The sequence below is a fragment of the Malus domestica genome, chromosome 09 (genome assembly GCF_042453785.1).
Source record: "Malus domestica chromosome 09, GDT2T_hap1".
NCBI lineage: Eukaryota > Viridiplantae > Streptophyta > Magnoliopsida > Rosales > Rosaceae > Malus > Malus domestica.
The window spans coordinates 8088952-8152570 of record NC_091669.1 but is presented as its reverse complement, the minus strand read 5'-3'; the positions used below and the strand labels follow the sequence as shown (position 1 = coordinate 8152570).

Sequence of the window (63619 nt, the reverse complement as noted above, 5' to 3'; positions counted from 1 at the left end):
TTTTTTGTTTGGGGGCATTTTTGTTAAAATTTTTTTGTTGAAGCATGGTGGTGACACTAAATCACTATTCACTTTTTCTATTCTCTTTATATATAATAGATGACCACTTATTTGTCATTTTGATGAGATTTTCGTGTAATCACTTTCTTAATTTTGTTATCATTTGTTAAGCTTTTTACTAACGCCATGATTATGATATGATGTGGGATTTCTGTGCAAGGCCACCACCACCATCATTCTTGATTGATTGTTGTAATCAAGAACAAAATCAATGGTTTGTGGCCTTTGTTTTCTTATTGTTTGAATGTAGTTTCTCTATAGTTCGTGTCCCTTAATTAATTCAATTTGTTTTTAATGTGTTATTAGACTGTTAATCTAAATTGTTAAGTATACAAGTCATTGTTCGATTGACTATAACTACCTCTTGTAATTGAGAGAAACTTTCTTGTTAGGATGACATTGTTCGGTCATTTGTTTTTATCTCTCTCTTTCCATGACCTTTGTTGTTTTTCGAATTTAGATAGAACGATGCTGAAATAGTAATTTACAAGACATGGTGACAACTTGGCACTTCTATCTCCAAGAGACAAAGAGGTCCAAATTATTGGTGTATTACCCATCTTCCAAAACCACGCAAACCCTACCCATAATCTATGACTATATGATCGTTCTTTTTCTCGTTGCCATACAAAATTAACTACCCTATTATGTAGCGTAGATTCACAGTCTAAAAATATGAGTATCTTTCATGTAGGATCTTCAGAGAACTTTGTGTTGCATACAAGTGTCGTAAGAATATTACATTTTATCTTATGTTGCTAGCTAGGGTTGGAAAAATATTGTTGTTTCTCTATAAGAAATCTTAAGTAAGATGTTTGAACATGTCATCCATATATGATGCCTCTCACAATAGCTTAGGATTTCCTATATTTTAGTCTCATTTGAATTTTAAACTTATAGTGATTACACCTAGCATGAAAACCGTCCTAATAAAGACGTATCGAAAAATTTCTCCATATGGGACAAAACGATCTGGGTTCCTGCTTTCTCAGTTCTCATACATTCTCATCTTCTCCTATTTGTGCAATCACGGTTAAGTCACATCAATATTTTATATCACTATTGTTTTTTATCTTATTATCTCTATAAAAAAATTAATATAAAATATTGATATAACTTAACCGTAACAGTATAAAATAGAAGAGGATAGAAGTGTACGAGAACTCAGATAGCAGAGAAACCGGGTCCGAGACAAAAAAGAGAGTAAAGCCTTTGCAAAAATCACTCTCATGTGAAAATCACATGCACAAAGACACCTATGACCTATCAAAGCCTAAACACCAATTTAGTACTAGAGAGAGAGTACTGACAAACTATGTTTTCAAACTGAGAAAGCGAGCTGGCTTACTTTTCCCATTCTTCCCTTCGCTTCTTGGAGAAAGAGAAAAAAAAACTTCCGTAGGAGGGAAGAAAGACTGAACAATGGAGGAGAAGAAGAAGAAGACACAATGGCATAATCTTCTTCTTCTTCTACTCACCCTCAACATTTTCACCACCGCCGGAGCTTTCAATTACAGTGATGCCCTCACAAAGAGTCTCCTATACTTCGAATCACAACGCTCCGGCCGCCTGCCGTACAACCAGAGAGTCACCTGGCGCGGCCATTCCGGCCTCACCGATGGCCTAGAGCAAGGGGTTCGTTAATGTCCCAAAAATTTAATTTCATAATTAAGTCTACTAATAGAAAATTTTAAGTGTATACATCTTTTGATGTAGGTGGACTTGGTAGGAGGATATTATGATGCCGGCGATCACGTCAAGTTCGGATTGCCGATGGCATTTACAGTGACGATGCTGTCCTGGAGTGTTATAGAATACCGGCAGCAGATTGCGGCCGCCGGAGAATTGGAACATGCAATGGAGGCGATCAAATGGGGGACTGATTATTTCATCAAAGCTCACACTAGTCCCAATGTGTTATGGGCAGAGGTACATAGTGATTAAATCAAGGAGTAATTAGGTTTTCATCCTTATTTTTACTACTCTATTGATTAAAACCTTATTACTTTTCAATTTTTGATCAAGGTCCTTTGTATTAATAATATCATTAATTATTTCAATAATAAAATATTTTTTATTTCTAAATATATTCATTTAATATTAAAAATGTTACAATTAGTATATTTATATTTATGGCTAAATTTTTTATCATATATTTTTATTTTTAGTTTGTACCCATTTTTAATTTGCAACCCTTTTTTAATTTGTACCAATTTTCCTTTCAATTTTAATTTGTACCCATATATTAATTTCTTTTTGTGCCCATATTTTTTACAGTTTTATTTGTATTGTACCCATATTTTTTTATTTATTTGTACCCATTTTTATTTTTGCTAAATGTACCCATTTTGAAGAATGTACCCATGTTTTGATACAATCATTTTTTGGTTATTTTTTATGAACGTACCCATGTTTACACACACACAATAGTATATTTATATTTTAATATTTTTAATCCCACAAATTATGTTTTTTATTTAAAATCTCATTACTATAAACAACTATAAATTTTAATTTTTAATTTAAAAAATATAGTAACGTACATAGAAATAAATTATCAATTAATTTTAGGGACTTGGATCAAAAATTGAAAACCAACAAAGTTTCAGTCAAAGATTGTTCATAACTAGGGACCGCATCCAAAGTCTCCCTTAAATCAATTAGCAGTTAGTGATTAAATCAATTAGTTAATTAGCACAAAACTGTTTGAGCACATTTAATATACAGTTCAATGTGGTGCTCCTAGGTTGGTGATGGGGACACTGATCATTACTGCTGGCAACGGTCGGAGGACATGACGACATCAAGGCGAGCTTACAAAATAGACGAGAAAAATCCCGGGTCGGACCTTGCCGGAGAGAGCGCCGCTGCAATGGCGGCCGCGGCCTTGGTGTTCAAGGAAAGTAATCCACATTATTCCCACCTCCTCCTACACCACGCCCAACAGGTACAATTTAACTTAATCTTGACAAAATCTATAGTTGGTTGTTACCATGACAATACTCTAAGTTAATAGCATAATGTTATGTGAGAAAGTTACGCACATGACAGTATGTGGTTGACTTTATTAAGCAACATTGCAAGTGCATGTAAGATTTTGTAATTAAGTTAAAATTAAAATTGTTTTTTGTTGGGTGGATATATGTGTAGTTGTTTGAGTTTGGGGACAATTATAGGGAGAAGTATGATGGGAGCTTGGAAGTGGTGAAGAGCTACTATGCGTCGGTGAGTGGGTTTAAGGACGAGTTGCTGTGGGCAGCTTTGTGGCTGTACAAAGCCACCGACAATGAGGAATATTTGAAGTATGTAATTAACAAGGCTAATAGCTTTGGTGGCATTGGTTGGGCAATGACAGAGTTCAGTTGGGATGTTAAGTTCGCTGGCCTTCAACTCCTTGCTTCCAAGGTAACTTTCTCAACTTTTCACTTCTTATCTCAAACTCAAAAAGCAACATATTATACTTACTGATTGAGTTACATAAATTACAACGTAGTCGTATTTAAAGAAATAAAAAACGTCTAAAGACATCTGACACATTAATTTGGCTCCTTACGAGTGTTGATATGGAGTCTGCTACTAAAGATGGGCCTTGTATCTTTTTCTTGAGAACTCATATGTTGAATTTACGTTTTTTTTTTCATGAAAGAAATGGTGAATAATGTGATTAATTTAGGTTATACATAATTACTCAAGTTAAACTTTATATAACTTGATTTTTTTTTCCTTGATTTTTCTTTTTGATTGTGGTCTAGCTAGTTCATTGGTGCCAGAAATTATACTCTCAATTCTTTTTGGCATTCGAACATGAAATGATAAAAGAAACTTTTACATCATGCTTTTACCTTATAAAGTTCGTTATTACATGGAGTGAGCCCGAATTAAGGCACACCACTAGGGTTTTCAATTAAGCACCAAAATAAAAGGGAAAAAATTACCTTCTGCACAAAGGACAATGACCGTCTGCCCTTTAACTTCTGGTGTCCTCCTGTTTTGTATAGTCATGATTAAACTACGTCAACATTTTATATTATTTTTTTATAGAGATAATAAGATAAAAATGAATAGTAATATAAAATATTGATATAACTTAACCGTGACCATACAAATAAAAGTGCAACGAAAATAAAAGGACACGAAAGAGCAACGAAAATAAAAGGACAGACAATTCTTGTCCCTGCACAAACCATGTGCAAAATGATGCTTTGCATGGTGGTGGTGAGGAAAGTTGCGCCACTTTTCGCACCCTGAGTTGTTGAAAGAAAGTACAAAGATCATCTCCACGAGAAATTGTACATTGTAATCAGAACACGAGTAATATATTACGTGTTTTTATATAAATTATGAAATTTTTTATTTTTTAAGTTATTAACTTTTTAAAACACATATCTTACTATTTATATAATAACACGTAATGTATCATTTTATGTTCCAATCTCATTGAAAAATGTATCCCATCAGCCCGATGCCCGAGTAGAGTTTGTGCCCTCGTAAAGTAAAAGATGGGAGATGATAAGATGCTGCATTTAGATCAGTAGATGTCATCATGGAGTGCAGTAAACTAAAGATCGCTGATCTAATCAGTTTTGTATTGAATCTTAAAGTGGGGCCTGATGTTTGCATGGGGATGGCCCACTTCTAAAATTGAGTGGATGCAGTTCTTTTATTTAGTGTAAGTTTACTAATCCATAATCAAATTGAGATGTATTAAATTGAGGATAAATTGAATTGATGAGGAATTAAAATAAGGTGGAATCAGAATCAAATTTATGTTAAAGATGTATATTAAAATTGGCTGGAATCGGAGTATGAATGATATTGATTTATATAAACTGTTTATTAATTCAAATGATTCGGAATGAAAATTAATGTGATTATTAAAATACCCCTATTGTAACTAATTTATTTTATATCTAATTATTTTTGGTAAAACTAATATTCTTTTATTTTTCAGTAGAGAGAATAACTATTTTTTTTATTTTCTAGTAACTTTTATTCTTTTATTGGTCTTTACTAGTTAACAACATAAAATAAACCTCAAGAAAAAAAAAATATCACTTCATGTCCTCTCTCTCCCCCATCTGTTGTGCAGACCCATCCATTTCTAAATTTCTCAGGCACCTCTCTCTCTCTTCTCCTATCTTCCCCATCTTTCTCTACTGACCCACCCCTTTGTAAAATTCTCCAGGCATCTCCCTCGTCCCCATCTTTCTCTGCTGTCGACCCACACTTGATCACGAGACCACCATCTTCCCTTTTCTTTGGTCTTCATCGGGAACGCAAGCCTTGTCAAGCAAGGGCTTGAAGGCATCACCTATGGCCAGCTATCACGATCGTAAGGGCTACAAACACTGACAAAGTTCTCACTTTTGAAGTTTTAGGGTTTTACTGGTATAAAATTTGGATTCTTAATAGACACCATTTCCAGGAATTCAAATACCTCATTCCACTCAAGAATCGAACTCCGACCATTTCAAGAGTTGAATTCCTGATTTTATGTTGGTCCCACAATTATTTTGATTCCTGATGATTTGGTAAATGCTGGAATGGTTAGAGATATGTGCAATTCCGATTCCACCATTCCATTCCCCTTTGGTAAACATGCCCTTAGTCTCTTCCTTTGTTTGATGAAGCACAAGCACAACCTTCCTAAGCTTGGTTTATCACGAGACCCACCCACACGTGTTGAAGAGAGACTAGGTGCCATAGGTGTCCTCCTCATATGATGCATACGATTCAAATTAATTGGAAAAGGATCCTCGCCGGATCCTTTTCCTAGGATCCTAGGGATTCGACGATCGTGACCGTTCATTGTATATCGTGCAATCAGTTTTCGTTAGATACTATTTATATTTAATTTTAAATTTTAAATTTTGAAATGATTTCTAACCGCACGATATCTGATGAATGGTCACAATCATGTGATCCCTAGGATCCCTAGGAAAATGATCCGGCAATGATCATTTTCCAAATTAATTGATCGTTTTATTATTTATATATACAGATAAATAATCATATAATAAAATAGATAAATATATAATTGTACACATTTAGTGATACATTATAAGTAAATTTCGCTAAGGAAAGGTTTCCATGATTAAGTGGTTAAAAGCATTCACATCTTCAATTGCGGTGTTCTGTTCAAGTTAAATTTTCATACTTACATATTAATAGAAAATGATGAATTAAATGTTAAATAACATTCATTTTTACATCTAAGATTATGTGTATTTGACTCGACTTTTGATATTGTCATTTTTACTACCCTTAATCTCAGAATTTAAGAAAGTTAAACTCTCCATAAAAGAGTAAAAGAGAATTTGTTCCGTCAATGAGTACAAACGGGTTAAGGGGTTAAAAGCACTCACTTTTGCATTTGCAGTTTTGTTTTCGAATATAAGATTTTTCTCACTTCTAGAATGCTTAAAAATAGAAACAGATTATGTGGTTAAAACTTAGCCTATGCATCCGCGATTTTGTGTTCGAGTTGTGTTATCATCACATTTACAACCCTTTAAACCCTTCATAGAAGAGTATATTCTATCTTATATACTCCTTTTTCTTGTTCTTCTGCAGTTGCTTTTAGAAGAAAAACACAAGAAACACTCTCACATACTAGAGCTATATAAATCAAAAGCAGACTACTATATGTGCTCATGCCTAAACAAAAATACTGCGGCCAAAAATGTGGAACTCACACCGGCAGGCCTTCTGTACATAAGGCAATGGAATAACATGCAGTACGTTTCAGCAGCGTCATTCCTCCTAACAGTCTACTCAGACTTCCTCAAAACCTCGAACGGAAATCTCAATTGCCATGGTGGAACGGCGGGCCATGAAGAAGTCCTCAGCTTTGCTAAATCACAGATAGATTATATTTTGGGCTCCAACCCTTTGAACATGAGCTACTTGGTGGGATATGGACCAAAATACCCTCAGAGGGTGCACCATAGAGGAGCATCCGTGGAGTCGTATAGGGAGAACAAAGGGTTCATTGGGTGCACCCAGGGGTATGACAGTTGGTACGCCAGGGAGGAGCCAAACCCTAATGTTTTGGTCGGGGCTTTGGTTGGAGGGCCTGATTGCAAAGATAATTTTGTGGACAGGAGGGATAATTATATGCAGACTGAGGCTTGCACTTATAATACAGCACCATTGGTGGGGGTTTTTGCAAAGTTTTCAGACCAAGAGAATATGGATCAGGGGCAAAATTTGGATTTCGTTGCTTCATATTAGGTATATGATATTGTACTGGGAAAAAGAGTGCTGGGGTTATAACTCGTAAGCCCTTTTTTGGCATTGTAATGGTGGCGTTCTGGCCCATTTTGTGCCCTTCGTCGTTGTACTATCCGTGTTTATAAGTATACAGGGAAAATTTTGGTAACACTCACCAAACTCGTGACCTCCTCCTGATTGCGCTCCTCGAGTCTTGTATGGTTTTGAGCCCCTCTAATCTCTCAAAACATGCCAACTTCCTTTTGACAGTCAAATTCAACTTATTTTCTAATAGTGTTGCCACCACTTGAATGGACAAAGACAACATCAATTTGACTGTAAAAGTCACATGGTAATTAAAATCATCGGCAAAGTAGGATAAAGTTACTGCGCATGCATGCATTCAAGTAAGACTGTCAAAAGGATGAAGTTACTGCTCAACATGTAGCAATAGGGATGGGCAAATACCATTAGTTATGGGTACCCGCGGTTACCCGTTCATTTAAATTAAACAGTTACGGTTATGGATAACCATTTTGATAAATAAATGGTTATGGGTATAACCGTTTACCCGTGAAATTTAAATGGACGGTTATGAGTATTAACCGCGGTTATAAACGGTTAACCATTTACCAATTTATTTTATATATGTAAAACTAACACAAACCATGTTCTCGATCCAATAATACTTAGCACCCAATAAATTAGCAAGGAATTAATCGGTTCTTCTGTCAATAACACTACTACAGGAATGATGATTCTCTTCATCAAGGAATTTGCCAAATTAATTTAAATTCCTTGCGGGTAACCGTAAATTGACAGAAATGTTGTGACAGAAATGTCTTCTAAACAACTTTTGTAACCCAATAATACTTAGCAAATATTATATTTACCTTCATTGGTAACAGTTAAAAATATTGTCCGTAAACTATTATTTCAATTATTGGAATAATATAAGGACTTAAAAAATTAAAATATGGAAATGTATGATGAATGTACCTATAATGGTGTTTAATTGTCAAAAACAAAAAAAAATTATGACAATTTTTTTTTTTTTAAATTTTCAAGTTGTTAAAAAACATGTAGACGGGTGAAAAATGGGTAATGATAAAAAAAGAAAGATAAACGGGTTAAAAAGGGTAAATGAGTAAACGGGTATTAAACGGTTACGGTTAAATGGGTATGTGGTTATGTGTATGGTTAACCGTTTATAAACGGTTATGAGTATGGGTATAACCATTTAGTCAATTACCCAACAGGTAAACGGTTATACGGGTATGAACATAAACGGTTATGGGTAAATAACCGCAGTTACCCATCCGTCATAACCGTTGCCCATCCCTATGTAGCAATACTGGGTAAATTAGTGAATGTGTATAAACATAGAACGAAAATCTGGGATGAAGAGTAATCAATCAAATTACATTCCTTTATTTTGTAGGTAAATTTTTTTAAGGCATTATTACATACACCAGGCACATTTTACTACTAATATATATGTATGTGCAATTATATATTAGTTTTAGTTGGAATTATTTATTGTAGGTACATTATGTTTGTACAAAAAAAAAACAATAGGTAAATTAAAATTCAAAAACTAAAAGTAGTAGATATATTATTTTTTTAATCAGCTTATATACCATTATTACATATATTGGGCACATTCAGTAATATATAGTGCAATTATATTTTATTATATCAAATGCAGATAAATTAATTTTTTTTTGAATAAAAGACGATATCATTAACAAAGGAAAATTACAAAATATCATGGATAAGGAGATCCTAAATAACACTATGAGGCTCCTCAACCCAAACTATGCTTGTTTAAACAGACAATGCAACATTTGCCAAACAATGAGCAATACTATTATTATTCCTAGAAACGGAAATAAACTTAGAAGCAGTAAAAGCCTCTGCAATATGTAGGACATCCCCCGCTAACAAATCCATAGCCGACGCACGATCAACACAAGTGTGAATGATGGAAATTGCTTTGGAGGAGTCACTTCGAACTAGAACCTTCTGAAAGCCAAGCTGATGGGCGAGCTTCACGCCACGCTTAATGGCTAACATTTCTGCTTAGAGAGTAGACGTCATCGTAGGGAGGAAAGATGTCGTTGCAGCCAGAAAATGTCCCTGCCTATCTCGGAGAATCACCCCCGCCCCACCCACCTGATTATGCAAATTAGTCGCACCATCCACATTCAACCGTACCCAATCCTCCGCCACCCCTCACCATCACCCGTAAGCCTATCCCGAGGACGGCATTGCTGAGCAGTAGTTACAAGCTCTGCCGCGACCCGAAATTCCTGCAACCAAGACACCACACGTTGAGCCACCATAGCTGAAGACTTCCCCTTCCAAATCCTATCATTCCTCTCCTGCCACAAATGCCACATCACCCATGCACAGAAAATCAAAGTCCAAATGGTGATTTTGAAGTAACAACATGAACCATTCTTTAACCGATCCACAGGGAACATAATCAACTAGAAAACTACATGGGGTTGCAAACCATGTAGCTCTGGCAAATGAACAATCCTTAAAAACATGCACCACCTTTTCTGGCTCTCCACTACATAAAACACACAACGAATCCAAACCAACCCCTCTATTTGACAAATTCTCTTTTGTCGGAAGAATGTCTTGACAAGTCCACCATATCATATTTCACACCTTCGGCGGGACTCCGGCCTGCCATATTGCCTTTCATAACGGAGTAAATGGATTACCACCAAGAGCTGAAGAAGAAGCACTCAAAGAAGGTGGTTTAACATAATCCCAAACAACCCCATAAACACTTTTAACCGTGAATTGACCCCTATCAGTGTAGTGCCATACCAACTTGTCCGGAGGTAGACGATGGCTAATTGGTAGAGCACGAATATGCTCCCTATCCTCCTCTTCAAAATATGCACTCAATGCAGTTTCACACCACATTCTCCTTTCCTCATCAATCAATTCCTACACCAACATATTCTCCATTGAGGGAGGCGACTGGGTTATAGGATGAAAAGTCGATGGTCTAGGTACCCACCAATCTTTCCATACATGCACGGACGCCCCATCACCAATCAACCATCTGGACCCATTCTCCAAGACAATTCTAGCTTTGAGTATGCTAGAGCAACAATACGACGAATAAGAGGGGACTGAAGCATCCCAAAATGACGAATGAGGGTGATATTTTGCTTTAAACAACCTTGCCGTTAAAAACTCGAGATCCTGGAGAATACGCCATCCCTATTTTGCCAGCACTGCCAGATTAAAGGCATAACGGTTTCAGAACCCCATACCCACTTTCGGTTTAGCCAAACACAACTTATCGCATGGCTTCCAATGAATTTTCCTTGAGTCAGGATCACTACCCCACCAAAACCAAGCCATGAGCTGATGTAGATCATCACAAAAAGTCTTCGAAAGCATAAAACAATTCATAGTATATGAAAGCAATGCCTGAGCCACCACCTTCACAAGCAACTCCCGTCCTACTGCGCTTAAACACTTTCCCTTCCACCCACATAGCCTCTTATGAACTCTCTCCTTAATATAAGCAAAAGTTTGCCATTTGTTCTTACCCACAAATTTAGGCAGGCCCAAATATCTCTCATGCCGCTTCATCAATTGAACACCCAAAAAATATGCCAACCCTTTCTGCTCACGACCTTTCACGTTAGCACTATAGCAATGCTACTTTTACCCAAATTTATTTCTTGACCTGAATATGTTGAACCTGTGCACACTCTTCCAACTTCGCCTTACCAAACAAGAAACTATCATCGGCAAACAACAAATGATGAACACTAGGAGCACCATCACAAATCCTTATCCCACTAATCACTCCCCTATCTTCTTTATGCGCAATAAGTGCTGACAAACCTTCAATACAAAGAAGAAACAAATAGGGAGATAAAGGGTCACCCTGACGAAGACCGCGAGATGACAAAACAAACCCACATTCCTCGCCATTAACCAAAAAGGAGTATGAAACCAATTTCACACACATCATCACGACAGGCACCCATTTACTATCAAACCCCAACCTCAACATCATAGCTTCCAAAAAATTCCACTCCACCCTATCGTATGCCTTGCTCAGATCCAATTTGAGTGCAAAGGATCCCTCCCGTCCCCACCTCTTATTGTGAAGGAAATGACCTATTTCCGTTGCCACCAAAGTGTTATAAAAAATCAACCTCTCTGGAACAAAGGCACTCTGATGTGGAGAAATTATGACATTAAAAAATTTCTTCAATCGGTTCGCAATCACCTTTGCACCAATCTTGTAGATTACATTACATAGACTAATCGGGCGCAATTGTGACATTTCCTGTGGCTGATTTACCTTAGGAATTAATACAACATGAGTGAAACAAGCCTCCAGTAGTACTCGTCCAGAGGTGAGAAAAGAGCGAATAGCATTCACCACGTCATGCTTAACAACATGCCAAAACGTTTGAAAAAACAAAGGTGGCATACCATCCGAACCTGGGGCTTTGGATGGATGCATTTGGAAAAGTGCAACACTAACCTCTTCCTCCGAGTAAGGCTTCAACAACTCCGCATTCATTTCGGGGGTAACCCGTTGGGAGTAAGCCGCTATCACCTCTTGTACCGCATTGTCAAGAACACCACGGGAGTGAAAAATATTTTGAAAATACCCTACAACCATGCTTTGAATTCCAGCCCTGGAATCCTGCCACACTCCTTGCGCATCCCTTAGCCCCTTAATAGTATTTTTCCGTTTACGATTGGACGCTCGCAAATGGAAAAACTTTGTATTCCTATCCCCTTCATGTAACCACTGTACACGCAAACGTTGCCTCCAATACGTCTCCTCCCGCCCAAGAAGTGAATCAAGTTGACCCAATACCTCCCCCCCTTGCCGCATATAACTCAGTCGAAGGTGGATGCTCAAACAACACACCCAACTTATCCCGCACTTTAGCAATCTCTGCCTTCATAAAGCCGAGCACCTCTCGTTACCATGCTAACAAGGCACATCGTTGCCAGATTAAATTAATATTGAATCAAATAACATTTTTTTATTTTGTAGGTAAATTATTTTGCATGTATTATTACAAATACTGGGAATATTTTATTACTAACACATATGTCCAAATAATTTACCTATATTTTTATATAAATTACTCCATAGTTCCCTTTCAATTTCCATTTGGTAAGAAAATGACAAGATTAAATTAAAATTGTCTAATTTATGCAAATTTGAAAAATAATTATGAAATTTGATGGAAAGTATAACATTAATGTTTTTTTTTTTGCCAGAAGCATTAACATACAATTTGTTCTGATATATTAATATGCAATGAATTTAAACAGTAATACATTTTTTTCATTAATCCCTCCCTTCATGTCTGCATAGAATTAAATGTATACATTAAAATTGTAATTAGGGGTATTTTAGGCATTTTGAAAATGAAAAATGTGTAAAGTTAAACATAATTAATGAATTAGCTTATGTGGAGCCTAGTTATTGGATTTTATTCAAGTAAAAAGACTATGTCGAGCTTTATGTAGAAACTCAAATTTCAAGAGCTAAAATTATTTCTTTCTTCATAATTTAGAACTATAACCACTCGAGACCCCATCAAGCATTTCAAGTAGTTAAAATGCTAAAAATATTAAAATTTTGCCTAAAAGCCTTCCGCATAACTCAATTTGGCTACTTTCCAAAATTTGCTAAAGAAAAAGAGAGCTAAATAAAGCTTAAGTTGCTTGCTATGATTCCTTTGAAATAATTCTTCCATCTGTTTCTTTGACTTCCTCATTGATTATGAAATTGTAATTGACAAAAGTTTCTATATATCAAGCTGATTATACGAACATTAATACTATTGCTTCTTTACACTTTGATCAAATTATGCTCAATTTTCTTATAACATGGTCAGTTATTATGTTGCGCGAATTGATGTTATCTTTTAACTAAATAAGAGCCGCGATATAATCAATCATGAAAACGTGTGTAGGTTAAGTTTATAACAGTGTAGATCAACTCATGCACACATAGACGATTGATTGTATCATTAATGTATAAACTTGATAGTACCTCGAAAGAGATCTCTACACCATAGAAAGAGAACCCCGATAATGGACACCTTGGGTCTCTTCAATGACAATTAAACAGTATCACACTGTACTGAGAGCAACATTGCCCTGATCAAGACTCAAAAGGATATTCCACCTGTACACGATTGTGGTCGGTCCAGCAAAAGTAGTTCATTATTTTTTGGCTAATTATGATTATTGAAAAGTTAAACTTATCATATAGGTGCTTTTGTTTTATTGAATCCAACATTATGACTCGTGAACCTTGAGGATTATAACAGTTGCAAAGGATTCAAATCAAGCACGCAATAATGGGCACCAAATAGTGAAAAGAACTATTTAATTAGGGTTTGTTAATACTAACAATACTCATTTATAAATAAGTAATGGTCATCCCCCTTTCGGGGAGGGTATGTGTCTTGTACGCGACCATTGCTGAAGAGCTAATCTTGCCTAATCTTTCTTCATTTGAGAAAAAAAAAACTGGAAAAATACAATCTAATAGTAAAAGAAATACGAACTGTAAACTTATACATATGTTCCAACTTTAAATTTTTTGTTGACGTAAAGTCGTCTAAATGTACTTGATACGTGTAATTTATAAGAGATTTACATGTATTCGAAAGATAGAAATTTGTGAAGGGGCGGTGGATCATTTGATTTGATTCTGCATAAGATATTATCTATGGCATCGAAGTGATATGGAGCGGTAGCCTTTTTCCTTTCTCAAGTCTATCAAAAAAATGTGAATTGTCACTTTCCATTGTTGGTTGCAAGCACAAAAACCACAAAAACATATTTACGTATTCAAGGCCGGCCCTAAGGGTAGCCCAAGTAGGCGCCCGCCTAGGGCCCCCACTTTGAAAGGGCCTCAAAAAAAAATTTATATCCTGAAATTAACATATAAATACAAAAAAAGTAAGAAATATCGTAATTCATTTGAAACACGAAACTGTCTTTCAGTCACTAAATTTTTCTTAATTTTTCTTGTTTTTCAAATTTACTGCCGATCTATCTGTCCAACTCCCAATCCATCTGTCCAAATGCATATAAAGTTATAAAACTCAAGTCTCTTTGCAAAATTTTTTCTTTCAACTTCTCATTCTCTCAATTTCTATCGAATGTTTAAACCAACTTCCTATTCTCTCTATTTCTATTGAATGTTTAAACCAACTATCATATGGTCTTAAGATTGTACTTTAAGGTAATCAAAACTTTGAATTATATATATTTTTTTTCAATAACTTTTTATTCAATGGATTATTTTAATATTCAATTAGTTAGTGTGATGTTGATTTTAGAAGGAAAAAAAAAACACAAGAAAAACAATTGGCGTTGAATTTATTATACTCGTCAATCAAGTTTTATTGTTATTTACTCTCGTGATCATCAAGTTTTATTGTTCTTCACTTTCAATCTTAAACTCTTGACTGCAAACATTTAGTACATTTGTGTCTAAAAACGTGACGTGTAATGTTTAAATAATGTTTGTATATTTTTCTTCTTTTGATATTAATTTTTAATGATATTTGATGTGAAATATAACTTTTTATGTATTTAGCGAATTCTTTTTTTATGCAAATTAATATACAAAGGACCGGAGATCAAAGAATTTTAGGACCTCACTTCGAAGGCTTGCCTAGGGCCCCAAATTCTAAGGTCTGGCCTGTACGTATTCGAAAATGGTCACATGCCTTTAACTATGTGGAGTGCCTTACCTGCTCTTCACCATGCACCAGAAATTGTGAGACCGTGACAAAGCTACTATTCCCCATCCCTCCCACTTCTCTTTATAACCTCCAATCATTCATGGAATCTCATGCTACTACTGCAAATTCTAAACAAGAAAAAGCACTCTCTCTCTCTCTCTCTCTAAAAAATGGTAGCTACTTACTCGTACAACTTCAATATCATACTAAAAACTCGAAATTTTTCAATGAGTTTTTTTTCTTTCTTTTTACATTTTTTTCCTTTACTTCAACAGGTTTTGATCTCAAGGAGAGGTGAGGAAGATGGAGATTTGGTGGATTTTAGAGGAAATCCGGCGGACAAATCTAAAACTGGCGGATGGCTTGCTGCAGGGCTTATTTTGGGTGCTTTATTCTAAATTTTCGACTTAAATTCTCTTTTTCTGATATCCACGTTTGAGTTATGGACGGATCACGTCTAGCCATTATATGCATTATCTTAAGGTGATTTTTTTTTCTTCATGATGAGTGTTGCAGGAATTGAACTAGCTGAGAGGATATGTGTGATGGGAATTTCTATGAATTTGGTAACATACTTGGTTGGAAATTTGCATTTATCTTCTGCAAAATCTGCAAACATAGTGACCAATTTCATGGGCACTTTGAACCTCCTTGGCCTCCTTGGTGGGTTCCTAGCAGATGCTAAGCTTGGAAGGTACCTCACAGTTGCACTTTCTGCAACCATAACGGCTGTGGTAAGTTTTGAGCCAAGGACAATTTGCAATATTAACCTTTTTACGAACACATTAAAGACTTCTAGCCCACTTTTCGTTTGGCACTCCTCAAAAGTCATTCTACAAAGAAATATTCACTTTTTAGGAAGCGCGTAATGATTTTTAAGATCTATATGAATAAGAATCAATCGAAACCCCCTCAAGCAGTTCTTGAGCTCTCCCAAGACCCCTCCAGCAGTGCTCGAACCCCCTTCGATATGCTCAAGCCCTCAAATGCTTAGATTCGAGAAGTTTAAACTGCTAGGCTAAAAGCCTTTTACATATCCAAAATTTGCTACTTTTGAAAAATTTTCAAGTCCAAATCTGCAGTTTAAAAGCTGAATTGTTCTTGTTCTTGCATCTTAGGGGATAATATTGTTGACATTGGCGACATCGATTCATAGCATGAGACCACCTCCATGTGATGACTACAGACAGCAACACCATCAATGCATTGAGGCCAACGGAACCCAGTTAGCCCTACTCTATGCTGCTTTGTACACTACAGCACTGGGTGGTGGTGGCATAAAATCCAACGTCTCAGGCTTTGGGTCCGACCAATTCGATGGTGCGGACCCCAAGGAAGAGAAGGCCATGATCTTTTTCTTCAACAGGTTCTACTTCGGCATCAGCATTGGGTCTCTGTTTGCCGTCATTGTGCTGGTGTATGTGCAAGTCAATGTTAGCAGAGGGTTGGGTTATGGAATAGCGGCTGGGGCGATGATCATAGCGATCATCGTATTGCTCGCGGGAACGAGGTTTTATCGGTTCAGCAAGCCTCGAGGCAGCCCTTTAACTGTCATATGGAGAGTGATATTTTTGGCTTGGAAGAAGAGGGCTTATCCTCATCCATCTCATCCAAGCCTTTTGAATGGATGCCAAGAGGCCAAGATCCCCCAAACAGAGAGGCTCAAGTAAGTTTACTTACAAGCCATTATTCCATATATATATATATATCATGAAGTGATTTTCGTACGTCATTTTCTTCCCTGCACACACTGCTTATTTTTGGCCTTTGGATTGAATAAATAGAAAATCATATTTTTAAATATGCGTGTGCAAAATGAGAAAATGGGCATGAGGAACCTAAAATATCCGAATCTGAATATCTACATACGTGCAAAATCAGAACTTGGCCATCTAACTTTAAAGCATCAAGTTTTCTTCACTGGCATTGACTAGCTTTTGTTTATCTACGCATGTGAATGGTTAGGTGTCTAGACAAAGCTGCAATCCTAGATGAATATGCTGCTCATGAAGGAAACAGAAGCAACTCATGGATAGTATCCACAGTGACCCAAGTTGAAGAGGTGAAACTGGTCTTCAAGCTCATGCCGATCTGGTCGACATGTATCCTCTTCTGGACGGTCTACTCTCAGATGACTACGTTCACCATTGAACAAGCCACTTTCATGAACCGAAAAGTAGGCTCCTTTGAAATCCCAGCGGGTTCTTTCTCGGTGTTCCTCTTCATCACCATCCTCGTCTTTACTTCCTTAAACGAGAAACTATTTGTCCCCCTTGCTCGGAAACTCACCAACAATGCCCAAGGAATAACAAGCCTTCAAAGGGTTGGAGTTGGACTCATTTTATCAATGGCGGCCATGGTAGCTTCCGCAATAGTAGAGAAAGAAAGAAGGAACATCGCAGTTCACCAAAATACCAAACTAAGTGCTTTCTGGCTTATCCCACAATACTTCCTCGTGGGTGCAGGGGAAGCTTTTGTCTATGTCGGACAACTTGAGTTTTTCATCAGAGAGGCTCCGGACAGGATGAAGTCCATGAGCACGGGGCTTTTCTTAAGCACCATCTCAATGGGATTCTACGTTAGCAGCCTTTTGGTGATGGTAGTGGACAAAGTGACTAGGAAGAGCTGGCTGAGGAGTAACTTGAATAAGGGAAGGCTAGATAACTTCTACTGGGTCCTTGCGGTGCTAGGAGCTACAAATTTTTTAGTTTTTCTTGCCTTTGCAATGAGACACCAATACAAAGGCCATCAACACAATAGCCCTGATGATAGTGGCGAAAAGGAGTTCAAGAGCTCAAACATCAAAACAGTTGAAGAGATGGCAGAGCTAATCAGAATTGAGGCAAAGGAAGGACCTTAGGACCCTAATATGTATGCTTCCAAAAGGATCTTGTGTAATATTGTATGCTAATCAATCATTTCTTAGGTATTTAAATCCTTTTTTTTGTCTGCGGTCTCTCTCAGACTAAATGTAAGTGCAATGTGAACTAGAATGTAATGCAATGATAGATTTTTATTCATCCAAAAAAACAAAATTTACAGCATAACAACATATCCATGACACGTCAAGAAATCAGGCATTCGTCAAATCAAACCATCCAACATACTGCATATAGAAGCCATCTAGTTGCAAGATTACTTGTTTCAGCATTAATGAACTAGTTCAGAACCACTGCAGATTCTGATCCAGAATTGGCTTCTTATAAAAAAAATACAGGAATACTAGTCTCCTCGATCAAGAGGCACATATCTAAGAAGCTGAGAGCTGACCTCTAAACAATTACATAGGCCATTAAGAAGAACCACTTGCAGAAGCAGGTTGGTGATTTATGACCAAAGGGGGGCGCAGAGCTCGGTGGCTTTCCAAGTTTTGTTTGCGGGCTTTATACATCTCTTCTGTCTCAATCACGACCAATCTCTTAACCTGCGTGGAAAATAACATGCTAATGTTATCAATTATGGAGAGGAAAGATGCCTTAATCTACGAATGCATCAACTGAGAATTTATCAAACCTGTTGGAGCATTCCCCTGACTGTAGGAGTATTCCATCGCATGACAGTTCGGTTGCACTTTCCGAGACGTAATGCCTCTAAAGTACGCCTGTGAAGTCTCCTGGTTCCCGGGATTCCCCTCACCAAAGTTATATACAGATTAGGGCTCCATGCAATTGGGACACTGGCTTTATAAGCCTTGAAAGCATTCATTTCTTCTCCAACCTACACATCCCAAAGTGGTGCCAAAGCCATAACTTCAATATATATGAAAACTAGTAATACATCGCTGCATCAGAATGAAGAAAAACTCCAGAACGAAGATAAGCATAACAACTCGGGCTGGCCAGTGCCAATCATTCAAAGATGAACACCGAAACATTAAAAACGGGCTGGCTAGTGCCAATCATTCGCCTTGTTTACATTACAATCGTTTTCACTCTAAACCAATAAATCATGGTAAAAAAATCAGAACAATTACGTACCCGTAAAGCAAGCTCAGTGGCCTTGAACACTAATATCTCTTCATTTCACCACTACCAACTACACGGTTCAACCAAAACCACCACGGGCACAACACGTAACGATCAATCACAAAGAAAAAAGAAAAATTGTTCACTAAGCCGAAATTCCATGAACTTGGATTGTTACCCAGTTTCGGAAACATAATGCATTTCCCCAAAAGTTATCAAATTTATCCCAAATCTCCATTCACTTACTCCTCAAATTAAACAAATTCAACAAAAATAAGATGTTGTATTATCTCTAAAGCTGGAAGGAAACTAAGCCCGTTTGGTAATTAAGCTCAATCTTCTCAAGAACAAAACTTTTTATCTTCATTTCGCCCAAAAATCAGGTTTTTTTTTTACTGGTAGATTCAACATTTACCGGGCAATTCATGAACTACAGAAAGTAAAACAACGAGAACGCAGAAAGAGAAAAAGTAGCAGATTAACAAACTGAAAAATGAGGAAGAAAGACAGAGATTATATAGGAGAGAGAGAGGGGGGGGATGGTGAGAGAGATGATGTACGTTTGTCGACGGAGATGCAACTAGTGACGACGGCGGCGGCGAAAAGGGACTGCCTTGTTAGTGAAGGAGTCTGAGTGGGTGAAGTAGATTTTAGCTCCTTCGGCTATGTAGGCCTGGCTGGAACTTTGGGCCTTTTGGTTTGGGTCTATCTTCTACGTACCAAGCCCAACATACTGACCTTTAACTCTCATTTTGTTTTCTTATAGCCCAACATACTTCGTAACTCGTTTGAAATTACTTTTATAAAAACAACTCATAAACGCTTTTGCTAGAGGTGTTTATTATAAATACATTGTAGTTTTGAATAAAGATCTAAGTGCATCATAAAAAATCACTTTCCATTTTGGCAATGCTTATTGGAAGCAGTATCTGGCAGGCGCTTGTCTGTAAAACCGTTTCTATGGAGTAAATTTTTTTTTAACCAAACCAATCAAAAGCGCTTTTGTGGTCTGGAAAACATTGTTGCATCCCTTCCAAAAGCATCCCAAAAAAGGGTGGCACAATAAGTCACTGCAATTTGGCTAGCTTAAGTGTCAAGCTCATCACAAATATATTATTGTTGCCGTTCATATGAATTGAACGCAAAACTTTTAGTGCGAAGATAAATACCATTAGATAAAAACAAACAGGCTATAGTAATTGAGACGTGCAAGATCTTAGGACTCACGTATATGTCAAAGTAATTTGCAACTCCATGTAGATTTGGGTTATACGCTAACTATTTATCGTACTAATAGTATTTTAGTTCGAGAGTGTTAGGAGAGATCTCGAGTTCGAATATTCTCAGATAAAGTACAAAAAGTTACCAATATCACGGTCTCTAATATTGACTGCCTACTACCAACGCAAGGTACGTGATGATACCATTATCCATAACAAACTCACCGCTTCTCTCTCTCTCTCTCTCCACTGTCACATTCGCTGTGTAGTTTGAAGGCAACGATGTACTCCATGAATGGCAAGGCAGTGCCTGGTCGCTTCGTCTCTTCATACAGCGAGGTCCAGGCCAGTCGTCTCGACGTTCCGCTTCCTCTCCCTTCTGTTCTGAAGAGCTCCTTCAGCGTCGTCGATGGCCCCAAAAGCTCCGCCGCCGGAAACCCAGGTCTCTCTTTCTTCATTAATCAATTACACACAATTTACTGTAGTTATGAAAGTGTACTCGTTGATTACTGCAGTCTTTCTACCAAAACCAAACGAATGTAAAGTTTTCAACTTTTTCAATAAATGGATATTTATATTAGGATAATACTTTTAAATAACGTATCTTTATCGAATAAAATCAAATATCGGAATCGTTTAATTTTTTAATCTTGATTTGAAGATCACCTTTCAAAAAATCATTTCAATAAAAAATCATTTAGTAATTAAAAATCATAGGACAAATTAATGGTGTACTGTCAAGTAATATATTCATGATCATTTGGTCATTCAAATTTATAGAAAAATCGTTCAAATTTATAGAAAAAAATTGATGATGTACTACCAAGTAATATATTCATAATAATCGTCCATATATTTGATACATTTGAAGAAAAAACAATTTCTAATTCGAATGATTTTTGGTAGGAGTGATCTTCAAATGAAGATTAATACATCAAAGAGAATAAATAAAGAGAGGTGGGTTTCGATTTAGTTTGTGATGTAATTTTGTTCAATGTATTTGTGCAGAGGAAATAGCCAAGTTGTTTCCTAACCTATTTGGGCAGCCTTCAGCAATGCTACGGCCAGGCGGTTCTTCGGTGCTTCCGAAGGATAAGAGTTTGAAGATTGGAGTGGTTCTCTCAGGAGGACAGGCCCCCGGTGGACACAATGTTATTTGTGGGATATTTGGTGAGGCTATTGCCTTGTTCAGATGAAACTTTAGCACTCGAGAGTTTCGTTAACTTTTCGTTATTTCTATTTTGTGGTTAGATTACTTGCAGAAGCACACTAGTGGAAGCATAATGTATGGATTTAAGGGTGGTCCGGCAGGGATCATGAAGTGTAAATACGTTCAACTGTCCGCGGAATTCATCTACCCTTACAGAAATCAGGTTATCTTTCGCTTCGAAATATTATCATCTATCAACCAATGTTCAGCACTTTCTTCTTTCTTGTGTTGCAAGAAATTTTTTTTTTTCCAAGTAGATTGCTCTTATATAATTTGTTCATTACAAGAGACTTTGATCTAGTTTGCTTTTTAATCAAATTTGTAGCGTGCTTTCTCACATTCTCTTTTGACAGGGTGGCTTTGACATGATTGCAAGCGGCAGAGACAAGATTGAAACTCCCGAACAGGTTACTTATTGGTCCTGTAAAATTGTTGACATGTTTATCAAATTCATCTCTGTGCAGATTTTCTTCTCACAGATCAAATTTTAGATATATGGTAACTGAAGTGTGTATGCTTTTCAGTTTAAGCTAGCAGAAGAAACAGCAAAGAAGTTTGATTTAGACGGGCTTGTGGTCATTGGCGGGGATGACTCAAATACCAATGCTTGCCTTCTAGCTGAACACTTCAGGTACAAAATATCTCTCTCCAAGTTAATGTTCTGCTATATCTGCGACTTTGTACAGCAAGCTTTAGTATTTATGCTTCTGTAATCTTCGAGATCTCTCAAGACTCTTATGCTTTTTAGGGGTAAAAATATGAAGACACAGGTAATTGGATGTCCCAAAACCATTGATGGTGATCTGAAAAGCAAAGAGGTGCCCATAAGTTTTGGATTCGACACTGCATGCAAGGTAATTCTTACGCCATTGTTATACATTGTGATGCAAGCAATCAAATTTTTGCCTTATCATACGAAAAGAACTGTGCGTTCTTTAGTCTAAGTTTGGTGTACTTGTTATGATCTTCACTGTGATAAACGTGCAGCTATATTCAGAAATGATTGGTAACGTGATGATGGATGCCCGTTCAACTGGGAAGTACTACCACTGTAAGTGCTCTGGTTGTGTAAGAATGAATCAGTTATCAGATTGTGTCGTGCTTTATATGTTGTTCGATGGCATCAAGCAAGTTTTAAAAACTTGCCATGATTTTGCAAGATACACGTATAGTTTAGGATGACTTTCAGGAACATGCATAAGAACTGTGACCGTAAATGTTTATTCTTGATTGTCCTCCCTAATTTTCTATTTATGCAGTTGTAAGGCTTATGGGGCGTGCAGCTTCTCATATAACCTTGGAGTGTGCACTGCAGACTCGTCCAAACGTCACGATTATTGGGGAAGAGGTATTTTCTGGTATCCTTCTATCTCCAAGTTTGAGCTCCAATGTTAATTGGAAATGATAGTAGCCAACTTCCAGTTTTTTTTATTGGCCGGAATCTCTTTTTGTTATCACTATTCAAATTACGCTTGAAATTTATCAACTATCTTTTAACTTCTCGCTTAATTGAAAGAAAAGTGAGAGCTGGTGACCCAATAACAGACTGAATTAGAATTTAGAAGAATGGATGGGTGAACCTTCAGTTTCTATGTAAACTTTTTTGACTTGACAATGTTTCGTCATGCGATAGGTTGCTGCCAAGAAGCAGACACTCAAGAGTGTAACAGACTATATAACAGATATAATCTGCAAACGTTCGGAACTTGGGTTTAATTATGGTGTCATACTTATACCAGAAGGCCTGATTGATTTCATTCCAGAGGTATCATTTTGAAAGACTTGAGAGGATATAATTCGCTCGATTCCATGTTTTGACAGCCGGAAAATTCTCAAAGTTTCGTTTTGGCTTTACCATAAAACTTGCAGGTGCAGCAACTAATTTCGGAGCTTAACGAAATCTTAGCTCATGATATTGTTGATGAAGCAGGGGTGTGGAAACAGAAACTCCAGAGCCAATCCCTTGAGCTTTTTGAGTTTTTGCCGCAAACAATTCAGGAGCAACTACTGCTCGAAAGAGATCCACACGGGAATGTGCAGGTAAATTCTTTTGATTGTCGTATCTTTGTACTTTATCCACTGGACTTTGTCCGAATATTGCATTTGTTGAATCTTAACACGATGTTAAGCATTTAGGTAGCAAAAATAGAGACAGAAAAGATGCTCCTTCAAATGGTAGAAACTGAACTGCACAAACGGATGCAGGAGGGGACATATAAGCGTGACTTTGCTGGAAAGACACACTTCTTCGGGTACCAAAATATTTGTTCATCTGGTTCATTCGATCATATGATTCATATTCCTGTATGTTCGTTCCTCGTATCACATACTTGATTTTTACCTTGCAGTTATGAGGGCAGATGTGGTCTTCCTACAAACTTTGATGCAAACTACTGCTATGCATTAGGTTATGGTGCCGGTGCGCTCCTTCATTCAGGAAAGACAGGATTGATATCCTCTGTAAGTCATAGTTCATTCATTCTTCTTAGTTCATCAAGTTTGTTTATTTCGTTACGCAAAAGGCTTAAAGTCGTAAGGGTTTTGCTAATTTAAACTATGTATGCAGGTGGGAAATCTGGCTGCGCCGGTTGAGCAATGGACAGTTGGTGGCACGGCATTGACTTCTTTAATGGATGTGGAGCGGAGACATGGTACAGAAAACACTCGGCTTAAGATCCTAAAACTTCATTCAAGCTAAATCGCTCGTAATCCCATATTACGTGATTGCTCTTATAACGAATCCAATCATGCATATATTAATTCTGAGAGTTTAAATTTTGCAGGAAAGTTCAAGCCTGTGATTAAGAAAGCAATGGTGGAACTTGAAGGTAAAACACTTGTCTGAGCCCTTAATTATCCGCCTGCAAACAACGGTGCACTTCTTGACACTCTCTGTGTTTCTTTGCTGGTGGAATATCAGGTGCACCATTCAAAAAATTTGCATCATTCCGGGACGAGTGGGCTCTTAAGAATCGCTACGTTAATCCGGGTTAGTTATAACACTTAAACCGTCGTAAATTTTTTGTTACGGAATATGAAAGTCAGGTTTTTGAGTTGCTGAAGTTTTCGCTTTCGATCAGGTCCGATTCAATTTGTTGGGTCCGCAGCAAATACGATCAACAACACTCTTCTGCTGGAACTTGGAGCACAAGCATAGGGAAGAACTGATTCACATCTAAATAAAAACTTAGGACATGATGTACATTTGGAAATGCTGAATAGGTTTGCATTTTTTTGGGTCTAAGAGCTTGTAGCTCAAGTGGCCAAACGACATTTATCTTCTAATTGATATGTTTGAAACTGGTCGTTAATCTATTCATAACAAGTCACAGTGAGCCATAGCTAGTAAAAGGTCGTACCCAGTGCACAAGGCTCCCGCTTTACGCAGGGTCTGGGAGAGGTGAATGTTGAAATTAAATATATTTGTCTTTTGTTTTGTGGGAGTTGACTCGAGACCTCCTCTAGCCAAGCAGAGATCGCGATGGTGTAATGGGTGTGATATCCACACACCCCATTTTACTTCTCACACACCTTTTTAATTTTCAGCCGTCGGATCGGATGAATTGAAGAAGATCAATGGATAGAAATTATCAAGAGGTGTGTGAGAAGTAAAATGGGGTATGTGGATAACACACCCCTAATTTTATTTGAGTTTCTGATGACAAAATGAAATTTGATATTAGCTTTAGAGGGCATTTCAATAAATAAGCCCTAAACCTATAGAAATTTGAGTTCGGATTCTCACCGGATCCTTTTTGTGATGATCCTGGTCCGTGAATCGTGTCTGCTTATCGTACATCGTGCGGTCAAAAATCATTTTAAATATTTTTATTTAAAAATAAACATAAACAGTATTTGACAAAAATTGACTGCACGATGTACGATGAACGGATCCTTAGAATCCTCTCCAAAATGATCTGAAGAGGATCATGTTGGTAAAAATTTTATGCCACGTGGCATGGACCTCAAAATTCAGCCAGCCCACAAACCCAAACCCAAACCCAAATGCGTGAGTTCAAATCCTGCCAAACCACCAGAAGCTCAAAACTCAAAGGCGCGCAAAAAGAAGGGGAACAAATCATCGGCTAATCACGTAATCAATGAGGAACAACACTTTGTGGACGCTCCTTGCTCGGAGAGCATCGACAACCACCACACTCCGAAACCCAACTTCAAGTCGGCGGTTCTTTTGCTCGCCACCGTCTTCCTCCTCCTCTCCACCCCAAAACAACAAGCTTTTCGTTGGAGGTTTCTCTCTCTACTCCTTCCCATACATACAATACACCTTCAAAGTTATGTACTTTTCGAGTTTTGATCGTTTTTACGGTGATTTGGCTTCTGGGCTTTGCAGGATTGTCATGGTCGGTGGATGAGAAGTCCTTAAAAGACGCTTTCTCATCCTTCGGGGAGGTCACTGACGGTAAAATCTTGATTGCCCAGTTCGAAATTTTGCATACTATTCATTAGTCGTCTACATGTTCGATGAAATGCCCCAATGATCGCTAGCAGTTTATTTCACAATGATTTGGATGTTACGTATGGTTTTCCTGAAAAAAGAATTAATCTTTGTTCATATTCTGCAATGTAGTGAAGATAGTGTATGACAGAGATTCCGGCAGGTCGAGAGGGTTCGGATTTGTTAATTTCTCCAAGGAAGATGAAGCCCAGGTTGCAAAAGATGCCATGGATGGAAAGGTGATGCAAAAACTATAGTTTGCATGGATCAAAGTTTATTTTCTGGAAAAGATTTTCTGATTGATGTAGTTCTGCTTGCAGGCATTGTTGGGTCGGCCATTGAGGGTTACTTCTGCTGTTGAAAAAATTCGGGGCGGACCTGTTGTGGTTCCTCGCCTTCCTACATGAACTCCTGTGGTACAGTGGTAAGTTATGTTCCATGTTAATGGTGAATCGATGATGACTAAATACGTTTAGTTGTGAAAGCTGTAAATAGTGCTTTGCAATAGGATGACCGTTATTCCTTGTCATTTGAAGAGAATGATTGCTTTTGATTGGTCAATCACGTACATCTAATTAGTGACAAAACTTGTTTACTAATTCATTTCACTAATTACTTCACATATGGTTAAGAAGCTTTATGTTTTATATTTGTGATGATAGTATCTTGTTAGGAGGAAGGAACTTGGGAATCTTAAAAATTTAACAGCACTTCCAGTCACGCACTTGCCGTTGCAAGTTTTGTTCAAGCATGTAGCTCAGATCACTGTTTCTTCAGATTCTTGTATATAACTGTTTTAGAAATTATAACAATCAGAGACTGGCGGCCGCGGAGAAGTCAATTAAAAATGCAATTAAGTTTTTTGGTTTGATCATCCATCTCTTACTGCTTGCAGTTTGCAGCTTTGCTCAACTGCACATTCATTTTTTAACCTTAACTCTACAGACTGCTAGTTTCTTCTTCGTTGTAGTAACACCTATGTACGTCTAACCCAGTGCCCACGATGCTTAAAAACCGTAACTTAAATGCTCATCAACATTATTTTCTTTCTTCGTCATGACTCATGATTGAGTATTCTTCGTTATAAAATTGCGTCTAAAAGTTCCTTAATTTCGGAGTTTTATGTTTGCAGGTGAATGGCCGAGTGACATGCAAAATGCAAGTTGAATGAAATTTTTACGAAGTTCTCGAAGCTTGTCAAAGCTCAGTTCTTACGTAGTTGTGTTAATCCATGCGAAAAATATATTCCAATAAGAATATAGATATATCTCCGTTCATGTGTTCTTTCTGGCAAGTGTATGAAGCCAGACCCCATTTAATTATATAATATTTTTCTCTTTTTTTTTTCTAATGAAATATAAGATTATTTTTGGGTATATTATTTGATAACTTTGTTAAAAAGGTACGTAAATGTTTGAAATATGTAATTTTTTTTGTAAATTATTACAAAAAATGTGTATTAAATGAAAATTATGTAAGTAAGTGTATAATACGTGTATCACATGTTAGAGTTTAAAATGTGCAATTTAACGAATCATAAAAAATTGTACGAAAACAGAATATTTAAAGACATGAAATATTTAAAGTTGTTTTTTATTTTCTCGAGTGAATTATGAAATTTGATTAAGTTGAGTAGAATAATGCCCAGAAACGACATGCCGTCTAATCACAATTGAGATCACAAACCGACTTGGTTTGTGTGCGTCATACGGCACCGTATTGTTAAATATAAGAGTAAATTACAGCGATAGATCTTAACTTTAACTCAATTGAAATAATGGTTTCTCAATTAAAAATTTATTACTATTTGTCTCTCAACTTATCAAAACGTGCAGTTATGGTCTCTTAACTAAAAATACATTACTATTGATTCATCAACTTTAATATAATTGGAGAAATAGTCCCTCAACTTTAACCGAATTAGAGCAATGATTCCTTAACTTTAACCCAATTGTAGCAATGGTCCTTCCAACATAACTCATTTTGACAAAATTCTGACAAAGTTGACGGAAAAGACCATAGTACACGTTTTGATAAGTTAAGAGACCCCAATTATAATAATGGTCATTCCAACCTAACTTATTTTGATAAAATTCTGATGAAATTATCAAAAATGATCATAACTATACATTTTGATGAGTTAAAATACCAATAGTAATAAATTTTTAATTAAAAAATTGTTGCTTCAATTTAATTAAAATTAAAGAATTATTGCTACAATACTCTAAACATAAAGTTTAGACGTATGGAGCACAAACGAAAAGCTTGGAGTTTTCTCTAATCCCACTCACTCACGAAAGCCTTGGAAGACAATCAAAGAATCCGATTTGGAGCGAAACACTGAACAATCCAACGACCATGGAAGCCGAAGCTCAAGAATCCAATCCCCAAAATGACGCCGTCATCAACTCCTTCTGCGAGATCACCTCCGCCTCCAAGCAAGAAGCTCTCTTCTTCCTTGAATCCCACAACTGGGACCTCGACTCCGCCGTTTCCACGTTTTTGGACAACAGCGCCGCCGTCCCAGCCGCCGACGAGGCCACACACGCCGCCCCGCGCTCAATCCCCGTCTCCCACTCTCTCTCTCCCTCACCCTCGCACTCCCCCAGTTACTCTCCTTCGCAGTCCCCGCCGCGCTCTCGCTCGCCGTCGCCCGTGTCTCGGGCGCCCTACCAGCTCCGATCGAAGCGCGCCGCCTCTAGTGGAGCCGACAGAAAGGGCGATGCCAAGCCGCCGTCTGCGAGTCGTCCGCGTGGCATACGCACGCTTTCCGATCTGAATCGGCCGGCGAACGGCGGGTCCGATAGTGACTCCGATGAACCCCAGGAGTACTACACTGGTGGCGAGAAAAGGTACTTTCTTTCTTAGTTCTTGTTTGTTTCCCTGTGGAGGAAAATCATCGGTTTTTTTTTCCTAATTTGGAATTTGTTACTCGTTAACCCTATAGCAACCCAGAAAGCTAATCAATAATGCTGAATGTTTACTTTTAGATATAAACTCACCTAGTAGAAAGCGCAATTTAGCTTCTTTTTTTCGTTTTGTGACATTCATTCTTCCGTTGTGTTTGGTTGCTGAGAAAAACCAAAGTTAGTAAAAGAAAGAAAATTTGAATTCGTTGTCAATAAAATCGTAATGGGTTGCAAGTAGATTATGTTTACACTGAAGAAAGTTGTGGATTAGTATCGTAATGGAGTTCCGTTTGTAACATTCTTGCTTTAGCATATGAGCCATCTGTGGAATTCGATTTTGTTCAGATATAAAACATTTTCGGTATGTATAAATTTGCAATTGTTTTCGTGTTTTGATTATGCAATTAGTTGGTATATTAATTTGTCTGGTTGTTGGTTCCAGTGGAATGCTTGTCCAAGACCCTACCAAAGGCAGTGATGTGGATTCAATATTCAGTCAAGCTAGGCAGCTGGCAGCCGCACAAGGACCTTTAGATGTCAATCAGCCTTCTTCAAGCTCAAAAAGTTTCAGTGGAACAGCTAGACTGCTTTCAGGGGAGACCGTTCCGACTGCTGCTCCTCAGCCACCTGAAACTATCGTTCACACTATCACTTTTTGGAGGAATGGGTTTTCTGTAGATGATGGTCCTTTGCGGAGGCTGGATGACCCCGAAAATGCACCCTTCCTGGAAGTAAGTTCTAATGATGCTTGTCCTATGTAGGGTTTAGTGGATTCTTTTCTACTGCATTGATATCAAAACTGAAATATTATATCAAGGGATCGGATCCTTGGCTTAGTCAAGTAATGCTTGACCTTTTGATCTCTATTTTTCATGTTGTCTCAAAACATCTAATGGCTCATAAAATATAACATAGTAAACAACGTATTGACAGTCATTAACTATTTGGCTAAGCTAAGAATTTGAAGCATAGAAGAGTAGTTTGGCTTAATGATGATAAGGCTAGAATTTGCATATCTGTGAAACCGACCATAACTCTAATGATGAACAAAACATCTTTACTTCCACTTGCTATAGAAAAGCGAAGCAAGAAGCGAAGAAAGCTGTGAGAGAAGCTAAGTTAGCGGCTTATGACGATATGTATAAGCGACTAGATACCAAAGAAGGAGAGTTGGATATCTATAAATTAGCTAGAGCAAGGGAAAAGAAGACAAAGGACCTAAACCAAGTGAGGTGCATCAAGGATGAGGATGGAAAGGTTCTTGCTACAGAGAACGCGGTTAAAGACAGATGGAAAGGTTATTTTCATAATCTTTTCAATGAAGGACATGAAAGGAGTGCTTCTTTAGGGGAGTTGAGTAACTCAGAAGAGTGTAGAAACTACTCTTTTTATCGTAGAATCCGGAAGGAAGAAGTGGTTGTAGCTTTGAAGAAGATGAAGCATAGAAAAGCAGTAGGCCCAGACGATATACCAATCGAAGTGTGGAAAGTTTTGGGAGAGACAGGTATAACATGGCTCACTGACCTTTTCAATAGGATTTTGAAAACGAAGAAGATGCCAAATGAGTGGCGAACGAGCACTTTGGTGCCTATCTACAAGAATAAGGGTGACGTACAAAATTGCATGAACTATAGGGGTATTAAGCTAATGAGTCATACAATGAAGCTCTGGGAGAGAGTCATTGAGCATAGATTGAGGCAAGAGACACGGGTTTCGGACAACCAATTCGGGTTCATGCCAGGGCGCTCAACCATGGAGGCAATCTATCTCTTACGAAGATTGATGGAAAGATATAGAGATGGGAAAAAGGATTTACACATGGTCTTTATAGATTTAGAAAAAGCGTATGATAGGGTCCCAAGAGACATTCTTTGGAGGATTTTAGAGAAGAAAGGAGTACGAGTAGCATATATCCAAGCTATAAAGGATATGTATGAAGGAGCAAAGACTGCCGTAAGAACTCATGAAGGACAAACCGAAAGCTTTCCCATAACTGTAGGATTACATCAAGGCTCATCCTTAAGTCCTTACCTTTTTGCGTTGGTAATGGATGAGTTAACAGGACATATTCAAGATGATATTCCTTGGTGTATGCTTTTCGCAGACGATATAGTGTTGATAGATGAAACTCAGGAAGGGGTAAATGCAAAGCTTAACCTTTGGAGAGAAGTGTTGGAATCTAAAGGTCTTCGCCTAAGCCGATCAAAGACAGAATATATGGAGTGCAAGTTCAGTGCAAATGGAGGCCAAAACGAGTTAGGGGTGAGGATCGGAGATCAAGAAATACCAAAGAGCGACCGTTTTCGTTACCTAGGATCTATCTTGCAAAAGAACGGAGAATTAGATGGAGATCTCAACCATAGAATACAAGCTGGATGGATAAAGTGGAAGAGTGCATCCGGCGTGTTGTGTGACCGCCGTATGCCACTGAAGCTCAAGGGAAAATTTTATAGGACGGCAATAAGGCCAGCGATGCTGTATGGCACAGAATGTTGGGCGGTGAAGCATCAACACATACACAAAATGGGTGTAGCGGAGATGAGGATGCTTCGTTGGATGTGTGGGCACACGAGAAAGGATAAGATTAAGAATGAGGATATCCGGAGTAAAGTAGGAGTAGCCGAAATTGAAGGCAAGATGAGAGAAAATCGGTTACGGTGGTTTGGACATGTGCAACGAAGGCCTACTGACGCTCCGATTAGAAGATGCGACTATGGGACAGAGGTTCAGGGCCGAAGGGGTAGAGGAAGACCTAGGAAAACTTTGGAAGAGACTCTAAGAAAAGACTTAGAGTACTTGGATCTAACGAAGGACATGACACAGGACCGAGCACAATGGCGTTCTAAGATTCATATAGCCGATCCCACTCAGTGACTTGGATTTTCCAAGTCTCCAATCGAGAAGTTTTCCTCACTCGGGAAATTAAGGGAACACTACCCCAACCTACATGCTCCACTCAGAAAGCTTCAACATACAAGCTTCAACAAAAGAAAATTCAAAGAACTTAGCGAAGAAGGTTTTGGTGTATTTAACACAATACGTTGAAATGAAGGAAAACTTATTTATTGATATCCCCGATAAGCTACAAATGTGTACATATACATGAGTCAAAATAAACAAACAAGAGGGAGCCTTCACAAGGGTTGCTTAGGAGAAGTCTCAGCAGTCGGTAGAGCCCCAGAAAGAGAAGGCACCGGAGGGGGATCATTCGGAACCTCAGTACTGGACAGAACCCTAGAAGGAGGAGGCATCAGAGGTTGATTATTTGGAGTTTCATTACGCGGTACAGCCCCAGAAGACGAAGGCAATAAATGCCTTTGGAACAAACCCACAAATCTCTGATGATCAAGTAAAACCTGACCATCAGTTTCCTTCATCTGGTCAAGCTTCCTCTTCATGTTTGTAGCATAGTCATGTGCGAGCCGGTGCAACTGTTTATTCTCATGCTTGAGCCCTCTAATCTCCTGTTTGAGACTCATCACCTCAGCCGCCAATGATTCAACTTGGCGGGTTCGAGCAAATAGGCGTTGGGTCATATTAGACACAGAACCTGCACACTTAACACTGAGAGCCAGCGAATCCTTAACAGCTAACTCATCAGACCGTTTGGAAAGTAGTCTGTTATCTTTGGGAGTGAGAAGGTTCCTGGCCATCACCGCAGCAGTCATATCATTCTTCATCACAGAATCCCTAACGGTAAGAGGATCAGTAGGGGAGACGAAGGATGGGCGCCATATGTTGTCTGGAGAAGGCGGGGCTGCCTCTTCAACAAGGTTCAAGTCAAAACGACGGTCGGAGGGGCCAGACATTTTCAAAGGTGTTGAAGAGAGAAGAGGTTGGACAAATCAAGATCTTAGAAGTGCAAGAATGGAGCTTCTACTGGTGGAGATTCAAGTGTGCTTTGGAACTTAATGCCAGCCCCTATAAAAATCTGCACTCGACGGATCTTCAGAAATCGAAGAGGCGCCTGCTCAGAAATCGAAGAGGCGTTTGCTTTCTCAAAAGCTGGGCTGCTTAGAGACCACGAGGGTTGATCTCAGAAATCGAAGAGGCGTTTGCTTTCTCAAAAGTTAGGCTGCTCAAAGACCACGAAGGCCGATCTCAGAAATCGAAGAGGCGCTCGCTTTCTCAAAAGCTGGGCTCCTCAGAGACCACGAGGGCCGATCTCAGAAATCGAAGAGGCACCTACTTTTCCAGCCTTGTCAGCACCTGTCACACGCACACTCAGCTTTGCGGAAATTATGGGCATTCTGTTGAAGACTTCTGAGGAAGTAGAAAACACATGAATCTTACTGTTGAATCACCCACTTCCCACACGCAACAATAGCTCATGGGTACCACAGATAACTTTGCCAAAGTTCTCTGCCAAAATTGAGCACGTAAAGCTTGCAGCTCCCACTACATCGCTCTGACCAAGAAAGGTAAAAGAATAGCAAAGAAACAGCACTAACAAAGTTTAGACCCATAAATTTTGAAGGTCTAGCTACCATATTATTACCCACAAGGGTAAAGGAACAGTACCACTGCTGGATAATTGGAAAGTCCCTGTGTGTCAACCTCTGTGCTTCGTGGCAAGGTAGACTAGCAAACATGCCCAACCTTTACTCACACTCGAGAAAACACTACCAATAAGATTGCTTGCTCCAAAATCGAAGAGGCACCGTCCTCCGAATCTCGAGAGCCAAACTCCCAACATGACTACTTTCTCAAAAATCGAAGAGAGGGTAAAGGAACAGTACCATTGCTGGATAATTCGAAAATCCCTGTGTGTCAACCTCTGTGCTTCGTGGCAAGGTAGACTAGCAAACATGCCCAACCTTTACTCACATTCGAGAAAACACTCCCAACAAGATTGCTTGCTCCAAAATCGAAGAGGCACTGCCCTCCGAATCTCGAGAGCCAGACTCCCAACATGATTACTTTCTCAAAAATCGAAGTGACACTGCTCCCCGAATCTCGAGAGCCAGACCCCCATCATGATTGCTTTCTTAAAAATCGAAGATGCATCGTTCTCCGAATCAATCGAAGAGACGCTCGCTTTCTCAAAAGCTGGGCTGCTCAGAGACCACGAGGGCCGATCTCAGAAATCGAAGAGGCACCTTCTTTTCTAGCCTTGTCAGCACCTGTCACACGCACACTCAGCTTTGCGGAAATTATGGGCATTCTGTCGAAGACTTCTCGAGAGCCAGATACGACAGACCACTTTTTCAAAGTGCTCTGACAGAGTTAAAACATGTGAAGCTGGCAGCTCCCACTACCGTGCTATGACCAAGCAGGGTAAAGGAATAGCATTACTACTTGTTGTTAGGGAGACTCCTATATATGTCGACCTCCATCCCCAACGGACAGGCAGACCTGCAAAAATGTTCAACCCTTCCTCATATCTGAGAGGGCACTCCCAACGAAGCCTTTCGAAATATTCAGCTTTCTTTCCCCCCGATAATACCTTTGCAAACAAGCTATACTAGAGCAAGAATATCTCATATCATCAGGGTTAAAAGCAAGAGTATCCCATATCATGCTTTTTCCCTGTCTTTTCCTTTGGCCTTGTTGTTACCTGCAAGACAAGGAGAAAGAGAGCAATCAGTCAGCACTTGGAATCAAGCTTCCAGCCAGGAACTGACTGCCTGGAACCCCTTACCTGATTACTTACCTGGCATTGCTCTCGAGTACTCATCTTCAACATCTTATGTTTCCAGGGAAGATACCGCATCTGCTTGAGGAACAGATAGGGCAAGTGCGAAGGATACAAGGAAGCATGTGGAGACAAGCGTAACAGCACACGTGCCGATACATCCATTACTCTGTCAAAAGCAAAAGTATCCCATATCAGTAGGGTCGAACGTACTCTAGATTTGATGGACTTGTTTTGACCCTCAAATTCTTCAGTCGGCTCTGGAGGAAACCAGAAAACCCTCCAGCTCAGTTCAAGAATAAGCCTGTGGAAAGTTACTTCTTCAAAAGCAAAAGTATCCCATATCATCTCTTCTCATCTTTCTTCTCTTTATCCTTCATGCTGCTGCAAGATAGGGAGAAGGTGAACAATCAGCCGGAGCTCTGATTGCTTACCTTGTCTGTCACCTCTTTCAGCAGATCCCCTAGCTCGGCGACTTGGGAGACTCCTACTACATGGTTTGTATCGCGCTTGACCAAGCCTGAAACTACAAGTAAGCTTCAAGTGAAATTGATACATTACCTTGTGCATCTCCACCAGTTAAAGATACCACCCCTGGATGGAGGAAGAGTACTTCCAGAGAAGATGCCACATCTACCTATGAGACAGATAAGGCAAGTCAAGACGATACCACACTCCGATACTTAGAAGTTTCGTGATTACGAGATCATTCTCTCACAATATTTCCTAATGTCATTTGTACTAAATCATTCACTTGTACTCACTAAAGGAGAGCTTGAACCTATGTACTTGTGTAAACCCTTCACAATTAATGAGAACTCTTCTATTCCGTGGACGTAGCCAATCTGGGTGAACCACGTACATCTTGTGTTTGCTTTCCTATCTCTATTCATTTATATACTTATCCACACTAATGACCGGAGCAATCTAGGGAAGATCACAAAAAGCGACCGTTTTTGCTGCCTAGGATCTATCTTGCAAGAGAACGGAGAATTAGATGGAGATCTCAACCATAGAATACGACCTGGATGGATGAAGTGTAAGAGTGCATCCGGCGTGTTATGTGACCGTCGTAGGTCACTGAAGCTCAAGAGAAAATTTTATAGGACGACAATAAGGCCAACGATGTTGTATGGCACAGAATGTTGGACGGTGAAGCATCAACACGTACACAAAATGGGTGTAGCGGAGATGAGGATGCTTCGTGGGATGTGTGGGCACACGAGAAAGGATAAGATTGGGCATGAGGATATCCGAGGTAAAGTAGGAGTAGCCGAAATTGAAGGAAAGATGAGAGAAAATCGGTTCCGGTGATTTGGACATGGGCAAAGAAGGCCGACTGACGCTCCGGTTCGAAGATGTGACTACGGGACAGAGGTTCAGGGCCGAAGGGGTAGAGGAAGACCTAGGAAAACTTTGGAAGAGACTCTAAGAAAAGACTTAGAGTACTTGGATCGAACGGAAGACATGACACAAAACCGAGCGCAATGGCGTTCTAGGATTCATATAGCCGACCCCACTTAGTGGGAAAAGGCTTTGTTGTTGTTGTTGTTGTTTTTCTTTGTATTTTCCTTTGGTTTGATCTCTTTTCTGAGTTTTGATAGGAGATGTTATGTTTTTATGAATGCAGAGCATCAAGAAGTCTGAGTGCCCAAAAGAGCTTGAACCAGGCAATAAGAGGACTTCTGTTCATGTTAATCTTATGAGGCGGGATGAAGAATATCCTGTTTGTGCTTCAATCTCTCCTACTCTGGTATATGTTATTAATATGCAACTGGTGCAATCTTTCTGATCCCTTTGAGCGTATTATTTGCAGGAACCAGTGAAGAGGCATGCTGTTTTTCAGGGTGTTGGAAGAACTTTAGGTGGCAGCAGCTCTGCCGCAGCTAGCACTGAGTCAACTGCTGCCGCTCCTCCCCTTAGAGGTGCTCCACTGCCTTTAGTGGGCTTAGTTGTGGATCAGTCATTGCCGTCAACCTCTGTTCAGCTAAGGTTAGCAGATGGTACGCGTATGGTATCTCGCTTCAACTACCACCATACAATCAGAGACATCCATGCTTTTATCGATGCCTCAAGGCCCGATGGGGCAAGAAGTTACCGACTGCAGACGATGGGGTTCCCTCCCAAACAGCTCACGGATCTGGACCAGACAATAGAGCAGGCCGGTATATCCAATTCCGTTATCATCCAAAAACTCTAGGAGGTTGCAATTGCAAACACATGCTCATCAATCCGCAGAAGCACATATTTATTTTTCTTTGATGAATTTCTGTTATACCGACGAAATTTGAGAATTAGCTATGAAATCATTGGACGACAACTTTTATGCTTTGTGATGCAGTAGACTATCTGTTTCGCAAAGCGTACGAAGTTCAGTTTGGTAAGTAGATTGTTGAAATGAGATGCTTTTCGTTTTAGCGCTCTTTTTGTTAATCACGTTACGTTGCCCAACAAATTATTTACCTCCACAAACGAGGTCCCAAGTTTCGGAGAGATTTTTTCAAGCATCGGATATTTAACGAGATGTGGTTTGCCAAAACCAAATGCGATTGTATTATTGGCCACCAAAAACTAAAGGCAATACAATCATCATATCTTGACATTTCACGAGATGTGGTGTAGGCTTGTAGCTGGCAAACCCATATTTTAATAAATGTACCCCTCAGAAATGGAAAGACATAACCGAGTAGAATATTTCTGGCATGCGAAGAGTGGGACAAACGCTAAAGTAGGTGTAAGGTAAAGTTTTAGAATACTTTGTCTTGTGAAGAGAGAGAGGGAGGGACATGAAAAGGATATACAGGTAGCGGGTAAGTTTAGGGTTTGTTTGAAAATGTTTTAAAAATTATTGAAAGCGTTTTTAAAGATAAGTGCTTTCAGGATTCTTTCATGATTGTTTTTTTAGAAAGCACGTCAAATATCTTTTCATGTTTCACTTGTGTTTTTACTAAAGATTGGTTCCAAAAATATATTCACAAAAAATGTTATACTTCTAAACGAGCCTTGGTTTCCAAAACTTAAAAAGAGGGCTTAAACTAGCCCTAAAGTAAGAAGATAAATTCTAAGGAAACTCTTTTAAAGTGGTACTCTTCATAGACTCTTTGTCATTTCATATATTTGGCATAATGTTTTATAATGTGTGCACGGAAATTGTGCCAAAAACATAAGATAGTCAAGAGTTCATAGAAAATCTCACTTTGAAAAAATTTGCTTAGTAATTCTCAATTACCAATCTCTCAATAACACTAGAAAGATCGGTATGTTTATATTTATAAGATTTAAAGCAACAAAGGGATTTAACTTGATCTCATTTGCAAAATTGCAAGATTGTCATCTCAATGTTTGCCATATCGTAATTTTCAACTTTATAGTGGCCATGAAATGCAAGAATCAAAAAGGTCCCAGAGAGATGATTACAGGATGGGAGTGGGAGAGACGGAAGGGACGTTTGGACTGTCCCATTAACTTTCTCATCATCCCAAACCCTATCAAAAATTTAAATTTAAATTGTAAATTATGAATAATTTAATTAATAATATTCACATTATTTGATTTACAAAATTAAATTTAAAGTTTTAATGTCTCCTACATTACTCAAACTATTTCATTCCTAATCAGTTTAACATAGCATTTTCGACAACACTGAAGAAAAAAGTTTTAGGTTTAAATAGAGAGATGTGAGATTTAGGGCAATGGAGGAGAGTGTTGGAATCACCACAGAATATTTGTGGGATGGATGGATTGAAGGAATGTGACTGACGACCATCAATCACCCAGATGGACGGTTGACATTTGATCATTTTCTATCAATCATCAAAACCAATATCAAATATCCACTTAAATGCTATGATTTAAGGATATTATTTTTCACTTGTAAGTGAGAGATTTTAGATTCAATTTTTACTAAAGATGAATTTGAACAATATTATTATGACTAACCTATTACCAGACTTAGTCCACTCCTTACCTATTAGTGTAAATAATGTCATTTGTTAAAAAAAAAAAAAACAGAAATAGGGTACACTAGTAATCATTCAATTTGTACACCTTATATTACTATTATAATATGTATATATCTTTATATTTGACATTAATTGTTTGACATTTATGAGATTTATACTCCCATATTTTGTGGGTGTGTGTGTATAAATATATGATATATAAATTTCAAATTTAAATCCATCATTAGATTAGTATTAGAAATTGTTACACTAAAAAAAAACGTTTCCATTTTGATTGAATAAATGGATAGAAATAATGTAACAATATAAAATAATAAATGGCAAAAGAATGCATTCATAGTGTTAAAAAATTGGTACATTTTACATTTAACAAAATATTACATTTATAAAGAAGAACGGGTACCTTATAAATAAATTGTGAATACAAATAAAAGATTAAAAAATTATTGAGTACTAATGAAATTTCAAACAGCATAAAAAGAAATTAATATATGGCTACAAATTTAAACTAAAAGAAAATTAGTACAAATTTTTAGAAAGAGTTGCCAATTAAATTTGGGTACAAACTAAATAGAAATATATGGTCTAAAGTTTAGCAATTAATATAAATATACTAAATGTAACGTTTCTAATATTAAATGAATATTTCAAAAAAAATTAATTAATTATGCTGGTATGTAAATAACATAATTGAAAATAATAAAATTCATTAAAATAAAGACCTTGATAAAAAATTACAAAGAAATAAAGTTTTTAATCAATGAAATAAAATAAGGGGGATGAAAACTTAATTTCTCTATAAATACGTAACAATGTTGCACAGAGATTATTTCATTTTGTAAATATGTTCAACTTAAAATTTTTATGAATATGTTCAACTTAAAATTTAGATTCACCGTTCAACGTTGTTACATAAGCATCCAACCATGTGTAAAATTAACTTGAATGATGATGAATCAAATTTCATATGTTGAATGATCAAAATCAAACACCAATAACATATCAATTAATTTATCAACGATATAATATTCAAATGTAAATGACATAAATGACCTAGTGATAAGAATGTGGACTTCGACTTCCTAATAAACAAAAAAAATATGAGAGGTTCCGAATTTGATCCTTTGAGCTGGTGAGTCTGTTTGATTATGATCATGAGCAGGGTGAAATTGCTCATAACCTTACCAAACCCGAAATAAATGAGTGAATAATCGTAACTTGCCACTAATTGTCTTTTTTTTGTAGAGAAAAAAAAGATAGACTCAAATATCTTTGAAATGGTAAAAATTTAGTATTTCAACTATTAAGATTTAGAATCCATATTTAAAAAAAAAAAAAAACTATTAAGATTTAGCATAATCATTAACACCAATTTCTCTGTTAACTTTGACAGAAAGAACCCTTCTGAAGAGAAAGCCAACGTGCACAAGCGGGAGCAGAAGCAGCAGTGCGAGTTGTACAATAAACGAGGAGATGATATAGATGGATGAAATAATTTGCACACACAAATTGCTTTTTAATTTCATCGGGAAGGAAAAGGTTCTGAGTTTCTCATCAGAGGCACACGTTAACTCCGCGTGCACCCTTCTGAATCTTTTTTTTTTTCAACCTAGAGTGGAGAGAGAGAGGAGACAAAAGAGGTTACTGTTTATGTAGGAAAAGGATTCTCTCCGAATCCTTTCCACCTGAGCCAATTGAGCAAAAAATCTGGACTCTTAAAATTTGATCAAACGACTAAAAATAAGGATCATATTAAAATTATAATAATTTTAACCGTTTGATAAAATTTCAAAGGTCATGATTTTTTATTCAATGGCTTAGGTGGAAGAGATCCAGATAGGATACCTTTCCGTTTATGTACAGAAAGAAGGAAAAGAAAAGTAGCCATTTCCGAGGGAGGTCTGAATTAATCTGTCAAGTATCACCTTTAATTTTACAGATAGATAGATACCTATCTGTCGTATTGTAATTTCCGTCATGTAATTTTTTGACTGACTAACAAGCACTGTACACAAAGACTGTCGACGTCATCTATGGAGTTTTAGCTTAAAAACCGGGAGGTAATTCCTCTTCTGAAAAAGAAAGAGCTAGGAGTTCCACTTCCAGACCCAGAAGTGCTTAGACAGAGAGAATACGTAAATTAGGGTTTCTAGAGCGAGAGATATGGAAGGAGGAAGTAGTCGCAATAGTAGTAATTTAGGGTTTCTGGATTCTTCTTTAGCTGCTGCCCTAATGAATTCAGAAACCAGAACTACAAGTAGTAACAGTTATAGTAAGCAGTTTCTTTCTGTACCTTTGATCAACAATATTTACAACTTACAAAGCCATCCTCAAGAGACTACTGATCAGGAGATGGGCGTGAAAGCTAAGATTATCGCTCACCCCCTCTTCCCTCGCCTCTTGTCTGCCTATGTCAATTGCCAAAAGGTCTCTCTCTCTTTCTCTCCGAGACACCCAATTTTCAAAAGAGAATTTTCTAGTCACTCCTTAAATTCAGATCTCTTTCTCCGTAATTTGGAATAAGTTAGAATATCATTGTGTTAAAAAACAATAAAGAAATAAAAATTTGTGGTCCATGAAAGGATATATTTAATCTGCAGATACCTGTATTAAGCATTTGCATTGCCACTTACAACTTTTGAATATTGTTATCAATGATTATATATCATAAGTTGGTAGCTAGCTAGCTAGCGAGGTTTTAAATTTACGAGTTCTCTCTGCATGCCCTTGTTATCTGTGATCCATGTTTTTGGAGAAATTGATTAATTACAAAAGGTTAATGAGATCTATTAATTGTTTAGGTTGGGGCACCTCCTGAAGTGGTGGCTAGGTTAGAGCAGGTCTGCAGTGCTTATAATTCTGAGGCAGCAAAGAGGAGTAGCATAAGAGGAGGAGGAGGAGATGATCATCCAGACCCTGCGCTGGACCAGTTCATGGAGGCATATTGTGAGATGCTGACCAAGTACGAGGAAGAGCTCACAAAACCCTTCAAAGAAGCCATGCTTTTCCTCTCCAATATTGACTCCCAGCTCAAAGCTCTTGCTTATAACTCTAATTCCTCTTCAGAGTCTGGTAATGATTTCATGCATCTTCCTAATTTCGCTAATCACTCCTTATATCTTCAGCTGCATCCTGATGAACTGTTTTAATCCCGTCAGATACATAACAAAGTAAAGGGTCCTAATGATTTTCAACAGTACAATAAAAAAGTAGATGTCCTAGCTAGGTAGCTTCCTGCTGTGCTTAACTTCTTTTGAAAATATATTGAAATAAAATCCATACGATTAGTTTGTTGTTAGGGAAACTTTTCTCTTGAAGCTAGAGAACTTACTCGTATACATGTGTATCTAAGACTCCGTAGATATGTCTGTGACCTTTGATTCTCTTCTCGCTGTTGTTGTCTGGAACATGGGACATCTAAATATATAGATCTTGAGACTTGTAACTAATGACAGATATTATAAAAGGTGCGATTTTTTCCTATTAATACAAGCACCCTGTGAGGACACATGTGACCGTTGGATTTCATCAGTCACTTAGTTTAAGCCATAGGAACAAATCGAACGGTTAATTAAATAGGTGTAGGCACTGAGTACCTATAAGTATTAATTGCACAAGGTGAAGATATTACATGTGTTTCAAATCCCATATATGAAGAAGGAGATAGAGAAAAATTAAGTGTCATCGTCAAGTGATTATTTGTCAGGTAAACTGTAAACATTTGTCAACAATCCAACTAAAAGAATATAATGTTCTCTTCTAAATGGAAGAAAATAACTGTGTATTCTTTTGACTGCGTTCACCATTTCCATATATGTAATCTGTATGATAGACTGTCATCCAAACTTCGTCCCTGTTGGTCATTTTCACTTGTTTGGAAAGTTTATGTATGAAGTTTCTTCTCGATCCACCAGACGTACTTGTAAACTTTAATGGTTCATGGAGTTTGACTAATATTCCTGTCTAGGCTATAAATTATCATCCTTATAACATTCCTCTTCTCTGATCCTGTGGCATGCTTGATCAGCTAGTACTAGTGGTGGCGATTTTGTTGGACTAGGTAGATCTCCAGAAGAGGCTAATGCGATCAATGACATAGATCCTCAAGCTGAAAATAGAGAACTCAAAGTTCAGCTTTTGCACAAATACAGTGGATATTTGGGCACTCTGAAGCAGGAGTTTATGAAGAAGAAAAAGAATGGAAAATTGCCAAAGGAAGCACGGCACCAGTTGTTTGACTGGTGGTGCAGACATTACAAGTGGCCCTATCCATCGGTATATTTTTCATACTCATCTATATCCTTGTTCATTTAGATCCTTACATTCTAAATATACAGCAAATCCGGAACATTAATCGTGTGGATTTTTGTTGTAGTTCCTATCCAGTCTAACAACATAATCAAACGTAGACATGCATCATGTTGATTGTTGTCTTAGTTCATATTGATTCTAACAACATAAGCAAACATTATACCACGAATATTTGGTTTCTTGTTGTGGTAGCGCGATGTATTATAAAGTGACCTTGTTTATTAAATGCAGGAGGCTCAGAAGCTAGCACTGGCAGAATCAACTGGTTTGGAACTTAAACAGATAAATAATTGGTTCATCAATCAAAGGAAACGCCATTGGAAACCTTCAGAAGACATGCAATTTGTTTTGATGGATCCAACTCTTCATCAACACCATCACTATCCCCACTTCTGTATGGACAATGCAATCTGCAATCCCTTCCCCATGGATTGCACATCTACTCTCCTTTGATCATCATATTTGCATGCTAATTATTACTATCGATCATATAAGATAAAGGGCTTCTGTATGCATATGTATTATGTACGTATTTTGAGACTTCGGTGTTAATTTACATATCTAACTAGTTAACTTTTTAATTCGCCCACTAAATTATGTTACAGCTCCAACTTCTACATTGGTCCTGCCTCTAGCTTCTCACAATTTCAAAAAGAGAAATGATTTACACACTTTTTTTAACCTATTTTTTCTTTCAACGCTTCTTTTAACCTGTTTCACTCTTCTACTTAATTCTGATTTTTAATTCTCTTTTAATTTATTCAATTCAATGACTAAAAATACCTTCAAAAAATGAAAGATTGCATAAATCACTTATATTCATAAATTGTCTTTTTTCCATTCTTTTTCTACATTACACGTGATGTTTAATACCAGCTTGTCCAATTTAATTTCCATTTTACTTTGTTATTTCCCCTGAACTCCAGTTTGATTATTTTGTGAAAGAAGCTCAACTCTTGTTTGTATTAAGACGTAATTTATGATAATTTGGAAGAGTAGATGCTTAAACTTAGACATTAATTGTTGAGTGTGTATGGTGTTCTATGAAAGAAAAAGAGAAGGTTGATTAATACTCAAAACGAATGACCTGAACTCTGAGTGAATATATCCAAAATGATTTTCAATTCACAACCACATAAAAGAACTCACTTTAATTAAGCACCAAAAAGTAGGTAACCCTAAGATAGCAAATTCATAATAGATAAAACATGAATTGTCGTCTCAAAGCTTCATTACCTTAATAAGAAAAAGAGTGTAAAACCAAACTTTCTTGTTTCTTGTTTCTTGTCCGTCATTTAAGTAATGAGTTGTGTTAATATCAATTGTCTAAATACTAGCCAGCGCATATTTTTTTAAAATAATAACTTGTGTTAGTATCAGTCATCTGAATGTGCTAGTTAACATATCTTTCTTTAAAGTATGCATTAGCAAATAATATACAACACTTATGCCTCAACTGCTCCATGTTAAAGAATTTTTAAAAAATACTAAACTGGAAAATAAAAATTGGACCAATGTCTATTAATCTAATTTTCTAGTGCCTATGACTATGAGTGTTTGGTGTTACTTATTTGGCACCGCTGGCTACATCCAGCGATCAAAAACAGGTGTGAAAGAGTCTGAGTTTGAGTTTGAGTTTGTTCACCTTTTCTTCGTGTTAAGATGTTTGCTTGTTATTGCTCAATCACGAAAACGATCACATGTAAAGAGGTGTTTAAATTATTAAACTAAAACCAGTTAGACATACTTTCTCGATTCACCACTCTCTTCTTCTTTTGTGCATGAGAAATCTACTTTTTTTTTTACAGCATGTGAAAATTCATGTGCAAATTAAGAATTAGAAAAGAAAAGACATCCGAAAGAGAATAAGATACCAATATGAATCATATAGTCAATGTCAATTAAAGAAGGTATGAACGCAAAATCTAACGTATCTATGTTGCTTAATTTAAGTGTATTCTACCATTTGAACTCAGATTTCTTCATAACAAAATGTATTCTCATCAGTCTCTTGATATGTCTTTTATGGCGCATGTAATTGATGATTCAAAAAACCTATTGTCACATGCTCACAAGTCATGATATGATTTTGTGTATATTTGTCTTCGTATGCCAATAAAGTCACATATCATATATTTTGTTTCACATTACACATAGGAGATATACTTACGTGGTAACCACCCAATTAATGAAGAAATAAGTTGTTTATACCAATAAAGTCGCATTGAAGTGAGAGAATTAGCGAGGCCGTTAGATTGTAGAAGTAAGAAGAAACATTAGAAATATTATGAACACTACTATTTAGAGTATTGTTTATGCGTATATGGATACTTGTCATGTATTGTTATATTGCATTTAAGCTATATCATATGTACTTATTTTTTATTTACTTGTTTTGAACAAATGATAATATTTACACTAAGGGGACGGGCAAGTGAGATAAGTTTTATAATGAGCTTGCCATAACAATGTGGTTAAACTTCACCTTTGACGAGAACCGAACATAAAACCCATTCCCCTCTTCCTTACAAGTGAAGAAGAATACACTAAAAGTGAGAAATTCAATCATATCGTTTGTACATCTTATAACGTGGAAATGTGCAACACATGGTAAGTGTTTCAGGAACACATAGAAGATTTTTCAGTGTATATTGTTAAGCGATGTTACAATTCCACTTATAAATCTCTCTACTACTTACTGGTCTGTTTGATAGTTATTGGGTTTTTGGTTTTTACTTTTTGTTTTCTGTGATTGCCATATCGGTAAAATATAGGGTGAAAATGAGAGATGAAAAAGAGTGATGAAAGATGGTGAGAGACGGAAGAAATGTATAAGAAAACGTATACAAAAAAAAAAAAAAAAAAAAAAAAAAAAAAAATTTGTTTTCACTTTCAAAATTTTGTTTCACTCATTTTTCTTTATTTCTTTTACCTTTTCTCAGTACCCATTTTCATTCTTCATCTTTTCACTATATTTTCTTTGTATCATAAAAAGTGAAAACAAAACACCAAATTCTTTTTTTCTATTTTCGTTGTATCACAAAAAGTGAAAAACCGCACACCAAATTATTTTTTATAGATAAGGGCTCGTTTGAAATTATATATGTCTGAAGCACTTTATCTAGAAGTGATATAATTAAAAATACGTTAAAATTTTTATTATAAAATTAAAAATATGTTAAAATTTTTATTATATAATTAAAAATACGTTAAAATTTTAATTAAAATTCAAGTACTTTTAGAAAACACTTGAGAATGCTTCTTGAAGAAGAACATAATCTAAAAAAACACTTCCATAACCTACAAATAATTTTAAAATTTTCTACCAAACATAATAACAAGAACTTTTAGTTAGCAAAAAAAACTTTTAGTCATTTCAAAATATATTCTCGAACATGCCCTTTTATAATTTTTCCTAATCTCTTGAGGAAACACACCGTACATATAATTATAATTGTCAATAAGTATAAAAATATGCAAGAAATAAAATACTTCGCACACAAAGAATCTTGTTTAGAAAATACAATATTCATTAAGCCAATAAAATATTTTAGTTATGTATTATAATAAATTTCATATTATAATAAGTTAGATTTTTTCTTGGCTCCATCTTAAGGAAACACTCCTCCACATAATTATAATTGTTGATGAGTACAAAAATATGTAAAAAATAAAATACTTGGCACCTAAGAAATCCTATTTAGGAAATAACATAACTAATATTTTTCTACTACCTTCTGTTAAGTAATAACCTCTCTAAAGTTAAAAAATTGGTTTGGTTTTAAGAGTATTTCTTTTCATTTGTAGTGAAAGGTCACAAATTCAACTCACATGGATGACGATGACGTATTAAATTTGTATTGCATTTGATACATAATTAGTGGTTGCCCCATTGTAAATGAGCGGTCATAGATTCAACTCACATGAATATCGTTGTGTCAAAAAAGGTAGTGTTAGAGTGACCCGTTGATACGTGCGTTGAGGAACTCGTTTAGTGCGTGCATAGTTGACGTGTTGAAGACATGCATTTATGCATTTGGACTTTGAAGGAACCATTTATGCATACATGAGTGACGCGTTGAGAACATGCATCATACGTTCAATGACCGGCTTACATTAACAGCTGACAGTCATCGGACGATTGTCGATGACATCACTATTAGTAAAAAGAAAAAGAAAAGCAAGACATAATTTTGTTTTAGTATATAAAATGCGCATGAATGTATGCAAGAATGGATGATGATGGTGGTGGTGATGAATGAATGAATGATACATGATGATATTGCCATCCATTCTGTTCATCCTCGCAAGTCGCATCCGTCCAAGCAAAAGCGCTCTCTCTCTCCGACCAAATCTTCTCCTCCCCGCTTTCCCCGTTTGTCCAAACCTTCTAATTTCTAGGGTTTCCGTTTGCCATTAAACCCTTACCTTCTAAAGCCCTCCATCTAATCCACAAAACCCTAATATAAATTCATCACTTTCATACAACAATTTCGCCTCATTTTTCTCACATTTTCCCTAAATCCGGCTTCCGTGTCTCCGCCGCCATCCGCCTGTCTGAAATCGCAGAAGTTGAGCTGCTCAACATTCATGGCCAAGACCAAACCTGGAAAAAAGGACCTTGACTCTTACACCATCAAGGGGACCAACAAAATCGTTCGACGTAACTATCCTCTCTCCTTCTCTCTCTCTGACAGAAACCCAAAATTTATTTTTCAAGTTTAGCTTCTAAAAACTCGAAATCGTCTCACTTTTTATTAAATCTAGATTTCAGAGAGTGAAAATTTCGATCTTGACATATATATATATATATGAAGTTATCTGTAAAACCCAGATTCAAAATTTGAATTTCGAGCTCTGGAAATCCAAAACTTGGCATAGTATTTCAAATTATTGGTGCTAAAGACTCGGTTTTTTGTCAACTGTTATGAAATTAAGTTAATGTTTCTCTGCTTTGTGTGGCATTGATATTTCAATTGATTTTGTAATGGTCAGCTGGTGACTGTGTGCTAATGCGGCCGTCAGACACTGATAAGCCTCCATATGTGGCACGCGTGGAGAAGCTCGAAGCTGACCACCGAAACAATGTGAAGGTTCGGGTTCGATGGTATTATCGGCCTGAGGAATCAATTGGAGGAAGAAGACAGTTCCATGGGGCCAAGGAGCTATTTTTATCAGACCACTATGATGTCCAGAGTGCACACACTATTGAAGGGAAGTGTACAGTGCACTCCTTCAAGAACTACACTAAGCTTGAGAATGTGGGAGCTGAGGATTACTTTTGTAGATTTGAGTACAAGGCTTCCACAGGAGGATTCACTCCAGACCGCGTGGCTGTGTAAGCAATGTGTTCTTTTTGTTCTATACTATATCTATTACACACACAAACGCTGACCGATAAATATATGATTGGTATTGATTTTTGAAATTATTCGGTTTTGGTTATTGTGTTGGAAGGTATTGTAAATGTGAGATGCCATACAATCCGGATGACCTTATGGTGCAATGTGAGGGATGCAAGGACTGGTAACTCTCTTGTTTTGTGCTTGGTATTGTTCATCCATTTCAAAGTTTGTATGCATTTTGTTTCAATAATCATTGAGTGTATGCAATTTGCTTTTAGAAGCTTTCTTGATGAGTAGTTGTGTAGAATAGAAAATGGAAATTGTGACTGCTAGTGCCATATGACTCCATTTGTAAAAGGTGAAGGTGTTGATTGTTAAATTCAATTACTACTTAGGTATTGCAGATGATGAGATGAGATGTTTGTCAAAATTTCAGATTGCTCGATGGCAAACACATTGAGCTTCATTTATTGTATAGGAGTTAGTGAAGCATGTGGAATGTTCCATGAAGAGTTTTAATTCATAGCAAATATCAGGTATTATTGACCATATTTGGGTTTCAAAACATATGCAATGTGGCTCAATCTCAGTAGCCCTTAATACATGGAATGTATTTGTCTTTTTAAAACCATGTGTAATGTGAGTTGGGGCGGGGGACTCTTTTGATCTCCTTTTTTACCTTCATTTCCAGTAATCTCGAACCTTCTAATTTGCTGAATTTAAGGCAATAAATGTCTGCTTATGCTTAACATAGTATGTGTCTATTGTACAAGGTCTTCTTTTGGTTTATTAAGTTTGATAGTTGTTTGGTGGATGCTTAAGAACTTGATCTTAGGAAGGGTATTAAATTTCAATCGCAACGGTTATTTATTAATGGTTTTAGAATACGGAACTCTTAATGGAAATAATGATGACAATATCTATATCAGTAGGAGTTGGATTGAAAATTTAAGCTGGCTCTTATGATTTTCTTTTTCTGTTTTAACCTTTACTTATGATACTTTTGCATGAGCCTGTCATATTACTCGAGCAATATAAGATCAGATGAAGTACACTGTCAACAGAAAATTGGTTGGTTACTGTTAAGAAACACTTCAAAGATAGTGGAATATTTTACTTTTGACAGGTGCATTTTAGGTCTACAATCTATCCGATGGAATTTTTTACCATCACAATGCCTTTGCCTCGGCAACATAATTAAATGCTGGTGTTCTCAATTGAATTAAGGTGGCATTGTAAATGGTAATAACAGACATGCTTCATGTTTTGCATTCATCTTTTGCAGGTTTCATCCCTCTTGTATGGGTATGACAATTGAAGATGCAAAAAAGTTGGAGCACTTTTTGTGTTCTGACTGTTCATCTGATGATGATGCCAAAAGATCCTTGAACACATTCCCGGTATCACCATCTGTTGAGGCTAAGGTAAAAATTCTGTGTGTTTTGTTCATCGAATTCCAAAAGGTTCTTGAATGCATCCCAGTTAATGCAGTTGTCCAGATTAAGAGAATTTGTGTAACTTTGTTTCTTTTGTCACTATTTACTCAAAAAATATAGAGAATCTTTATGACTTAATTTCCTTGTCAGCAATTTTTCCTTAGTTAATGCAGTTTGAAAATTGGAATGCTGGAGACGTTGTCTTTGCCTAAAACAATTGGTTTTCCTTACCCAAAATCGTTAGATGATTCAGTGACAACCTATGGAATAAATAGTGGATAAAGAAAACATAAAGTTTAGAGAGAGAGAGAGAGAGAGAGAGAGAGAGGTCTTATGGATAGTGATTATGATACTCTGTTAACTATTGGAATTAATTTTAGGTAATGCTGTTAAAATGGCAGATTTAATTCTCTGAAGCCTAAACCAGAGCATTAAGTAAATTTTTTTGACTGTTTCTGATGTAATTTTGTTGAGCTCATATCAACATCATCCTATTGCTTTCCTTGCGTCAGTGAAGGATCATATCTTATTAACAATGATGGTGTTTTTCTGTTTTGAATTTTGTTCTAGGTGGAGCCAAAGCGCCGGAAGAGGTGACCTTTTGATTCGGATGCTTAGTGAGGAGGTATCCGACTTCTTTGGCATTAGCTCTGATGTTGTGTGTTGTGGAAATGTACAGTGCAGAGAAGATACTGCGCTTGCACAATCCAAAGGCCTTTTTTTATAGCTTTTGAATGTTTGTATGCGTGCTAGACATAGGCGATGACTTTGTGTTCTATGTTGTCCTTGCCAGACATCAAAATCATATTTGAGCACAGAACAAATGAGAACACATCAAACCAAACATTTAGGAGGAACCTTGGATTTGTGGCGATGTGTTTATTGCTGGCATTGCTCAGTATTGCATGCAATGGCAACTGTTTTAGTTTTTGTTTTTTTAATCACCCCCCCTCCTCTCCCCTTTTTCTTTTGCTTCACCGTCTGTCTTTGGGTATGAGAAAAAGTGAGCTGCATATGTTGATCAAAGGCATGGCGGGTGCAGTTTCAGGAGTAACTGGAACAACCCCATTTGGCTCACTTAACTGGTGGGTTTGCGCTCGCCCTTTGTCCTTGTAAACACATCAGTTGCCACTGGGTTGATCTTACTGGCTGGTGGAGCTGAGCTCTATTCTATCAGCCTGCTTTCTCCCTGCTCATGCCATTTTCCCCCTCAAGATCGACTGTCTACGCAGGCGTGTGAATGTGCTACTTAACCACTGGTTTGAGGATCATCATGTATTGCCATTATCATAACCGCATGCTTTTGTCAACCTGCATAATTAACTGTTGCTGTATGTTATTTGTGCATGTCTCAGATTTTGAAGAATCAAATTCTGGATTCACGTCGAGTCGCATCTTTGGTACATTTCTCTGGTCTTTGTTATTACCATGCTACTATGGTACACATTAACTAAAATCTCTCTCTCTCTCTCTCTCTCTCTCTCTCTCTCTCTCTCTAGAGACCAAATGGAAGACAGAGTCATGAGATGTCTAAAGAGGCATCTTGACCTAACTTGGCCAGCAAAGCTGATGATTAAGTCTCTTATCTTGGCCAACCAAGCTATTTAATATATATATATATATAATTATAGATATTATATTAATTTTTTTTCTATTTATACTATATTTCTTCATTGTATTAAAAAATAACAGGTTATGTTGGATTTAATGTTTGTATTATTGATAAAGTGATCCACTTTTACTGATATACACGTGATAATTTCAACCATGGCCTAATAGGATAAACAGTGCTCATTTCGACTAAAAACAAAAAATGTATAAACAGTGCTCGTGGTGATACGGCAATCGAAAATAGCTTTGTGGTAGGAAATTAGGATTTAAATCTTCGTGTAGTGTTTTGGCAAATGTAGTTTAAAAGTGATTTTTCCAATAAATATCCGTTAAATACAGGGTAAAAATATACTTTGACTGTGAACCTTCTCGTCGAGGAGTCGACCTTGAGATCTTACATGGAGAGCTCAGTTGCAACGCGTGCTTGGTTTTAAGAATTTGTCGCAAAACTTTCCTATAGACCGCGAGGAACTCTTCAAGAAGCTGGTTCACAACTGCAATTTATATAAGAAGTTAGAGAGTCAGCAGATAGACGAGGAAGAAGAATGTGCACACCTCAAGTATATTTTTATCTTTGTATTTGACGAACATTTAATGGAAAAATCATTTTTGAACTAAATTCGTTAATGGACTACCACGGGTTTAAATTCTAATTTATTTATTTTTTGTTCCACTCAACGACACGTGGTTCTATTAGAAATGTGAGAATTGTCATGCTCGGACCAATCCTAATAAAATTAGTCTCGCCAATTTATTCTTTTCATATATTATGCAAGTTTATTTTCGCTTTATAAACAAAAGACTTTTTTCTTTCAATTTTTAGAAATAAAATAAAATAAAATACAGGTTAAACGGTTAAAGGACGTTTGGGTAAATGGCAACTCTCCCAATTTCCTAGTTTTTCTTCCACTTTCGTTTTCTCCATCAGAGGTTCGAAACAACGATAAAAGCAAAGTTGGAGGTTTTTTATTTGTTTTTTTACGGAGAGGAGCTTACATTTTGCAGAGAAATGTTGAGGCTCCGCTGTATTTATATCTAACCAGACAATTTTCTTTTCGTTTTTTAAAAAAAAAAAAAAATTCAAAACTTTGATTCTTTTCGCTTTACCCTCTCTCTCTCTCTCCAAATTGTGGGGTTTTATCAGCTGAAGACCCGACTTCCAGACTTGCAGCTCGGATTTTTCCAGGTCTTCCTTCACATTTTCTGTCGTTTTCTCGCACTTTCTCGGATCCCTTTGCTTACGCAGTCAATGTAAGTCGATTTTTCTTGCGTATCTCTTCAATCTGTTCAAAACCCACAATTTTTTCCCTTCAATTTGAATTCTTTGTCAGGAATTATGAGGATTTCGTGCCCGGATGAATCGTCTAGGGCAAGGGCATGTCCCTCTGATAGCGTTTTTGTTTCTGTTCATAAATTGTGACCTTACGTGTGGATTGGATTGTTGGATTTTGGGAATGCCAATGATTTGAATTCGGTTCTGAGCTAGAAAGCTCGATTAGTCTTTACAGAAGTTTAGGGTCAAGGTTTTGTAGATATGATAAAAAATATATGGGGTAAAATACCCCGGAAACCCTCGAAATCATCGCAAAGCGATGCGTATAGTGACGGAGGGGCAAATGGGAATGGCCCAAATTCATCCCACAGCTCAAAATCGAGCTCTTCTTCGTCAAAATTTTCGAATTTGGGTTCGGGCAATTCTCGTTCGAGCAATGGGGTTCTTACCTCGCACTCCTCGGGCGGGGTTAAATCGAATCACTCAAAGAAATCAGCTCCCCTTGCAACTCAAGCAGGTCCTTTGTTGTCATCGGGTGCATACGAGGCTCTGCCGAGTTTCAAGGATGTTCCAAGTTCAGAAAGGCAGAATTATTTTTTTAAGAAGTTGAATATGTGTTGTGTGGTTTTTGATTTTAATGATCCCTCGAAGAATCTCAAGGAGAAGGACGTCAAGAGGCTAACTTTACTTGAACTTGTAGATTACATTTCATCAGTAACATCGAAGTTCAATGAGGTGGCAATGCAAGAGATTACAAAGATGGTGGCGACCAATCTGTTTCGTACATTTTCGTCTTCCAATCTTGATAACAAGGGTCCTGAAATTTATGACCAAGACGAGGAGGACCAAATGTTGGAACCAGCTTGGCCTCATCTGCAGATTGTGTATGAATGTCTATTAAGATTTGTGGCTTCTCCAGAGATCGATGCCAAGCTAGCTAAAAGATATATTGATCATTCATTTGTGTTGAAGTTGCTTGATTTGTTTAACTCTGAGGACCAAAGAGAGAGGGAATACCTAAAGACGATTCTCCATCGCATTTATGGGAAGTTCATGGTGCATCGACCGTTCATTAGGAAATCCATTAACAACATCTTCTTTTGGTTCATTTTTGAGACTGAGAAGCACAATGGGATTGCGGAATTGCTTGAAATCTTAGGCAGCATAATCAACGGTTTTGCTTTGCCTTTGAAGGAAGAGCACAAGCTGTTCCTTGTTCGTGCCTTGATTCCTCTTCACAAGCCCAAGTGTGTATCTATGTACCATCAGCAACTCTCATATTGCATTAGTCAGTTTGTGGAGAAAGATGCCAAGCTGGCGGATACAGTGATTCGAGGACTTTTGAAGTATTGGCCCATAACGAATAGTTCAAAGGAAGTTATGTTCCTTGGTGAATTGGAAGAGGTTCTGGAAGCTACCCAGCCATCAGAATTTCAGCGCTGCATGGTCCCCTTATTCCGTCAAATTGGTAACTGCCTAAACAGCTCACATTTTCAGGTACTTTTCAACAATATCTTTATCTTTTTTACTGTGCACTTATACTTCTGATGGCTGTCCATTTTCAATGTCTTTCTTCCAGCGTAACGTTTCTCAACATGATGAATTTTATAGATTCTTATACGGTTGCCTTTTGAACTGGTCACCCAGTTGGTTTTGTGAGATGTACTAGATATGTTAAAGCTTGAGGCTTTTGATTTTTTTTTTTTGGAGATTTTTGTCTTCAACAAATCTGTAAATTTCTGTGTCTTGCATTTCAAATCAAGTTTTGCATACTTATTCACGAAATTGCTTTGCATTTTTTATCTGCACCACTTGGTTGAGTGACAATTATAGAATTCCCGTTGTCAGAACTGTTGGGTTACTTCAGATTGTGGTTCAGGTTCATTGGAACTGGGGTGATGTGCTAGTTGTCAAAATTGGTTTAGACGAGTTGTCCAAGTTGCACCTAAGTATAATGGTGCATTAATGAACAACTTCATATTTGCTTTACAAAGTTGTGTAAGTTGAGATTTCCCTTGAGTTGGAGAGCAATATGGGACCTGAATGGCGGTGGAAGTTTAGAAATCATTTGAGTTGAGAACTTTAGGTGTCATTTGTTGGTAAGTTTTGCTGGCGCACAATAGGTTGATGGTGATAAGAATTTCTGCTGTTCATAGTAGTCCGTGGGAATTTCTGATTTAAGTACCTTTTCTTACGTAGATACAATGCACTTGGTTTTGGTATTTACTATTTAGGAAACTGGACAGCAAATGGTTTTGGTGTGCAAGATTTGGTGTATATGTATGGTTCATTACAATGATCTGAAATTTGGATTGTCACTTTAGTTTTACTTGATGTGAAGTTGTCTTAGCTTGCTTTCCACTGGCAGGTAGCTGAACGTGCATTGTTTTTGTGGAATAACGATCACATAAGAAATTTGGTCACACAGAATCGCCAAGTGATTCTGCCAATAATCTTCCCAGCCCTGGAGAAAAACACACGGAGTCATTGGAATCAAGCTGTTCAGAGTTTGACACTGAATGTGAAAAAGATATTCTCAGATGTTGATCAAGAACTCTTTGATGAGTGCTTGGTCGGCTTCCAAGAAGATGAATCCAAAGAGAAAGAAACACAGGAGAAACGTGAATCAACGTGGAAACGCTTAGAAGATGTGGCTGCCTCCAAGGCTTTGGGCAATGAGGCTGTGCTTGTCTCAGGATTTACTTCCTCCATTGATACTAACCCACAACCACGGGCTTCTTCAGGTAGTTGAGTTGAGACCCTCGCGACTCACAAATTCTGTTTTCCCTAATCAGTCATGGTCGGAGGAAAGCGAGTTGTACCCTCTACAGCCATGGAGGTGTGTGTAATATAAAGAATTTGTTATAGGGGTGAGTGATTATTACTTGTTAGATTGATGATCAAATTTGTTGTATAATGGTGAGAAAAGTTTACATTTTTCTGTTTCTGTTTCAACTTTCAACCAAAGCAATGTATTCCGTCTCTCGGAAATGTTTCCGTAGTCCAGTGCTTGATCAAATGTTTCCGGTGTGGCGGAGATTTGTGACCTTGATGCATGAGATAGGTATGTCAAAATCTTGTTTTAGCAGTCGCGAACTTGATGCAGAAAAAATGTTTGCGGTTCATGTGAAAATAGTATCAAATACGAACTTGAAGTGTACTAATCAAGTCCGAGGAGCGTACATATCATGTTGAAATACAAAATTCAACTCTACTAATCATCGCCGTAGGCTCGGAAACTGTAACGCTCTTGGTAAGGACCGTTGAACCAGAGGTCAGCCTCCAGCCACTTGGGATAACGAACAAGATCTCCGGCCACAAATTGCATGTACTGCTGGCTGCCTTCAGGCACGACTCTCACCTCTCCTTCCTCAATGTAAACCAGCTGGTCCACCTGCCAGTCCCACGGCAGCTTGCACTTGCCCGTCTTCCACATTGACCATCTCGAGACTCCAAGCTCAGCTAGTCTCTCCTGTGACACCTTTCTTTCCACTCTTACTTGGTACAGTTCCTCCAGAGGTTTCTCTACTCGCATTGCCTTCACTTTCATACCACGAGGTTGTGCATTAGCACCACTCCGCTCGCTCCAATCTCTGCCATTTCTGCTGACTGAGAGTGAGCTGAAAGTTGGGGCCATGATCACACTTGCCATGTCTAATTCTGCCTTGATTGCCTGCTAACAACGCGGCATTGCACAATTAATCAACAAAGGCAAACCAACAAGATGATATCTCGACCTAACGTAATCGCTCTGGATGGCCAAATCCCAAATCCCAAATGCAAAGAGAGTACAAGTAAGCAACATGCTGCTTCTTGGTGGTCTCAAAATCTCACATTTCCCCCAGAAATTCTACGTCGTCGACTACTTGCAGCAATCATTAACAGCTCCAAAACATTCTATTAGAAAGTGAGCATCCAACACAAAATCAATTGGCAACGTGACGAGGCGCTCGAATTTAAACTATTACGCAACGCTTTAACTCTCCGATGACGATTCACGCTCTCAACACGCACCACACAGAATGACAGAAACAGTTGAAGCATTCGAATTACAAAAAGAAAACAGATATTTGGACTAAAAATCCCTAAAACCCCTAATCCACATTTCAAACAAATTACACAACTTTGATTCTCAAGATTTGTTTTTTCTTCTTTTTTCTTCCAAATTAAGTGAAACCCAGTAAGCAAAAAACTCCATCCAATAGAACAAAACCCAGAAACAGCATAATTTGGAAAGTAAATTCAGATGAGAAAGTTATGGGATTTTACCTGTTGAGATGCAACCTTCAAATTCAGAGGAGAAGAGTGAGAGACTGAGCAGGAAGAGCTCCGAAAGTAAAACCCCAACCCCTCCCTCCAAGTCCAAGGTTTATCCAATACCCCAATTATTTACCACCGCTTACAAGGACTTTGATTCGGTCACTCACCCGTGACCAATTTTTCCTCACCCGCACCTACCTACAGATTTGACCGGGAACTGGCTAGTTCAGTTTCCTTTCCTTTTTCTTTTTCGAAAAATGAAAAAGGGAAGGAAGTTGGTTTGGTCGTTATTTGTGAACGTGTCGAGTCCTGGGACGGATACATTTCTGGGGCTTTAGACGACTTTAGATATGACATGCTTTTAGCGTCAGATGCGCAAGTGAGAGGAGTTGGTTTTGTACATGGTTTTCAGGAGTGATGGCGTTGCTTCAGCTTCAATCCGTCAATGGGTTGTTTCACAGCACAAAGGAGGGCCCACTACTTGCTCAGAGAAGAAGTGCAAGAGCTCGAAGATGCCTCTGCTTGCAGACTCAGGCCCCTCCCTCCAGAACTCAGGTACCCCTTGTATTTAAGTTCCAAATTTCGTTTCTTTGTTTTGCCTATGTTAGTTCAGGTACGGAACTGACGTCTGCTCTTTATTAAACGATAGACTGAATATGTCATCACTAATCTGTCGATATTATTGTCACGAACAAAATGTATTGACATGTTTTTGGTAAGGACACTGCTTGAATGAGTCATTCCTCGTTCCTGCAATTCACAGTTTGAAACATTGACAAGTAATTCATCAAAAACACGTAAAGAGAATTTTTTGCACGCGTATCAAATTGGAATTGGCAGAAATGTACATATTCCTATTTCATTGGGAAGGAGCAAAAAAATCTCCCTTGATAATATATATGCGCGTTTTGTTCTTTAATAAAGGGCGGACGTCCTGCACAGAGAATTTATGCACAGATTTTTCTCTTCTTGTTGTTTTGGAAGCTTGAATTGCATCATTGGATGGAAACTCAGTAAATGATTGTTTGAAGTTAATAATTTTTGGTGTAGAGGATAATGGAGAGTATATCAGTGAGTGGGGAAGTTGGTGGTGCTGGTGGTTCATATTCATACAGTGCCTTGAAGAGGCTGGACCAAGTTTGGTCTACTATTTGCTCTGCTCGAACAGGTGGAGTGCATGCTATTTCATCAGTTTTCTCGTATTGATTGTGATAAATGTATGCGAAATTGGTGAAATGTTGGTGATTTTGACATGTATCCTGTAGTTGTGGAAGAACCAAAGAAAGTGGTTTCGAGCATTCCTGGACTCTTTAGCAATTCTGATCTGGCTAACAAAGCGGTTGATACATTTGATGTGTTAATCTGTGGTGGAACTTTGGGAATCTTCATTGCTACAGCCTTGTGCGCCAAAGGTCTTCGAGTAGGGATTGTCGAAAGAAATGTACTAAAGGGGGTAAGAAATTGTTCTGTGAACTTTATTTTGGAATATAATGTACTGTATTATGAATTGTTTATGGATATTTTGGTGATCAATGATCAGAGGGAACAGGAATGGAATATCTCAAGGAAAGAGCTCATGGAACTTGTAGAAATCGGAGTTCTGTTAGAAGGTGACATTGAGCAAGTTACTGCGGCTAAATTCAACCCTGTAAGTTCTTTGACTACAATACATTTCTAACGGTTTGTAAGATCAACTAAATTTAAGAGGGGTTCATCCCTACCTAAACAGTGCTTATTTTATGAGTAGTATGCCGGAGGTTGTGTTGCACAATCAACTTTCATACCATGTAGTTTATTTATGTCAACTATTTCTTCACATTTGATCTACTGATCAGAACAGATGCGGCTTTGAGGGGAAGGGTGATATCTGGGTTGAAGATATTCTCAATCTAGGTGTTTCGTGAGTTGTCTCTTCTTCCTGTAAATTGCATTAGTTTTTTATAGCGATAGAATTATGAGCAATGACAGGAAAAGAATGATGGTTCTGCAACTCAAAACTTTACTCTGAATCGCCCTTTCTATAATCACAGGCCAGCGAAGCTTATAGAGGTTGTGAAGAATCGTTTTACTTCTCTAGGTGGAGTCATGTTTGAAGGCTACAGTGTGTCCGGCGTCAGCATTTATGAAGATGCAGCTGTGAGTTTCTAACAAATTCCATATAGTTCGTTCTAGTGCGTTAAATTTTACGAGTTGTATCTTACAAGAAAGGCCAACTATGGTTCTTACAGTGTGTCCGGTGTCAGCATTTATGCTTTATAGAAAGATGTTCCCTTGATAAGAAAGGCCAACTATGGTTCTTACAAACTATCTAAATTATGCTAGTAACCTGTTAAAACACAAAGGATTAGAATTGTCACGAAATATTGTACTATTATTTGAGAGGTTGAATGTATTTTGACAATTGCATAAGCACATAAGATATTTGAAGATTAATGAGCTAATGACTAGCATGAATTCCTCTTGCAATTTTCTCAACAGGTCCTACAACTCAATGAGGAAAAGATTTTGTCGTCTCGTCTCATAATTGATGCAATGGGGAATTTCTCTCCAATTGTAAAACAGGTCGGTTTTCTATGTTTCTGCATAATTGGAGTACGAGTGCATTTTTTAAATAAGCAACTAATCCTTAGAGTTTGAAGATTGTAAAAGTATAAACACATAACTGCTTCGCTGTTAGCTAATTTATAAAAAGAATGATGACCTAATCACAATTTCTTGATCCTCATGTATCAATGTACCAACAGTTTTTATTCTTGTGTCTATTTGATGTCAAACTTAGGTAACAGATTTTAATGCATACCGACAATCCGGGCTAAAATTGAGTCTCGTTGATGGCTTAATTGGCAGATAAGATCCGGAAGGAAGCCAGATGGAGTTTGCGTCGTTGTTGGATCCTGTGCTCGTGGATTTACGAATAACTCTACCAGTGATGTTATATATAGCAGTTCATTGGCAAGGAAGGTCGGGAGCTCAGAAGCCCAACTCTTTTGGGAGGTAACTTGATTTTGTGGTTGCTAGCTTGTAATGTCAAGAGGAGATGTTTTGCTTATCAGAATCAAGCCTTTCTAAACATTTCACAGGCATTTCCAGCTGGTTCAGGTCCTACAGATCGCACAACTTATATGTTCACTTATCTTGCTCCTCAACCCCAATCGCCAAAGATAGAGGAACTGTTAGAAGAATATTGGAAATTGATGCCAGAGTATCAGGTTAGTTCGTCCTCGTGTCTCTTATCCAAGATCTTGAGCATTGCACTTCCGATAATTGCTCGCATCTCTAAACATTCATAGGGCATCACATGGAACTTATATGTTCAAAGAACTAAACATCCCTAGTGTTATTCGGTTCTAATCCAGCCTCTCGAGCTTAGAGAACCCTCCAGATGAGGCCATATGCAATTCCATTCTAGACATTAAAATGGCGTTCCAGTTCAGATGCTATTTCATTTCACCTTATAGCTCAAGTTTTAACCACTCACAAATAATCTGTAGGAAGTCTCTCTTGATGACTTGGAGATACAGAGGGTGCTATATGGTATTTTTCCTACATATCGTGACAGGTAAATTGTAATAATGCAAACTATTGCTTGAACTGCAACGAGATTTTGTTCACATTCCAAAGATGCGAAATATTCTCATACCTTTCTTAAGTTGGAATACACTCGATTAATTTTTGTATCTGACACCTTTCAATTCTTAACTGGGGACCACGAACTTGACAGCCCGCTGCCAGCAGCTTTTAATCGGGTTTTACAGGTGGTAACTTATATCCTCTTACAAAACCACCTATAGATTATGGTAGAATACCAAAAGGGGAAAGTGTGACAAAATGATTCTCTGCAGTTTGGTGATGCTAGCGGAATACAATCACCTGTTTCATTTGGTGGTTTTGGAAGCTTGACTAGGCACCTCAACAGGTTGTCAAACGGTATGCACTTACATGGGAGCTTTGTTTATTTTATGTCCGAAAAATGATAACCTGTGCAAATTTTAGTACGAGGATTAAACTTAATAGGATCCATCTTTCTTCATTGGTGAAAAGGAATATATGAAGCAATGAGCGACAATCTTCTTGACTCGTACAACTTGTCGCTTCTGAACCCTTACATGGTTGGTGTCTTTGATGATCCCTGGCAAAGCAGTAACCCTGGATTTTTCTTTCTTCTCACGATTATCTGATTTTGATTCAAAATATCTATTTAGTGCAGCCCAACTTAAGTTCTTCATGGTTGTTTCAAAGAGCAATGTCTGCAAAGAAAGAGTCTAATGTTCCGCCAGATTTCATCAATGAGCTCCTTTACACCAATTTTCAAAGCATGCAGGTAGGACTGTCCATATGGAACACAGTTGAGTAAGTTTTTTTTCTGTTATTAAATTTTCTTTGCTCGCTTTCTTCAGAGGCTCGGGGATCCAGTCCTAAGACCATTTCTTCAGGTAATTTTCTTTCCTTATGATTTATTCATTTGATTTGAAATGGGAATCAAGTTGGCTGAACTTGATGTAGTGTGAGAGTATAACTATGGAAGCGTGTATTGCGACAGGATGTTGTACAATTTGGACCTCTTGCCAAGACATTAGGCCTAGTCATGTTAACTAAACCTCAAATCATTCCATCAATCTTCAAGCAGGTAATCAATGAGTTAAGAACTCCTGTTTTTCGTTTTTGATGTGATAATGCGTAAACCAAATTCCTCTATACAACCCGGTAAGCAGTCTCAGTTATCAGGTAGAATTCCTCGTTGTGTTTCAGGTTGGAATTCCTGTGCTTCTTGACTGGTCTGGACATTTTTTCATGCTGGGGTACTACACGTTTCTCTCAACTTTTGCTGACCCTGTAGTAAGGTAAATAATTTTCTATGGTCATGGTAAATATGTAAGCAGAATGTATATCTCACTGTCACTTGTTGCATATTTCACAAGGTCTTTTTTAAGTACACTTCCCACCCAGGCGAAGTACGAGTGGAAGCGACGTCTTGAGGCTTGGAAATATGGCGCAGGTTTAGATTACAAGTCATGAGGAACGGGAATCAGTGAGCAGCTGCATTTGGACGAGTACCTGGTTTCTTCAGTTCGGAGGGCCGGCCGCGATAAGGGGGGACGGATTCCTGCCAAAAATCTGTAATATATTCGGCCGGAAACAACAACCGGGCGTGGAACAAAGAAGACTGAAAATTAAAAGAAAAAACCTTAGGGGTAATGGACACATTATTCACACTGACTGTAATGTACTCAATCATGTGTTGAATAATTCCTGTATTCATATCAAATAAGAGTATTTAACCGGCATCACTGTGAATTTTGAGAGACTCGTATGATCATAAGAGAGAGGGAGAGAGAGGAAGTAGGAGAGAGCTGGTTTTTATTTTTATTTTTACTTAATTTCTTTATTTATTGCTTGAAGTCTTTTAATACTATTGCTTTTTTCTTATATTTTATTCCCCTCCTCCTCCTTTCCTTCTTCCGCTCAAAAACGACGTCATACTGGACTCAAATAATTGTGATCAGTAACTTAGGACATGACATATCTTTATTTTTCTTAGATCAGAAGAGTGTTATAACATGAGAATTTTAGGCCTTCCTGATCTATAATTCTTGCTCCGTCACTCGTTTATTGGTGTGGGTTACTAGCTATCTCACGGTATAGAAAATTTGCAATACGTTCTTTAGGCTTACGAAAATTATGGACCTTAATTGTGGATAAGTTGAATTATATAGGTATTTATATAAGATCAATTTCATATTGTTAAAACTTGAACGTCGAAACAAGAAGATGGTCAAGTGTAGCGGCTACTTTGAATAAACTATAAAGGAATGTTTTTTTCTATCCCCATCCCCATCCCCATCCCCATCCCCATCCATTGACAAGACCATTACAGCATTCTTCTTCTTGCACAGCAAGCAGATAAACAAATATCTCCTCTTTCAGTCTTTCTTGCTTGAGGAAAGAAGATTCTGTCTTTTGCATTATTACCGTAAGTAATTAAAAAAGTAGAAAAAAATTCCCCACACAATCGTCATTGTTTCAAGAAAATTAATGATTGTTATCTACTTAGAATCTTAAATATTATCGAGAAATCAAGTTGTTGAAACGTATATTGGATAGCTAGCTCAAGTGGTTAAGAGTGTATTTACATACGCACTCAACAAGATCTTGTGTTCGAATTTTCCCTCCCCCGATCTCTAGGGTTTTGTTTACTCACATGTTCTAAGTCGCTCAACAAGGTCTGCGAAGGCATGCCTTCTTTCACATGCACACATATATACATACATACATACATACATACATACATGTATATATAAATCCAGTATAGGGTTACTGAGGTTTTACATATCAATTCCCAAATCCACAAGCCTAATAGTTGGTGGTGGGACGACAAGCATTTGATGGATTATTCTTTTGACTTGAAATCCATCATGTTAGGCTAATTTTTTCAACTACGTAATAATTTGCTCAACTAAAAAATTAGTGCAAATTTTACACGCGCACATACAACAGATTCATATATATACACAGTAGCACATAAAGGCTCTGGTAGGGATGCCTTATGCATAGCCAGTTGGCGGTGCACTTACACACCGTGGACCACACCCACCTCCCACAGGCAGCCTCACCTTAGCTATTCTTCCATCTGCATTTAATCAAGTCCAAAGAGTCCAGCAAATTTCTATATTCATGGTTTAGAAGATAATTAAATTCCGGAAATTTTCAAAACTAGCCCAAATTTGAACATGTTTAAGACTAAAAGTTATAACCTAGTTTTCGGCTAGAGGCTCGAGCATTGATCAAGGGGTCTCGAGAGAGCTCGAGCATCGGTGTCAATTTTATGTTAAATATAAATTAAGAAAATATACTTCTACATTCATGGTTAGGACATAGTTAAATTAGGAAAATTTTGAACATGTTGAACACTTTTAACCTAGTTCAGCGGTTTTCAGGGAGGTTCGAGCACTGACTGAGGGGTCTCAAGAGGGCTCGA

General features: G+C 37.6%; 10 protein-coding genes and 1 long non-coding RNA gene across 13 annotated transcripts; 9 read left to right on the top strand and 2 right to left on the bottom strand.

The window, feature by feature from the left end:
• Positions 1-1335: 1335 nt before the first annotated feature.
• Positions 1336-7443, top strand: LOC103442640 (endoglucanase 11-like). Its single transcript, XM_008381443.3, has 5 exons — positions 1336-1695; positions 1777-1989; positions 2807-3007; positions 3211-3465; positions 6634-7443. Exons 1-5 carry the CDS (start codon positions 1483-1485, stop codon positions 7291-7293), a joined length of 1542 nt encoding a protein of 513 aa, XP_008379665.1. The 5' UTR covers positions 1336-1482; the 3' UTR covers positions 7294-7443.
• A 7533-nt stretch (positions 7444-14976) lies between these two features.
• On the top strand, positions 14977-18085 carry LOC103442639 (protein NRT1/ PTR FAMILY 6.4-like). 2 transcript variants are annotated; one of them, XM_008381442.4, is made up of 5 exons: positions 14977-15223; positions 15326-15434; positions 15567-15784; positions 16169-16716; positions 17016-18085. In XM_008381442.4, exons 1-5 carry the CDS (start codon positions 15221-15223, stop codon positions 17908-17910), a joined length of 1773 nt encoding a protein of 590 aa, XP_008379664.2. In that variant the 5' UTR covers positions 14977-15220; the 3' UTR covers positions 17911-18085. The 2 variants fall into 2 exon arrangements, with proteins under 2 accessions (XP_008379664.2, XP_070661321.1); XM_070805220.1 differs by lacking the exon at positions 14977-15223 and having other exon boundaries at positions 15263-15434.
• Positions 18046-19716, bottom strand: LOC103442638 (uncharacterized). The gene is made up of 3 exons (XR_011571292.1): positions 19576-19716; positions 18564-18767; positions 18046-18474 (listed from the first exon to the last, which is right to left on the bottom strand). It is a non-coding gene; the product is annotated as an uncharacterized lncRNA (long non-coding RNA).
• A 618-nt stretch (positions 19717-20334) lies between these two features.
• On the top strand, positions 20335-24780 carry LOC103442637 (pyrophosphate--fructose 6-phosphate 1-phosphotransferase subunit beta-like). Its single transcript, XM_008381440.4, has 16 exons — positions 20335-20677; positions 21244-21405; positions 21487-21608; positions 21799-21852; positions 21970-22076; positions 22194-22299; positions 22433-22496; positions 22705-22793; positions 23079-23210; positions 23315-23485; positions 23582-23697; positions 23794-23905; positions 24012-24096; positions 24229-24273; positions 24366-24434; positions 24526-24780. The coding sequence occupies exons 1-16, from the start codon at positions 20518-20520 to the stop codon at positions 24600-24602; spliced, it is 1671 nt and encodes a 556-aa protein (XP_008379662.2). The 5' UTR covers positions 20335-20517; the 3' UTR covers positions 24603-24780.
• Positions 24781-24845: 65 nt separating this feature from the next.
• Positions 24846-27277, top strand: LOC103442636 (glycine-rich RNA-binding protein 4, mitochondrial-like). Its single transcript, XM_008381439.4, has 5 exons — positions 24846-25693; positions 25797-25865; positions 26034-26140; positions 26222-26325; positions 27034-27277. Exons 1-4 carry the CDS (start codon positions 25546-25548, stop codon positions 26306-26308), a joined length of 411 nt encoding a protein of 136 aa, XP_008379661.2. The 5' UTR covers positions 24846-25545; the 3' UTR covers positions 26309-26325; positions 27034-27277.
• An 842-nt stretch (positions 27278-28119) lies between these two features.
• Positions 28120-36862, top strand: LOC103404941 (plant UBX domain-containing protein 4-like). Its single transcript, XM_029107992.2, has 4 exons — positions 28120-28753; positions 29253-29541; positions 36076-36171; positions 36262-36862. The coding sequence occupies exons 1-4, from the start codon at positions 28260-28262 to the stop codon at positions 36643-36645; spliced, it is 1263 nt and encodes a 420-aa protein (XP_028963825.1). The 5' UTR covers positions 28120-28259; the 3' UTR covers positions 36646-36862.
• Positions 36863-40467: 3605 nt separating this feature from the next.
• On the top strand, positions 40468-43299 carry LOC103442628 (homeobox protein knotted-1-like LET6). Its single transcript, XM_008381431.4, has 4 exons — positions 40468-40834; positions 41209-41479; positions 42435-42682; positions 42950-43299. The coding sequence occupies exons 1-4, from the start codon at positions 40571-40573 to the stop codon at positions 43169-43171; spliced, it is 1005 nt and encodes a 334-aa protein (XP_008379653.1). The 5' UTR covers positions 40468-40570; the 3' UTR covers positions 43172-43299.
• A 3608-nt stretch (positions 43300-46907) lies between these two features.
• Positions 46908-50440, top strand: LOC103442629 (chromatin remodeling protein EBS). Its single transcript, XM_008381432.4, has 5 exons — positions 46908-47381; positions 47714-48056; positions 48176-48244; positions 49349-49487; positions 50070-50440. Exons 1-5 carry the CDS (start codon positions 47309-47311, stop codon positions 50094-50096), a joined length of 651 nt encoding a protein of 216 aa, XP_008379654.1. The 5' UTR covers positions 46908-47308; the 3' UTR covers positions 50097-50440.
• Positions 50441-51978: 1538 nt separating this feature from the next.
• LOC103442630 (serine/threonine protein phosphatase 2A 59 kDa regulatory subunit B' gamma isoform-like) lies at positions 51979-55384 on the top strand. The gene is made up of 3 exons (XM_008381434.4): positions 51979-52361; positions 52442-53880; positions 54752-55384. Exons 2-3 carry the CDS (start codon positions 52645-52647, stop codon positions 55133-55135), a joined length of 1620 nt encoding a protein of 539 aa, XP_008379656.2. The 5' UTR covers positions 51979-52361; positions 52442-52644; the 3' UTR covers positions 55136-55384.
• A 96-nt stretch (positions 55385-55480) lies between these two features.
• Positions 55481-56741, bottom strand: LOC103442632 (uncharacterized). Its single transcript, XM_029107991.2, has 2 exons — positions 56653-56741; positions 55481-56059 (listed from the first exon to the last, which is right to left on the bottom strand). Exon 2 carries the CDS (start codon positions 56033-56035, stop codon positions 55598-55600), a length of 438 nt encoding a protein of 145 aa, XP_028963824.1. The 5' UTR covers positions 56036-56059; positions 56653-56741; the 3' UTR covers positions 55481-55597.
• Positions 56742-56916: 175 nt separating this feature from the next.
• On the top strand, positions 56917-62070 carry LOC103442633 (uncharacterized). 2 transcript variants are annotated; one of them, XM_008381436.4, is made up of 18 exons: positions 56917-57198; positions 57694-57811; positions 57909-58096; positions 58184-58291; positions 58479-58543; positions 58674-58779; positions 59122-59205; positions 59491-59637; positions 59724-59852; positions 60135-60202; positions 60365-60398; positions 60486-60570; positions 60685-60752; positions 60851-60964; positions 61041-61076; positions 61184-61270; positions 61393-61484; positions 61563-62070. In XM_008381436.4, the coding sequence occupies exons 1-18, from the start codon at positions 57061-57063 to the stop codon at positions 61657-61659; spliced, it is 1764 nt and encodes a 587-aa protein (XP_008379658.1). In that variant the 5' UTR covers positions 56917-57060; the 3' UTR covers positions 61660-62070. The 2 variants fall into 2 exon arrangements, 1 of the variants encoding a protein (XP_008379658.1); XR_003775990.2 differs by having other exon boundaries at positions 56938-57198; positions 60846-60964; positions 61563-61928.
• Positions 62071-63619: the final 1549 nt, after the last annotated feature.

Coding starts and splice junctions, on each gene's coding strand:
- LOC103442640 (XM_008381443.3), top strand. CDS start 1,483: ATGGAGGAGAAGAAGAAGAAGACACAATGGCATAATCTTCTTCTTCTT. Junction 3,008..3,210: donor TCCTACACCACGCCCAACAG/GTACAATTTAAC, acceptor ATATATGTGTAG/TTGTTTGAGTTTGGGGACAA. Junction 3,466..6,633: donor TTCAACTCCTTGCTTCCAAG/GTAACTTTCTCA, acceptor GTTCTTCTGCAG/TTGCTTTTAGAAGAAAAACA.
- LOC103442639 (XM_070805220.1), top strand. CDS start 15,278: ATGAGTTTTTTTTCTTTCTTTTTACATTTTTTTCCTTTACTTCAACAG. Junction 15,435..15,566: donor TGCTGCAGGGCTTATTTTGG/GTGCTTTATTCT, acceptor TGAGTGTTGCAG/GAATTGAACTAGCTGAGAGG. Junction 16,717..17,015: donor CCCCAAACAGAGAGGCTCAA/GTAAGTTTACTT, acceptor GTGAATGGTTAG/GTGTCTAGACAAAGCTGCAA.
- LOC103442637 (XM_008381440.4), top strand. CDS start 20,518: ATGTACTCCATGAATGGCAAGGCAGTGCCTGGTCGCTTCGTCTCTTCA. Junction 22,497..22,704: donor AACTGGGAAGTACTACCACT/GTAAGTGCTCTG, acceptor CTATTTATGCAG/TTGTAAGGCTTATGGGGCGT. Junction 24,274..24,365: donor AGCAATGGTGGAACTTGAAG/GTAAAACACTTG, acceptor GTGGAATATCAG/GTGCACCATTCAAAAAATTT.
- LOC103442636 (XM_008381439.4), top strand. CDS start 25,546: ATGAGGAACAACACTTTGTGGACGCTCCTTGCTCGGAGAGCATCGACA. Junction 25,866..26,033: donor CTTCGGGGAGGTCACTGACG/GTAAAATCTTGA, acceptor TCTGCAATGTAG/TGAAGATAGTGTATGACAGA. Junction 26,141..26,221: donor AAGATGCCATGGATGGAAAG/GTGATGCAAAAA, acceptor TTCTGCTTGCAG/GCATTGTTGGGTCGGCCATT.
- LOC103404941 (XM_029107992.2), top strand. CDS start 28,260: ATGGAAGCCGAAGCTCAAGAATCCAATCCCCAAAATGACGCCGTCATC. Junction 29,542..36,075: donor AAAATGCACCCTTCCTGGAA/GTAAGTTCTAAT, acceptor TTATGAATGCAG/AGCATCAAGAAGTCTGAGTG. Junction 36,172..36,261: donor GGCGGGATGAAGAATATCCT/GTTTGTGCTTCA, acceptor TATTATTTGCAG/GAACCAGTGAAGAGGCATGC.
- LOC103442628 (XM_008381431.4), top strand. CDS start 40,571: ATGGAAGGAGGAAGTAGTCGCAATAGTAGTAATTTAGGGTTTCTGGAT. Junction 40,835..41,208: donor CCTATGTCAATTGCCAAAAG/GTCTCTCTCTCT, acceptor TTAATTGTTTAG/GTTGGGGCACCTCCTGAAGT. Junction 41,480..42,434: donor TAATTCCTCTTCAGAGTCTG/GTAATGATTTCA, acceptor ATGCTTGATCAG/CTAGTACTAGTGGTGGCGAT.
- LOC103442629 (XM_008381432.4), top strand. CDS start 47,309: ATGGCCAAGACCAAACCTGGAAAAAAGGACCTTGACTCTTACACCATC. Junction 48,057..48,175: donor ACTCCAGACCGCGTGGCTGT/GTAAGCAATGTG, acceptor TTGTGTTGGAAG/GTATTGTAAATGTGAGATGC. Junction 48,245..49,348: donor TGTGAGGGATGCAAGGACTG/GTAACTCTCTTG, acceptor CATCTTTTGCAG/GTTTCATCCCTCTTGTATGG.
- LOC103442630 (XM_008381434.4), top strand. CDS start 52,645: ATGATAAAAAATATATGGGGTAAAATACCCCGGAAACCCTCGAAATCA. Junction 53,881..54,751: donor TAAACAGCTCACATTTTCAG/GTACTTTTCAAC, acceptor TTCCACTGGCAG/GTAGCTGAACGTGCATTGTT.
- LOC103442632 (XM_029107991.2), bottom strand. CDS start 56,035: ATGGCAAGTGTGATCATGGCCCCAACTTTCAGCTCACTCTCAGTCAGC.
- LOC103442633 (XM_008381436.4), top strand. CDS start 57,061: ATGGCGTTGCTTCAGCTTCAATCCGTCAATGGGTTGTTTCACAGCACA. Junction 58,780..59,121: donor GCATTTATGAAGATGCAGCT/GTGAGTTTCTAA, acceptor TTTTCTCAACAG/GTCCTACAACTCAATGAGGA. Junction 59,638..59,723: donor AAGCCCAACTCTTTTGGGAG/GTAACTTGATTT, acceptor AACATTTCACAG/GCATTTCCAGCTGGTTCAGG.